The sequence below is a fragment of the Sphaerodactylus townsendi genome, linkage group LG10 (genome assembly GCF_021028975.2).
Source record: "Sphaerodactylus townsendi isolate TG3544 linkage group LG10, MPM_Stown_v2.3, whole genome shotgun sequence".
Lineage (NCBI taxonomy): Eukaryota > Metazoa > Chordata > Lepidosauria > Squamata > Sphaerodactylidae > Sphaerodactylus > Sphaerodactylus townsendi.
In genome coordinates this window covers 33,823,237-33,895,325 of record NC_059434.1, presented here as the reverse complement: position 1 = coordinate 33,895,325, position 72,089 = coordinate 33,823,237, and positions in this window count along the sequence as shown.

The following is a 72,089-nucleotide window of genomic DNA, read 5'->3' as shown; positions in this document are numbered from 1 at the left end:
GCTAGCCTCTGCAATTGATTTGCTGCTACTCTTCCTTTCCCATTTCACCACAATAAGCCACAGCAACGCGTGGCAGGACCCCACTAGTCTTACCTAAAAGCAAAAACACAATTGTTGTTTAATTTGCTGAATTTTCAAATTTCTTTTCCTGTTTTGTTTCTTTCCCCATTTTTTATTATTTTCTTTTTTGTTTTGAGACAGGAATAGTTTTGTTACATATTTGGTTATAAATGTATAGATTTTTGTTCTCATATTAGTAACATTTATGTCATTTTTTAAAAAAATTGATGAATACTTTAAGCATAGTAAGGTGTCTTATATGATACTTTATAACTTTTCTATGTCTAGAAAACTGGGCATTGTGGATTCAACATATATTATTTTCAAGTGTTATGTTCAGTGGGATAGATATTGTTATTTCTGATCATATCATTAGTTCTTCAGTTTTCAGACAGAACTAGACAACCAGGTTTATAGCATTTTAATCTTCTCTTTTAAAAATCAAATGATGGCTGAGTTATCAGAGTATTTTAATATCAATTAAAGAACAGCTAGTATTTATGCTAGTGATTGGGATGCTTGTAAAGCTTTTATTAGAGGGCAAATTATTGCATATGATTCTCATAAGAGGAAATGTAGTGATATTAAAGAAGTAACTTTGAATGACAGGTTGAAACATCTGTTGTCAGTTTGCCATATCTCCCACACCAGACCATTACCAGGAACAGCAAAATTTAAATATGAACTTGTAGTAGTGCACTGCCGACCCAGCAGTGCCGTAGTAGAACGTTGGGACGCCAACGGACCTGCGGCCTTGCCGGTCGCATCGCACCCCCACTCCTCATCCCCCCATGAGTCACGGGTCGTGAACTGTCTGGCTCAATCACCGGGCGCAGGGACAATGGTCTTGCCCCCAGGTGAGGATTAGGGAAGCTCCAGGCAGCGTGCGGCTCTTCTCCACTGCAGTAGCCAAGATGAGATCATGCATCACGCAGTGATCTCCCGACCTCCAGCTCTCCCGGAACTCCCCCCCCAGTCCCTCCCCTCCTACACGCGCCCCGATAGAGTAACAATAAAGGTGCCAGGAACCCGGCAGACGGGAGACTTCGCTAGGAACCACGGACCTCCCGGTCTCCCGCTGCTGGCGATCTCCACCAGATGTTATCTCAGCGTCTCCGTCTGGATTTCTTAACAGCTGACCGCGTGGAGTCGAAGGCTACAAGCTGGTGCCGAAACCGGAGGGAATCCCTCGAGACCTCCACCCTGCTCACCGTGCGCCTGTACAAGGGGAAGGGACGCTGATACCCGAAGTCCGCTGGACCGGCGCATCCAGGGACCACCGTTTCGGTATCGCCCTGTCAATCTCTGGATCGAGCGCATCCAGAACACAGCGTCCCTAGGACCTCTCTGCGTCCGGCCGGAACTTACGGTGATGTATGGGAGCTTGCAAAAGCAGGGCTTATGACAAGCACGTTGACGGAACTGAAAGCGTTAGCGAGAATCGCGGCAGGAGTCCCCGTAAAGAGAAGGGAGCTCGCCAAATTGGTTGAGGAGATTGAAGAGCTCAGTGTCCATATTGGTACCCAGAGGGGGGGACATTGAATCTTAAGGACTGGGAAAACATCGGGCGCACTCTTAGCACAGAGGGCCTACGTAGCCGATAATGGCTGCTACTGGCCCCGATTAAGGGGAGACAATGAAGTAATTTTGTGTCGCCAAAATCAGCCTGCAGACCCTATGGCCCCTTGCTGTAGGCCGCCCTCCTTCGATCTTTCACCTTCGAATTTCAACCCGGAATTTTCTCCTATCCGCACTAAATTGGACGCCTGTCCTCCTTTCTGCCCCTGGCTCCCTTCACCCATTTCAAAGCTTCTCCAGCGGCTCAGCCGCCCCTACTGCTCCGCCTTCATTTTCGGCGAAGCCACTGCACCTCCGTCAGTGCGGCGTAATGGCGGGTTTCACAAAGACTCTAAGCCCAGAAGCGTATTAATAGCCACGATCTGCAGAAGAAAGAAAACCCTGGCCGGAAGGGCGATGCCCGATATTCTTGCATTGTGCCCACGTCCACTCCACAGATACCGTGGGGGAGGGATGGCATGGATTCGGCGAGGTTGTCCGAGTACCGCCCCTGAGCTATAACATCCCTTACCTGGAGCTCCATAAGCAATGCGGAACGTGAGGAGTCACCTAGCCCCTTCGTGAGAGGGCATGCTGGAAGCCATCGCCAAAGGAACCACCCTAATGGTCCCCAGATGACTGGAAGACCACCTTTCGCATGCACTCCTGAGCCCTGCACAATTTGTTGGTCTGGGAAAGTGAGTTCCGCCAGCAGTGCTTCAACAGAGCAGCCACCTCTGGCGGCGCCTACACCGCCAGCTCAACTGCACGGTTTTCGATGCTTTTTGCCCAATCCCAGCGATCCAGATTGTATCCTGCCTAGAGGGCCACCCTTACGATTAAGCCTCTGGAGTGTAAGCGCCTATAAGGCATTTATCAAGAGTCCCCAATGCCCGGCCCAGCCAACCCAGAGTTTCTCCTCCATCCGGCAAAAAACCCCAAAAGGAGCCCTATGCTGAATTTGTGAACGGGAGGCTCCAGGAAGCGCTCAGAGGCGGGTAGATGGCGGGGAGGCCCAAAGCGAGCTCCTCATGCGCCTCGCATAAAGGAGAAGCAGCTTCCATGGAGTGCCGCTTGGGGAACTTGGAAATCACGGGACCCCCTAGAGCAAAAAAATCCTGAACTGGCCGACATGCTTAAGGCTTGCCAGGGACATTGGATCCTCTCCGCCCACCAAGCTAGCCTCCTGGCGCGCCAGCACTCTCTCCACCCGGCGGGGAGACAGTCTCCAGGATGGCACTGCTTTAACTGCACAAGGCAGACCAGGACACTTCCCGAGAGGGAGTGCAGGCAGCCAGGTGGGGGGGCCTACAACCCGATGGAGGAGGGTCCTCCCAGGAGGAGAAGGCCACCCTAAAACCCGGTGCCACGTTGCCAGAAGGGCTTCCCATTGGAGAAAGCTTGACTGCCCGTCGGGAAACTCCCGCCAGGCCAGTCTCCCAGCCCAGGACCAGGAGGGAGAGGTACTAGAGCAGACCCAAAGCGCCAAGGCCCTGCCAAAACCACCCCCCTCTCGTGGCATCTACGCTCGCATGCACCCAGCCCATCTCCTTTAAGTTCCCCCACGAGGTTCTTGTCGCCCCAACCCAGTATGGCGAGCCCATCCCTACGGGACAATTGGGCTAGTGCTGCCAAAGAGCCTCTGCAGCTGAACAGGGACTGTTCATGCCGTCCCGAGTGATCGACTCCGCGCGCAAGGACCCATCCACCTCCAGGTCTGGACAAACATCCCACAGGAGCTGCCCGCCGGAGCCAGCTGCGCTCAGCTGATTCTCTTGCCCCATGCGCTGCCGCTGCCGACCCAATAAAGGCTCTGAGCCCCAGCAGCCAACATGGCGCAGCCTACACCACCGTCATGGCGGTGGAGACGCCTATCGGGAGCTCCCGTCCATATCTGGGCTTCGCCATAGAAGGATGTAAGTTCAAGAGGCCTGGTGGACACGGCGCTGATTTTACCATCATCAGAGCAGCGAGTGGCCCGACCAGTAGCCAACCGAGGCTTGCCCGCACATCTGGGGTGGGGGGGAGACAACCCGCGAGACGGAGCATCCGCCCGCTCACGGTCAACAGCCCAGGACTCGGCGGCAGCTCACAGTCCGCCCCATCGTTTTAGACATCCATGTCAATCTCTGGGGAAGAGACCTCATGAGTCAGGTTAAAAGCGACTCTGGTCTGGGATGGGTAAAGCCGTCCGCGGATCATTGATTCCAATCGTGCCTTCCGAAGTTGCCTCCTAATTTCCACAGGAAATCTGTTTCCCTCTCCTCCCCTTTTCCTTCTGTTTTCGACCAGTAAAAGGCGGGAGGGCCAATTAATGACTGGCCCTCCCTGGATTAAAATCTGGGCCCGTCCTGATACCGCCCAGCACTGTCAGGACAGGCCCCAGTTTAAAAGGGGCTGCAGCCATTATGCAGCTAATACCCAAACCCGTTTGGGTTAGGGCTGCCCAGCGCCCTGGCAACTTTATCAGTACCATTAAAGGCCAGGCGCTCAGCCGAAACCGCCCATATAAGGAAGCGGTCTCGTGACGGCAATTCCCCAAGATAATTCGATCACAAAATTTAGCACCATCAGCTTCCTGCATTAGACACCAAGGTCACGGTAAGTGCAACTCCCTTGCAAAGAAACCCCCCTTCCTTTCTCCTTTGTGTGTGCGAGGAATTTGCCTCTAATTGCCTGATTGCTTCATTCCCCGGATGCACCCATCCCCCCAAAAGGTGCTTCCCAAGCCCCCTTTGTGTTGCTGATTAAGCATTCATACCCACAATCCCCAGGACTCGCCTGTTCCCTCCCCCCTCGAGGCTCGGACCCTGCGCCTTGGCACCCTGATGGCGGCTCTGAAGCCAATTCCCACCAGGGTCCGCCTACATCCTGCCCTCCCTGTCAAACAACTAAAGAAAGAGGAGTGTAGGCGGCCCCCAGGAGGGTTGCATTAAAAGCAACCTTCACAGGCTGCAAAACAAGCCTTCTTCCTTCCCATATTAAATCTAAACACTAACTTTCGATCCCAATCTCCCGCCATCCGCTCTAGAACTGAGCCTGGCGGGACCCGGTAACCTGGGAAAGGGGTGTGTGCTTCAGTCCCTCTTCCTACAGGTTCCCGTGGACTCCGATTCGCCATGACAGGCCAACCCATGGAATGGCGCCAGGAGAAAACCAACCCCATCCCGGAGATGGAGCAGCATCTCTCTAGAGGATCCCGCCCAGCTGATCCCAGCAGGAACGCCGTCGCCCAGCGCCCAAAGACCCGAATGACCTGGGGAGGCGTCAAGGCGACCACCAGCCAGGCCCTAAGCTGCTGCGCCAGCAAGACCACCCGAGACACCCGAGAACCTCTGTGCCGCTCTCTTTGCGATCATCACCACCAACTCAGCGACCACCATCCTTTGCCTGCTCTGCTGCCTCCTGCCGCTGGCGATCGGCCACCCCCTGGCGAGCTTTCACCAGACCAACATCTGGGAGCAGTTTGCTGCCGCTGCCAACGTCTCATCTTTCTGCCTGGGCCAGTACCTAGGAGTCGGGAGCCTGCTAAGCTCCTGCCTGCTCCCGACTGCAAAGCACCCGGAGACTTCCTAGCGGAGTCTGGGCTGAGCCCCTTCATGAATGCCTCATCCATCAGATATTCTATGAGCGCCGACTGGGGACCCGTCGTCCAAACCCTCCCGGCTGGCGCTTTCCCTTGTCCACCAAGGCGGTCGCTAACCCACGGAGTCCAACACCTGCGCCCGCATCACCGGCGCAGCAGAACGAGGAACCGACCCGGGCCCGATGCGTCGGCTCGGCCAGTTGGAACTGCACACACATGGAGGACATTCCCCGTGTTGGAAACATCCTGCTCCCCAGGGGCTGGTTCTGGACCTCGCGGGGAGAGGGCGTTTAACTACATCCCGCCCGACTCCCTGCCGGAACTCTTTGCTGCCTCAATTAAGCCTCACCATTTGTCCTACCCCAGGCTCCACCCGGGGAGCCGGACGCCTTGCCGCCGCCGCTCAGCCCTGCCTTTCGACCCCTCCTGTCCGGGCGGCCAGCGGTCGCCCTCTCGAAGCGGAGTTAGGTCTCCCTCGCCCAACTTCCCTGAGTGGGAGTCCCGGACTCGCTTCCTACAATGCTAAGACTATTGGCGGCTGGCCTGTGCCCATGCGAAGTCCATCAACTCTACCTCCACCGCTCTGGATGCCCTGGCCTCCGAGCAGCAGGAACTTCGTCAAGCGACCCTGAACTGTCGATGCAGCTATTGATTATTTGTTGTTGTTACATCACCAAGGTTGTGAGAATGTACATAATATGTGTTGTTTTTAATCTTTCTGATAATTCCCAGTTGATCCACATGAAAGTAGTGAGCTGCAAGAAGTTGTATCTAATCTGAAGTATGATGTTCTGCCCCATTGGTGGTCAGCCCTCTGGAGCTGGCTGACGGGAGGATGGTTGAGTGCTATTGTACAGCTCTGCATTGGTTTAATTGTGTGCCTTGTTATCGGATCTTGTTTACGTTCAATGCGTGTCTAATATTGCCTGTAGCGTGTGTAAGAAACCCCTCGCATTTCCCTTACCCCGCAACCAAGTTCTAATGTTGCACAAGCAGCTTGGCCAACTTGACCAAATGGCGGAGGAGACTAGCGTCCCTTTAAATGCCCCTTAAGCGTTTGACCCCGTTTTCTAAAATGTAAAAAAGGAGGAGATGTAGTAGTGCACTGCCGACCCAGCAGTGCGTAGTAGAACGTTAGGGGCCAGCGGACCTGCTTGACCTTGCGGTGCATCGCACCCCCTCCTCATCCCCATGAGTCACGGGTCGTGAACTGTCTGGCTCAATCACGGGGCGCAGGGACAAGGGGCTTGCGCCGAGGTGGGGGTTGGGCTCAGACGCGTACGCTCTGCTCCGCACGTAGCCGGATGAGATCAGGCATCACCTGGTGAGCTCCCGACCTCCCGCTCTCGGAACTCCCCAGTCCTCCCTCCCTGCGCCCCGATAGAGTAACAATAAAAGGTGCCAGGAACCGGCAGACGGGAGACTCGCTAGGAACACGGACCTCCGGTCTCCCGCTGCTGGCGATCTCCACCAGATGTTATCTCCGCGTCTCGTCTCGTTCTTACGCTGACCGCGTGGGTCGACTACAGAACTAGATAACATACTGGCAGAGAAAGCAGAACATGCTTTAACTTACCTGTGTCATGTTGGGAAAGTGTTCATATTGGAAATGTGGTGAGAGACTAGATAAAAATTTAGCCTATCGTTTAAGACAGCAAAAGAATAAGAACTATATTTCATTGATCAAAGATGTGAATGTAACAGTACATACTGTTCCCACTGAAATAAATTCACAAAGAGCAATCCTAAACAGGTTTACTCAGAATTCTAGTCAAGTGTATTCAGTGAAGCTTACTGGCAAGAAAAAGTTCACAGAATTGTTCTTAGAAGAAGTTCTTAGAATTGCACTGACAGTTTTTAAAAAAGTTTTATTCTGAATTGAACAGTAAAAGCAAATAACTTGCAAGAAAAAAATGGAAACATTTTTCTCTTTATAATCTTTTATGTTTAGATATTATTCAGCAACAGATTCTTGCAACACTTCCTTGTACATGGACAAAGTAAAGGTGGTGATAATAAATATGAATAATGGCAAATCTCCAGGACCAGATAGGTTACCTATTGATATAAAACCTTTTCAGATTTTCTAGAACGTTACCAGTTGCATAAACAAGATTTTTACAGCTCAGTCCAGATTTTTTTGGGGGGGGGGTGGGCTATGGGAGTGGTGTTGGACTGTGCCAGTGCATTTGCCCCCTCTGCTGGTGTAATGGACACCCCCACCAGTGGAGAGGGCAAAGTTGCTGGCTTTTGTGCACTCCACAGCTCCTCAGAGGAGAAACCCCAAAGCGGGAGCTGTCACAGAGTAACATTGGTGTCTGAATGAATGCTTGCCGGGGGGAGGGGGTTATTTCCAGGAGTGGAGCTGACTCTAGTCAGCTTCTACTGAGGCTTTTGAGCTGGAAACTTCACTGCCAGGGTTTTGGACTTATGCCAGCCTTTCAGACCTATGTCATCACTTCATTCAATCCTATGGAGGGTTTTCCAAGAAGGCCTGTTTTTCCCCTGCTTGCTGCCTCCCTGCATCATCTGGGAACCCTCTGGAGGTAGTGTGGTGATGTGGCAGTGGATTGGGCTGTTAATCTAGTTCACTGTCTTTGTCATATCCCAGAACCTTTCAAACATTTGGCCTATTTCCTTGATTAATGTAGATGATAAGCGATTAATTGTCATTCTCGCTGAGAGACTTTAAAAAGTCAGTACAACTTTGATACACATAGACCAGGTATGATTTATATGAGCTAAGCAAGGCTATGATAACCTTAAGCTGGTCACTGATTTCATTGCTTTAAATAGTTGGAGATCTGATCAAGTTGCAGTTCTTTCATTGGATGCTGAAAAAAATCTTTTGACAAAATATACTGGAAGTATATCTTCGTTACATTGACTAAATTTAGTTTTCCTCATGAATTTTTGAAGTGGACTAGAATTCTTTATTCATCTTCCTGATCCAGGGTGCTGACTAAAGACATATTTATTTCTCATTCTTGAGAGGGGTTTCATTTATTTCTCATTCTTGCACACTTTCTCCTCTTATTTTTGATCTATGTCTAGTACCTCTAACTTGTGTTATTAGACAAAACAATAATATTCATGGCTTTATACTCCTTGGAATTTAAGATTATTCTTTATGCAGATTTTTTTTATTTTATAACCTCAGTCCATTCCTGAATGAATGAATATGATTCATACCTTTGGACACTTGTCTGTATATTCAATTAAGTGAGAAAAATCTGAGTTGATGCCATTGGAAGACAATATATCTTGCAGTGCATGTGCCTATTGACATTTTTGTTATATCCAGATATCATTACTTACCTAATAATTCCTAGAGATATTACACATAAGATTATGCTAGACTTCAACATGCTAATATCTTTGGATTTGGACAGATCAGCAATTTAAACCTTTGTCTTCAGGGGGCAAATACATTCATAATGAATATTATATATATATATGATTTTTTATATTTTACATGCCATTCCTTTCTATATGACTTGCAAATATATTCATGAAAGTAATACTTTGTTTTGTAAGGGTATGTGAGATTCCTTATGGCCTTGGATTTCTTTAACAGGGATGTAACTTCCATTCAATGAATGAGGATTTGGTATTCCTGATCTTTGTTTATATCATCAGGCATACTTATTGCCCCTTGCTGTTGGATTGATGCTCTTGGGCTCCTTTGGAGGCTTCTTGTATGGTGCCCCTCTCTAAGTAAGAATGCATTGGGGCTCCACATTTTTCTCCGTGGCTCCAAATTGTGAATGTGTCATCCACAAAACAGAATCATATAGTGGGCTTTTTTGGTGCTGTTTCCAGGGCTTGTTTTTCAAAGAGTTCCATACAAATATTTGCTAATTTTAATCCATGGAGAAGAAGAACTTTAAAAGTTTCTGGACCATATTAACAATATCCACCCTAACATCCAATTTACTATGGAAAAAGAAAACAAGGGAAAACTACCATTTCTAGATGTCTTAGTCATCCGCAAACAGAACCAACAATTGGGCCACAGAAAATACAGAAAATCTATGCATACTGATAAGATAGCTACAGAAAAACTCCAAAATTATCTGTATGCCCAAATAACATATTTGGATACATCTGAAAAATTGGGTATTCGAGTCCATTTGATTTTTTTGTATTTTGGGGTGTTTTTTTACGTTTTGGCCTGCAGGGGGGAAACATTTTAAAGCTAGTGGCACCAAAATTTCAAGGTATCATTCGGAGACTGTCCTGATGACACCACCCAGGTTTGGTGAAGCTTGGTTTGGGGGAGGCAAAATTATGGATCCCCAAAGGGGGTGCCCCCATGCCCCATTGTTTCCAATGGGAGCTAACAGGAGATGGGGCTACCCCTTTGAGGGTCCCTAACTTTGCCACCATGACTCAAACTTCACCAAACTTGGGGGTATCATTAGAAAAGTCTCTGGGTGACACCCTGAAATTTTGGTGTCACTAGCTTTAAAAATGCGCCCCTGACAGGCACCCCAAGAAATTTGCCAATGGGGAATTTCTGAGTGTGTAAGTAGGCTGCACATTTTTGAAGATAGAGGCACCAGACTTTCAAGGTGGCTCCAAAAGACCCCCATGGTAATATCATCCAGGCTTGGTCAACTTTGCTTCTGGGGGTTCAATTTTATGGGCCCCCAAAAGGCTTATTTTATTTCCCTGCTCCTGCACGTGAAGCCTGCTGGCTGAGTTCTCTGAGAACTCTCTCAACTCATTCCACCCAACCAACCCCAGAAGCAAAGCTCACCAAGCTTGGATGCTATTACCAGGAGGCCTTTTGGAGCCATTTTGAAAGTCTGGCACCTCTATCTCCAAAAATGTGTAGTCAGTGCTTATACACTCAGAAATACCCCAGAATCTGCCAGACTCTTCAGCAAGTTCTATGGTAGGAAAAATTACTTTTCCCATCATAGACTTCAATGGGGCTTTCTGTTATGCCCAGCTGACTCTGTGATAGAGGTTTCAACATAAGGCACTTTGGTAGGGGTCTTTCTCTGGGTGAGGGCATTTCCTGCAGGGCTTCTGGTGTGAGTCTCCTGAAAGGAACCAGCCAAATTTGCTAAAGTTTGTGTGGGAGAGGAAAATGCTGTGGGCACCCAATTGAAAGTGAATCTGATACCCACAGCATTTGCCCCTCCCAAGCAATGGAGCCAACGAACTGCAGAACAAAGAATCTTAGGATACCACCCAAGTTTGGTGAAGTTAGGTTCGGGGGGGGGCAAAGTTATGGACCCTCAAGTGCATAGCCCCCATCTACTGTTAGCTCCCATTGGAAACAAAGGGGAATGTGGGCAAACTTCACCAAACTTGGGTGATATTATCAGGACAGTCTCCGGGTGATACCCTGAATTTTTTTTTGGTGCCGCTAGCTTTAAAAATGCACCCCCTGCAGACTGAAATGCAAAAAAATAGGTGGCCCAGCACCTTTTGTATGGAATCCCCATCTGGATCCAAGCATGGCACCAGAAATTGGAACACATCCAATCCAATTTCCTATATAAAATCTTTGGGACCCCGCATTGTGTCCCCTATGGTGTTCTTTGTTTGGAATCAGGGCAACATTTATTAGAAACAAGGGCATGGGTTGTAACTTTTAAGTTTTGGCTACGTCTTTGTTTCTGCACTGACCCTAACAGTTTGTCCCAGTTAGAAATGAGAGAGCTTCAGCTTTCAAAATGGTGGCTACATATTGAAAAAAAGATCTTTTCCTTGGGCTTCTCTTGGAAGGCCCTACAAATGCTCACCGCTCCGGAGATTTACCATCGCTTAAAGACTAGATTATTTGATCAAGAGTACCAATTTCTCCTGAGCAAAGCACAAAGCTCTTGCTCTCCAATATTCTTTGGGATTATCCCTCAGAAATCTAGCCCTGCTACAACTTATTAATTACAATTGCAGATGGGTCATGACTAGAGCAAGGTGTAACTCTTTTCCGTCAGTACATCTTCAAGGTCGCTTCTCTGGTATTCCACAAAATGAGCGTTGCTGTCGATTTTGTCCTGATACAACTGATACACTTTCTCATATTCTGCTTCATTGTTCAAAATACAACAACATCAGAACCGATTTGAGAACTGTGTTACCAACAGGATTTATGCTCCTTTCTGATAAAATAAAAATGGCTAAGCTTCTAAATAATACTAATGTTGAAATCTCAGAAGTTGTTGCTAGATTTTTACTCTGTGTACTGCAAGTTGAGCAATAATGATCTTTTTATTGTATTTGAAATTCTTGGCACTGGTTTTATGCCTAATAAAGGTTTTGGATTTGAATTTGAAATGCAAAAAATACCAAAAACAAAAACAAAAAAACCTTGCATTTGGATTTGTTCATATTTGGGCAGGACATATTCAGACAATTTTTATCCGAATATGCCCAAATTCACCCTGATTCGAGCCGAATCTTGAATTTGTTTCATTTGAAACTCCAACCCTACAATCTACAGACCCACTAAGAAAATTCAACAAATGCTATGTTCAGCAAAGGATAAGAGGGATCCTCTAACCTCTGCAGGAGTCTACCGTGTACCATGTAGCTGTGGACAAGTCTACAAGACTAATTCAGCCAACCAAATCAGCAGTAGCTGGACACAAAATGTTATTTGAAAACACAGAAATTCTGGACCACTTTGACAACCACTGCACTCTACACAGAGAAGCCATTGAAATCCACAAGCACATGGACAATTTCAACAGAAAAGAAGAAATCATGAAAATGAATAAAATTTGGCTACTACTACTTAAAAACACTAAAATCAAGACATTGGTTAGTGAACACCACCCAGATACAGGATGTCTCCACTCAGGCAGGAAGCAGTCAAATGGATTAAAATGCCAGGCACCTACTATGCAGATGCCCTCACTAATTGATTATTTTATTTTTTAATTTATTATTAGATTTGTATACCGCCCTCCCCCACAGGGCTCGGGGCAGTGAACAACAGCTGTAAATAATACAACCAATAATCATCACATTAGCAACAGCCATCAAAGAACATAATATCAATAAACATGAAATAATAAACATAGTATTAGAACAAAACATTTTAAATTACAATTACATTACAAACAATTTAAATTAAATTACAAATATAACAGTCTAAACATAGGATAATAATAACAGAAGCATCAACATTTCGACATAATATCACAAAACAGAGGCATCAATAATCCTAACAACATCATAGAAAACAACAACATCAACATTTCAACATTTCAGCATCATAACATCACATAATAAAGGCATTGATAATCATAACATAACAAAATAGGTTATATAAACAATAATGGTCATGGCAATAAACAACACTAACAGCATAAAAAGAACATAATAAATAAATAGATGGTGACATATCCCAGGACTAATTTTAACAATAACAATAACCTTAGTACTAAACAACAAAAATACACAATAACTTCGATCTAAAAGCTAAGCCTAACCTCAACTAATCTAAGCAAGTAATACTAACTTCTTAAATACCTAACTACTCACAAAGTCCCACAGCAATCAGAAGAAATAACTAATCACAACTACATCTAATTGCTACACGTCCCTAATCTCTCTAAACCTATAAGAGAAAATTAACTACATTTTTGCTAGGAGCAAAGAAGAGTCAGTTGTAATGGTGTGGGGAACATCAGGGTCCCAGATAGCCTCAGTCCACACAGCAGGTTCCGCCCTGTGATTCTATCTTCTACTGCCAGCCCCCTGGAGCTCACACTGCCTGATGACTGCAGCCGCTGTTGCTGCTGCTACTGATCTTGTGTGGCACACTCAGTTGTGGTTGGAATCTCCCAGAAATGGGCACTAATCAAGTGATGTACAAGAGCCGCTGCCACCAGCTCCTGCCACCCCCTATGGTCACAATACATAGTGCATGCTGTTCCCGCACCCAGCGTCGCTGGTTCCTGGAGGCCTGTGCTCGCTTTGGTGCACAAACAGGGAGGTGGTCTTCAGGAGTCACTGCCACCAGCTCCCCCTGCTGGGCCACTATCACCAGACTTGGGCCTCGCCACCTCTCATGTTCCCATCTATTCCAACCAGCATCCCCAGCCCCAGCCCTCTCACCACCAACAGGCTGGCTCCAGTTCTCACTTCAGCTGCGGTGCCGGCTTCCACTCTGACTCTGGAACTGAAATGCTGATGGTCCTCTATGGACCGGTCCTTCCTGCCCCCTCAAAAGCTCAGGTTGATATCCTTGGCCATAGCAGCCAGGACTTGGCCAGGTCCTCATTTCCTCATTTCCTTCAATATAGTTGAAATTATTTATTTATTTATTTATTTATTTATTTATTTATTTATTTATTTAGATTTTAGATTTCTAGGCCACCTCTTCCCCGGAGGGCTCGAGGCGGCTCACAACATGGCTGTTGTCAACAGCAACTCAAACAACATAGCTTAAACATTAAAACTCCAGCAGCAGTTACATACAATTTAAACAATTCAGACAATTCAAATAGTTTAAAACAGTTCAAACAGGCGCCCGTTCCTAAGGCTAAAAAGCAAGGAAAAAGGTAAAAAGAAGAAAGGGAGGGAACAGGCGGGCCCAGATGGAATCACAGCAGGCCCAACCAAGATGACAGAGGATGGAAATTGGCAGAATTTCAGTGGGGGGCAGTAGAGCCGCGGCCAGCCTCTCCAAAGGCCCGGTGGAATAATTCTGTCTTACAGGCCCTGCGGAACTCGCCAAGATCCCGCAGGGCCCGGACTGATGGAGGTAGAGCATTCCACCAGGCAGGGGCCAGAGCCGTAAAGGCCCTGGCCCGGTTCGAGGCCAGCCGCATCATCATGGGGCTAGGGGTCACCAGTAATTCTGCCACCGCCGAGCGTAGTGGCCTATGTGGGACATGAGGGGTGATGCAGTCCCATAGGTATGAATTATACAACTTCATTGTTACTTACACATGCTAAAATGGGTGGATTCCCCTCAACACATGCAAATCGCACCTGCTAATTGTACCCTTTGTTAACCAATGCAAATGGTTCTTTCTCCCACCCTGGACATTCCACAGGTATACATACTCCTGCCATCAGATCCTCTGAAGATGCCAGTCACAGATGCAGGCAAAATGTCAGCAGAAAATGCTACTGGACATGGTCATACAGCCCGAAAACTGTACAACATCCCAGTGATTCCAGACGTGAAAGCCTTCTACAATACATCAATCTGATCCATTTTCACTTGCTAAATTAATATTATGGGCCAATCTACACCTAGAAATTTGGAAAAAAATCTTTTTTTATGTAAGTCTTGGACCAATAGGGATATTTTTACATTGGACCAATTCACAGACTCTAATAATAAGTTTTTTGTCATTTTCTCAGCTGAGGTCTACATATGACTTATCAACGTCTATCAAATGGAAATATTTATAATGCAACACGTCTCCCATTCACATATTCACATAGCTTTGTGAACAGAAATTCCACCCAATTCCTGGCCAAAGTACAACAATCCATTTCTTTACCTCTTTTAAGGAATCTGGAGTCAGTTTCTAATCAATTCCACTTGGATCACAGAGAAATTCAAAGAGAGGAATGGCTGGAATGAAGGTTCTGCCAAATTTTATTCTGTAGATGCCCAGAGGCAGGGGTTGTCTTCCTAAACCTCCCTGTCCTTCCTGCTAAAACACCCCCCATGTGGGTTGTAATGTACATAATGGCAAGGACTGAAGTTATAAAGGACAGAATTTCTCTCCAAAGAGAAATGAAAGAGAAATACATCTTTCAAAAAGATTAAAAAACAGAATAAGAAGAATTAAAGGCTATTTCTAAAAAAGGTAATTTCAGAAAAAGACATTTCTTTCCCTATAACAATACTATTGCAACCCAATGCTGAACTGCAGCTTGTGCTACCAGATCATTATCAAGGAATGGGCTTCTAATACTCTTCAGAAGTGATCATCTGTACACTGCCAGAAAATAACCTCCCATGTCTGGTCTGTCCTCTTTGTGGCTACAGAGGTCTGAGTTCTGCTTTTTAAGTTTTTTTCAAGCTCAAAAAATGGTTTGGGTGCACACACACACACATTTTTGAACCTGTTGTCCACTGATAGTTTGAATAAATAAGTCAGTCTCTGAGAAGAAATAGAGGATTAGCTCCTTCACGCCAATCTCTTTAAATCAGCTTTCATATAAATCGAATTACAATTTACAGAACTGAAAGTTAATATCCTCATTTCAAGTCAATGTGGATTACATGCATAAATGTGAAACTTTCTGGCCCATTTGTGATAAACATTGATGCAAGTTTCAAGCAATGCCCTAAAAGCGAATATTCTTTTTCTTACATGTCAAACTCTGAAGATCTAAAGCAAGCACATAAAAATCAAATAGGCACTTTTCTCTGTAAGGATAAATAAAATGGCACACATGGAAAGGCTTCACATTAGCATGGATATGGCCACCTCAAATAGTCATATTACTTTACCTCTGAAAATGAATTCTTCATATTTGTTGTATCATCAAGGTACTCTGATAACCTGCTTCAGAGATTACTGTCATAATTCCAGAAGAACAAAGTAGCATGTGTAAAAGCTCACAGACAAACAACTAGACTAAAAGCCAAAAAACAAATCAAAATGGCTAAAACTTTGAAGTTCTATATTCAAAGTACATAGGCCATAAAAATGAAGACATTTGAAATTAAAGATGTATATTAAATCAGAAAAGTTGCACTGGTTAGGAAACTACAGATTTCTCAAACGCCAGACATTTCCAATTTTGCTATGTATGTTTTTTGTTTTTATTGAGACATTGCCAGGATTTTAACTGTTGCTTGTTGACAGAGAAGAAGATATAAAACTGGTTTTTAGCCCGTCATATGTCAAGAAATTGCTTTGGCTTTCTAAATAGTGTTAGCAGTGTTTGTTTTGTCCACATTTCTATACCCTTTTCCACTTAAAAATTAAAGTGTGTGCAGTCGTGCTGCAGTGGAAGAGGAAATAGTATGATCCAGCTGCTGAAAAATAGTTCTGAATGAATATAAGAATTAAGATTACCGGTAATTGCCGCCTTTGCCAAAACCATTATCCTGTGCATTATCGAACATACTACTTTGATACAAGCATTTATACTGCATTAAACTACTTTCAGCAGCCATCCCACATCCAGGCCAAGGGTTGTCCTTCCTCCCAGGACTTGAAAGAAAATCCAGGATGTGGCCCCAAAGGGCAAGGGTGGGACAGTCATGTCCCTCTCGTCTGCCTTCCTTCCTTCTGGATTGGCATTGATGAAAACTCACATACTCCTCCTGTTGGGCACCAAGTGCCCTGGCAGCAATAGGAGGTTCCCACAGAATGCTGCCATCTGGAGCACTGAGTCCTGTGAGCCAGGCAGCCTGCTGGCCACTCTAGCCAGACATATTGCCCTAGCTGCCACCATCTTCTGGCCTGACTTCTTCCTCAGTCATCGTTAGCTCCCAGCTGTGGCACACCAACTTCCCCAGGGACTGCCCTCTCCTGGGCTCACATTTGGCACTCTCCAGAGTCTGCAGCATGGCTCAGGCTCCCCCTCAGCATGGTGTGGTCAGTGCCCCTCTGTGCCAAAGTGCCCAGTGGGGTGGTGAGAGTTCAGGCACATCCAAGGGTAAGCCAACAGTTTCAGGCAGCTGAGAGAATGGGGCCACAGGAGTAGGATGAAAGTGATAGAGCATTAAGGTGCCTCAGGCCAAAGTTCAAACTTTGCACTGGTGTGTCAGGTTGGTGGCTCAGCCAACCTGCTTGTCAGGGAGCATGAGGATGTCAAGGCCAGTGCCCCTACAGAACACCATTTGGGGGGAATTGTCCCCTTTCAGCCAATCATTTCATGGCAATCTGTCACAACCTTTACCTGCTTATGAGTAGGTTCTGTATGTTTGTGAGATGGGGGAATCTGACTCTGTCCCCACCCCCCCACCGCCTACCTGGGAGACTAGGCTTGCTACCTGGCCACGACCCAAAAAGGTATGCAGAGAGTATCTTTTTAAAGGAAAATTGGATTGTATACACAAGGAGAGAACAACAAAATCTCATCGCATGGGCAAGGTAAGTTTTTCTCTCAGAATCAACACGCTTGCCAAGGTTTTTTAATAGGCAGATACAAACAACTCTAATTAGGCAGAATTAAGAAAAATTATTGCTCACACTTAACAAAGGTTCACTTCCTCAGTTTTTAGTAAAGAGTCCTTATCAGCACAAAATAAAAGGGTTAGTTTGAATCTTTTCTCATGTACCTGTCATGATTTCAGGTTGTCTTGTCCTGATTCAAAAAATAACTTGGATAAGGAACTACAGATAGCTGAGATAAGCACAATTTATAGACATCTCCATAAGCACAAGTTATTCTTAGATATTTTTTACTGTCTAAGTTTTACTTGATATGCTAGCTTCAGTTAAACTTAAAAAGCACTATAAGGTAATAGTGATATATAATGATTAATTTTGGTTCTCTGATGCCTGAGGCCTAAAATTTCAAGCGGTCCCCTTCATGTGCACCATTTTTGTGCTAAGTGGCATACTTTCAAAATGGTTTTTTTTAGTTGTTTTGAGTTGGGGGTGGCACTGACACAAATTGGGATTGAGTAACACATATTATTGTCAAAGAAGGGCAATGCTGTACTTCTACCATGCATCATGACCTAGGTGTATGGGCAGAAAAAGAAAATTAGGCACAATTGCACATTACAATGCACAGTTTTGCCCACTTTGTTACAAACTATACAAGCAAGCAAAAAATCAACAGGTCAGTTGTGCTGTTCTTCAGTATGTTATATGTTGCTGCCATTGCCACTTATGTTCTGTGGAAAAAGACCCATCCTGATGGGAAGAATTCAGGTTAGGATAGGTATGTATTTCTTGCAAATCTAAAGAAAAAGCTGGTAAATGGAAGAAATGTGCCCAGGATCTACCAGAGCATCAAATCTCTGTCTTGAATACACTGTTTTGAATACACTGTATACACTTGAATACATAACTATGTCTTGAATACACTGTTCCTCATGTACCTGGAAAAACTTCTACATCAACATGTGAAACATCAATACATAGATGCTATTTTGCTTGTCCTAGAACAGCATATTTTTAAAGCAGCTGGACAGGTGCCAACTGTAGAAGATTTGCTTCAAGAATCACAGTAGCAATGAAATGAACTGTCAGAATTGCCAGTTGCACAACCAACAAGTTTGCATTTCTGTCACCACAGAAAAATTTGCTATTAGGATAGAAGAAAGGGTAAAACACACATATGCAAACAGGATTTACTAACATTAACTTTTTTGTTGATAACATAGCAATTTCTGTTAGTTTTCTAATTTCTTTGTTTCAAAACATTTTTGTTTGTTCAAACTGAAAATGAAAAATACAGTTTTATAACTGAGCAAAACTAGCATGAGTTATTGAATATACAAAATAGGAGAGGTGTATATGCTCAAAGGAAAAATTCTGCCTTGTATGGAAATTTTCAAGCTCTATATGTTTTGATATTATCAGACTCAGTGACTTCTACCCCACAAACATTACTGGTTTTGTGAGTCATTTTCTACCCCCAAGATACTTTGGAATTTGGCTTGGGGCAGAAATTATACTTGAAATGTAATATGGATAAGGTTTTTTAAATAAAACTGAGGATTTAAAAATAACTTTTTGAGAAGATTTATCTTCCTGATATCCTGGTTTTCTATATGTAAGTATTTTTAATATGCAAGAAAACTCACTATGCAGTCAAAAAGGCAGGATGACACCACACTGGAAGCAACAGAAGGATTGCACCTGCATCCATGCCACCAGTGCTGGGCAAAGTGGCACAGATGCCAGAACAGAGAGATTTACCTTGGTGGCCATCCACTGTGGCACCCAAACCTGCAACAATGGGCCTCTGCAACAACCTCCATTGGCATGGAGGAGGTGTTGCCAGAAGGGAAGCTGACATTAGGGGCTCCCAAATGATTTTTGGCTTGGGAATGCTGAAAAAAAGGTGTGGTGTATGTCGGTGTTCACAATAGGATTATTCAGGTGGCCAGTTTTATTTTAAAAATTCCCCCTTTCCATGCTTCTTGAATGTTTGCATAATTTTTAAAGTTCCATTGTTTCCCTGGAACAGCCTCCCAAGGAGTGGACAGAATTGTTCAGGTACTCTGCAACACTTCCCTTGCACAGGCAGAGAGAAAATCACACTTTCCTTGCTTTTGGAAACCACCGGGATTATCAGATCTGTTGTACATTGAGTTCTGAAGAGGGAAAACCTTTGTGCAAACTTTGTGAAAACTGTTCTGTTCATTCATAATTTGTCATCTGAAATACTATAACTTTACAAACAAAAATTGTGTATTATCTGTAAAAAGATTTAAATATCCTTCCTGTGCTTCCTTATTTCTCCTATCCCTGTTGTGAATAAAAATTGGGCTTTTTTATTCTGTTTCTCTGATAGCTTAAATATAATAAATGCTTTTAGAAGGCCATTTGGTTTCAGTCCACCAGGAAAAGATTGAAGTATGCAACCTCTTCCTAAATAGCAACTTATCACCTATCTTATTGGTTTCTCTGGCCTAACCATATGAGAGGAACATAATTTAAAAAGTAATTGGTCATTTAAAGTAATACAACTGAACACTAGGATTGTGCAAAATCAATAGTTCTTATTGTATTGACACACATTCATTGCTACAGTATTGTTGACACTGAGTTGTTCAATCTTGCTATCTCATGCTATTGTCTTGCTTTTTCTCTTTCTATTTGTTACCTTGGTTAGGGTAATAAAAGTATTTTTTGGTTAAATATCAACCTCCCTTCCATCCTTCTCTGTGAAAAATCAACCATGCCAGTCTGGGCCCCATGTATACAACAGACTAGAATTGACTTTTTTGCCCAAATAAGTTTACTCTAGTTCTTTAGATATAAGAGACCCTCAATATTAGTTGAACAAAAAGTGTCCTTAAACAAATAAAAATGTATTTTTCCAATTGATGTTCAGTTTATGATAATGAAGCAGATTTCAATGAAATCTTAAGTAGTTGCTTGCAGTATAATCTGAGTATAATTTATTGTTAATTGAATAATTTGTCAGCACAGAAGAAGCCAGTACTAGTACTTAGCTCATAACATGGCTTAGTGCTTCAGAACAAAATCATTGTAAAACATTTTTTTTGTATTTAATCACTGAAAATTTATAAATGAGATTAGTTAGGCTACACAGCATTTAAGAGTACTCTGAACAAACCAACTGACATCTTGGCATTGTTATATTATCTGTTTAATTAGGGATGCTGTGATGATCCAATGTTACAGAGAGTTCTAGGGCACAGTCTGAGAATGGGGTATGGACATTTTTAGGTTTGGGGAACAATTTATGACCAAATTAATTAAATAAAAATAATAAGCTGGGTTAGGGTTAAGACAAGGGCAGCGGTTCAGGATTGCCTTAGTGTTACAATGAGTTCTAAGGCACAGTCCGAGAATAGGGCTATGGTCAGTTTTATATTTCAGGTTTTTGTAACACTGATGTAACGCCGTTGTAATGCCATTGTAATTATTATTATTATTATTATTATTATTATTATTATTATTATTATTATTATTATATTTATATAACCGCCCTCCCCCGGAGGGCTCAGGGCGGTGAACAAAACATGGATAGAGCACAATAAAATCAGAGACTAAAATCAGTTAAATATTAGTTAATTTGGCTCTATATAAATAAATCCCACCCCATTAAAATGCAGCATACTAATCAGCATAACAGATGGCACCAACTATCAGATCCCCTAAAAGAAAAAAGGGAGGAAGGACGGCAGGATCCACTGATGTTAAGAAAGGGGGGGCATCAGCAGCTAGCCTCCCCAAAGACCCAGCGGAAAAGCTCGGTCTTACAGGCCCTGCGGAACTCATTAAGATCCCATAGGGCCCTGACCGCTGGGGGGAGAGCATTCCACCAGGCCGGGGCCAGGGCAGTAAAATCATTGAAGGGCCAGGGATCACCAGTAAATTGGCCTCTGCTGAATGCAGAGACTGATTCGGGACATGTGGGATAAGACGGTCCCACAGGTATGGAGGTCCCAGGCCGCGCAAGGCCTTAAAGGTAAACCCCAGCACCTTGAAAATGATTCGGAATTCGATCGGTAACCAGTGCAGATGGCGTAGCACAGGTGTGATGTGATCCCTGGTGGCACCCCCTGTGAGCACACGAGCCGCTGCATTCTGGACCAATTTCAGTCTCCGAATCAGACGCAAGGGAAGGCCCGCGTAGAGCGAGTTGCAATAGTCTAACCTGGAGGTGACCGTTGCATGGATCACAGTGGCTAGGTCGCTTTGGGAGAGGAAGGGGGCCAGCCGCCGTGCTTGGTGAAGGTGGAAAAACGCGACCCGGGTTACTTGGGCCACCTGGGTCTCCATTGAAAGAGACGAATCCAGGTGGACCCCCAGGTCACGACTGGAGGAGGCCGGTGCCAATATAGCCCCCTCCCACACTGGTGGCTGAAAATCCCTGACCCCCCCCCCTCACAGCTCAGCCAGAGGATCTCCGTCTTCGATGGATTCAGTTTCAGCCTGCTCTGTTGCAACCAACCAGCTACCGCCTCCAAACAGTGCTGGAGAGCTGCTGGGGCGGAGACCGCCCCCTCTCCTTCCACAGAATGAGCTGAGTGTCATCGGCATATTGATGGCACGTCAGCCCAAAGCTCCGCACCAACTGAGCAAGGGGTCACATATAGATGTTAAATAATAGCAGGGACAACAGCGCTCCCTGGGGCACATCACAATGAAGTGAGCACCTTCGGGAGGCTCGGTCCCCACACCACACTTGCTGGGTCCGGTCCTGGAGGAACGAGGCAATCCATTCAAGGACAGTGCCCCGCACCCCGGAAGTGGCCAGGCGGTGGGCCAAAAGATCGTGGTCGACCACATCAAACGTTGCGGTAAGATCTAACAATACCAGCAGCGCCGATCCGCCTTGGTCTAGTTGCATAATGAGCATATCTGTGACTGTGAGAACAGTCTCCATCCCATGCCCAGCATGGAAGTTGGACTGGAAGGGATCAAAAGCTGATGTGTCCTCCAGGAAGCCCTGTAGCTGCTCCAACACCACTCTCTCAATTACCTTCCCCAGAAACGAAAGATTCAAAACGGTGCGGTAATTGGCCAGATCTCCAGGATCTAATGATTTATTTTATTTATTTATTTATTTATTTTCAGACTTCTAGACCACCCCATCCCCTAGGGGCTCTGGGCGGTGCACAACATAATGACCATCAGGTACAGTTAAAAACAACTAAAACTTTAAAAAGCAGCGGTAAAATAGAAACTGACTATAATAGATAAATTAATGTATAAGATGGCATCCGCATATACAATGCGGTCTTTTCAATGGCATATACAATGATGGTCTTTTCAAGAGTGGGCGGACCACTGCCTCCTTCAACCCACTTTGGAAAACTCCTTGCTCAAGGGAGTTATTGATGATACTCAACAGGTGGGGTAGTAGCTCCGCCCGGCACGCTTTAATAAGCCAGGAGGGGCACGGATCCAGAGGACAGGTAGAAGGTCTAACAGCAGCTAGGGCCCTGTCAACAGCGGCTTCAGAGAGCAGGGAGAACTGGGCCAAACATGGGCCAGAAGACAGCAAGGGAGCCTCCAGTTCACTTATTGTTGCTAAAGTGGCAGGAAAGTCTTGGCGGAGCGACATGATTTTATCTGCAAAGAAGCTCATAAATGCCTCACAGCTAATAGCCAATTGACAATTTGTAGAGGCCTCGGATAATGAGGTCAGTGACTGAATGATACGAAATAATTGTGCCGGGTGGGAGTTGGCAGATGCGAGAGAAGAAGAGAAGAAAGTCCTCTTCGCTTCCTTCGTCGCCATCTCATAGGCCTTCATAAATGTCCTATAAGATGTTCGTGCAGCCTCGTCATGAGCTTTCCTCCACACTCGCTCTAGCCGTCTAAGTTCCCGTTTCATACGGCATAGCTCCTCAGTATACCAAGGGGCCAGCCGTGACTGGGAGCGCAGAGGGCGCCGGGGGACAACTACCTCGATGGCATCGGAAAGGCGGGAGTTCCAGTCTTCCACTTGCTCATCGAGGGTGCTGGTGGGTTCAGGTCCCGCAGAGCATTCAGGAATCCAATAGGATCCATTAGTCTCCGGGGGCAGGAATAAATTCGCTCGTCGCCTAGACAGGGGCGTTGTGGCACGTCCATCCGAACCTTCAGGGCATAATGGTCAGACCATGGCACTCTATCGCTAGAGGATGTGACCATATCAACTCCTGCCCCAAAGACCAAGTCCAGTGTGTGCCCGGCCTCATGGGTGGGGCCAGAATTTACCAAGGAGAGGCCCAGTGCTGCCATGGATGACACCAGGTCCACGGCCGCTGTGCATGAGGCGGTGTCGACATGGAGATTGAAGTCCCCCAATAAGCCTGGGGAACCGCAACGCCCAGTCCACCACCACCTCCAGCAGCCGCGGCAGGCTGTCCCCCGGTGCACTAGGTGACCAGTACACCAGGAGGACAGCCAACCTCTCCTGGGCCAACCACTCCAGGCCGACACACTCTAAACCATTGATCTCCAGGACAGAGGCAGCCCTAAAGGGGATGGTGTCATGGATGAACATAGCCACGCCACCCCTGGCCCCGTGTTCGTGATCGGTGTAAACACGCGAAACCCGGAGGAGAGACCTCGCACCCAGGTTTCGGTGATACAAGCCAGGTCCATCTGCAGCTCCCCGAGAAAATCCCGGAGGACTGCGGTCTTATTATTTATGGACCTGGCATTGATCAACACCAATGACGAAGCGGAGTCGCCCTGAACCCTACCACCTACGTTCCTCGGGATAGGTCGGAGGTCAGAAGGTGAGCAAGCACATTCATTTCTTGCCCACCTTCTCTCATATGGCCACTGCCTACGATCATACTTACCCCGTCCCATTAACACTGGGATTCCTAGGCCCATGAATGGGGCCCCCATTATTCCTACCGTTCCTTCCCTATCTGTTACCCCAGCGAAGGCTCTCCACTATAGTGGACACAGGCTGGCCACTGAGTAAGCAGTAGCAATTTATAACCTAACAAACTACTTATCTTAAAACTGGTTAATACAAGCCAGACTAAACCTTAACAATAATACAAATAATACCCACTAATTGCTAACTAATTGTGTGACTGTGGAAATAACTACATTTCCACAATCCTACAAGCTATATGCACGGCCAAAATGAAAAACGTTGGCAGAAGTCAGCGGAGAGTAGTGGAATCAGGATCCAGGCTCCTAGATGTACTAAAGGAGACCAAGTGTTTTCAGGCAAGCATAGTGAGTGGTTTGATGTAAAGTCATTCCGGAATCCTTGCACCCTCTGGTGGTCACTGATGGTCATAGGAGTATAGGTGACACAGAAGAGTCCAAGCCTAGGGCTCACACCACCTAGGCGAGGCCACTCCTGCATTGATCTCAGAAGGCTGGGTACAACCAATGGGATCAAGGAAAGGGGAAGGGAAGCAATAGCAGGCAGATAATGTTGGGATTGAGGGGCCACTGCCACTGGCCTCTCCCCTCAAAGCAGAAAGGTGTTGTACCCTGCCAAAAGCTTGCTATCCACCACCAACCGATCCCCACGAGGGTAATAATGCTGCTGGTGCTGCTGGATTTCTTTGAGACTGACTGTCTCCTTTAAAGCCGGCTGTAGATGTTTAGGAGACCGAGTAACCATCTCCCGATATTCCTCTGCCGTCTGCATCACCGGAGCCGTCAGGGCTATCCCATCCAGCGGGGCTGGAGCGCCCTGCGAGGCCCCGCCCCCACAATCGGGCCTAGTCAGTTCAGCCATCGCTTCTGCAGCAGCGGGATCAATTACTGTAGTACCCATCGCAACACTGTCTATTGCCAGCTCTGTCAGCTCTCCCAGCCCTTGCCGATCCAATCGCACCCGGCGGGTGAAACAGAGGCTGGGGGGCTTCTGCCACTGACACCTCCACCACAACCGCAATCCCTTGGTCTCCCGTAGCAGAGTTTCAACAGCGGGTGACCAATCGCCACAAACGAGAAGTGCAGGAGGGAGAAGGCAAAAAGCAGGAGGCACGGCATGACATTGTAATGCCGTTGTAGCATAGTTATAAGGGTTAGGGTTAAGGCAAGGGCAGCGGGTCAGTTTTTTCTTAGTGTTACGAATAGTTTTAAGGCACAGTCCGAGAATTGGGCTATGGGAAGTTTTAGGTTTCGGGTTTTTGTTACAATTTTGGGAACAATTTATGACTGAATTAATTAAATAAAAACAATAAGTTAGGGTTAGGGTTAAGGCAAGGGCAGCAGTTCATGATTGCCTTAGTGTTAGGTTGAGCTCTAGGGCACATTCCAAGAACACGGCTATGGTCAGTTTTATATTTCACACTTTTGTAACACCGTTATAACGCCGTTATATCTTCGTTATAATGCTGTTGTAACGCTGTTGTAACGCTGTTGTAACGCTGTTATGAGGGTTAGAGTTAAGGCAAGGGGAGTGGCTCAGCCTTGCCTCAGAGTTACGTTGAGTTCTACGGCAGAGTCCAAAATTAGCGTGATGGTTTGTTTTAGGTTTCGGGTTCTTTCCTTTTTTGGGAACAATTTTTGTCTGAATAAATTAAATAAAAATAATGAATTAGGATTAGGATTAAGGGAAAGGTTTGCCTTAATGTTCCGTTGAGTTCAAAGGTGCAGTCCGAGAATAGTGCTATGGTCAGTTTTATGTTTTGGGTTTTTGTTACAATTTTGGGAACAATTTTTGACTGAATAAATTAAATAAAAATAATAAGTTAGGGTTGGGCTTCAAGCAAGGGCAAGGGTTACGACAAAACCCTGAAACCTGAAACTGACTGTAACCCTATTCTCAGACTGCGATCTAGAACTCAATATAACACTAAAGCAATCCAGAGCCCCTGCCCTTGTCTTAAACCTAACCTGAACTTATTATTTTTATTTAATTTATTCAGTCATAAATAGATCCCAAAATTGTAACAAAAATAAATTAAATTAAAAATTGGTTAGGGTTAGGGTTAAGGCAAGGGCAGCGGGTCAGTATTGCCTTAGTGTTACGTGGAATTCTAGGGCACAGTCCGAGAATTGGGCTATGGTCAGTTTCAGGTTTCGGGTTTTTTGTTACAATTTTGGGAACAATTTAAGACTGAATACATTAAATAAAAATAAGAAGTTAGGGTTAAGGCAAGGGTAGTGGTTCATGGTTGCCTTACTGTTAGGTTGAGCACTAGGGCTATGGTCATTTTTATATTTCAGGTTTTTGTAATGCTGTTATAATGCCATTGTAACACTGTAGCAACGCTGTTATAACGCTGCTATATCGCTGTTACAATGCCGTTACAACGCCATTATAACGCAGTTGTAACACCATTATGAGTGTTAGGGTTAAGGCAAGGGCAGGGGATCAGGCTAGCTTTAGGGTTACGTGGAGTTCTAGGGCGCAGTCCGAGAATAGGGCTATGGTCAGTTTCTGGTTTTGGGGTTTTGTTACAATTTTGGGAACAATTTTTGACTGAATAAATTAAATAAAGATAATAAGTTAGGGTTAGGGTTAAGGCAAGGGCAGGGGCTCAGGCTTGTCTTAGTGTTAGGTTGAGTTCAAGGATGCAATCCGATAATAGGGCTATGGTCACTTTTAGCTTTTGGGGTTTTGTTACAATTTTGGGAACAATTTATGACTGAATAAATAAATAAAAATAATAAGATAGGGTTAGGGTTAAGGCAAGGGCAGCAGTTCATGATTGCCTTAGTGTTAGATTGAGCTCTAGGCCACAGTCCGAGAACAAGGCAATGGTCAGTTTTAGGTTTCGGGTTTTTGTTACAATTTGGGAACAATTTATGACTGAATAAATTCAATAAAAATAATAAGTTAGGGTTAGGGTTAAGGCAAGGGCAAGAGTTACAGCAAAACCCTGAAACGTAAAACTGAATATAACCCTATTCTCGGACTGCGCCCTAGAACTCAATATAACACTAAAGCAAGCTGGAGCCCCTGCCCTTGTCTTAAACCTAACCTGAACTTATTATTTTTATTTAATTTATTCAGTGATAAATAGATCCCAAAATTGTAACAAAAATAAATTAAATTTTAAAAAATTGTATAACATTAGGGTTAAGGCAAGGGCAGGGGCTCAGGCTGGCCTTAATGTTATGTGGAGTTCTACACAGCAGTCCGAGAATAGGACTATGGTCAGTTTCAGGTTTTGGGGTTTTGTTACCATTTTGGGAACAATTTATGACTGAATAATTTAAATAAAAATAATAAGATAGGGTTAGGGTTAAGGCAAGGGAAGCAGTTCATGATTGCCTTAGTGTTAGGTTGAGCTTTAGGGTACAGTCCGAGATTAGAGCTATGGTCAATTTTATCTTTCAGGTTTTGGTAACGCCGTGGTAACGCCACTGTAACGCCGTTATAACGCAGTTGTAACACTGCTATAAGGCTGCTATAACGCCGCTATAACACCGTTACAACGCTGCTATAATGCTGCTATATTGCCATTATGACGTCGCTATAACGCTGCTATAACGCCATTATGAATCCGCTATAACGCCATTATGAAGCCGCTATAATGGTGCTATAACACCGCTATAATGCCGCTATCATGCCGTTATAAAGCCACTATAACGCCTCTATAACGCCGCTATAATGCCGCTATAACACCGCTAGAACGTCGTTATAACGCCACTATAACGCTGCTATATTGCCGTTATGATGTTGCTATAACACCGCTGTAACGCCGCTGTAACACTGCTGTAATGCCACTATAACGCCGTTATGACGTCGCTATGACGCTGCTATAACGCTGCTGGGACGCCGTTGTAATGCCGCTATAATGACGTTATAACGCTGTTATAATGCCGATGTAATGCCGCTATAACACCGTTATAATGCTGCTATAATGCTGGGGTAACGCCACTATATTGTCGTTATAACACCGCTATAACGCCGCTATAACGCAGGTATAACGCAGGTATAATGCCGCTATAATGCCAATATAACGCCACTATAATGCCTCTATAACGCCGCTATAATGCCGCTATAACGCCGTTATAACGCCGTTATAACGCCGCTATAACGCTGCTATAATGCCGCTATAACGCCAATATAACGCCAATATAACGCCGCTGTAACATTGCTGTAATGCCACTATAATGACTTTATAACGCCATTATAACGCTGCTGTAATGCCACTATAACGCCGTTATAACACTTTAACGCCGCTATAACGCTGCTGTAATGCTGCTATAATGCCGGGGTAACGCCACTATAACGCCATTATAACACCGCTATAATGCTGCTATATTGCCGTTATGATGCCACTATAACGCCGCTATAACGCCATTATAACAGCGTTATAACGCCGCTATAACGCCACTTTAACACCGCTATAACGATAATATAACGCCGCTATAACACCGCTATAATGTCACTATAATGCTGCTATAATGCCGCTATGTCACTATAACGCCGCTATAATGTCGCTATAGCGCCGTTATAATGCCGCTGTAACGCCGCTATATTGCCATTCTAACGTCGCTATAACGCTGCTATAATGCCACTGTAACACCGTTATAACGCTGTTATAACGCTGCTGTAATGCTGTTATCACGCCGTTATCACGCCGCTATAACGCCGCTGTAACGCCGCTGTAACGCCACTGTAATGCCGCTGTAATGCCGCTATAACGCCGTTATACTGCTGCTATAATGCTGGGGTAACGCCACTATATTGTCGTTATAACACCGCTATAACGCCGCTATAACACCGCTATAACGCAGGTATAACGCCGCTATAACACCGCTATAATGCCGCTATAACGCCGCTATAATGCGGCTATAACGCTGCTATAACGCCGTTATAACGCCGCTATAACGCCGTTATAAGCGCTTTCGCTATATTATACCACTTTCGCGACGCGCCGCTATAACGCTGCTATAACGCTGCTGTAACGCCGCTGTAATTCCGCTATAATGACGTTATAATGCTGTTATAATGCCGATGTAATGCCGCTATAACGCCATTATAATACTGCTATAATGCTGGGGTAACGCCACTATATTGTTGTTATAACACCGCTATAACGCCGCTATAACGCAGGTATAATGCCGCTATAACGCCGCTATAACGCCACTATAACACCGCTATAATGCCGCTATAACGCCATTATAATGCCGTTATAACGCCGCTATAACGCTGCTATAATGCCGCTAAAACGCCAATATAACGCCGCTAAAACGCCGCTATAACGCCGCTATAATGTCGCTATAACACCGCTAAAACGCCACTATAACGCCGTTATAACGCCACTATAACGCTGCTATAACGCCGTTATGACGTCGCTATAACGCCGCTATAACGCCGCTATAATGCTGTTATAAAGCTGCTATAACGCCGTTATGACGTCGCTATAACGCCGCTATAATGCTGTTATAAAGCTGCTATAACGCCGTTATAACGCCAGGCTTCGTAAATGCCGCTACATTTAAGCCACTGTAACGCATACACTATAACATGCTCGCCATGACACGCTGCTATATTAGCCATTATAACTTCGGGCTTATAATGTATGTTTCAAAACCACCACTATAACTGCCGTTTATAACACTGGCGCTATAACAGCCGTTATAATCGCTACTTATAATGCTGCTATATTGCCGTTATGACGTCTCTATAACGCCGTTATAACTCCGCTATATTGCTGCTATATTGCCGCTATAACACCGCTATAACGCTGCTATATTGCCATTATGACGTCGCTATAACGCCGCTATAATGCCGCTGTAATGCTGCTATAACGCTGCTATAACGCCGTTATAACGCTGCTGTAATGCCGCTATAACGCCGTTATAATGCTGCTATATTGCTGTTTTAAAGCTGTTATAATGCCATTACAACACCGTTATAACACCGCTATAACGCTGTTGTAACACTGTTGTAACACCATTGTAATGCCATTATGAGGGTTAGGGTTAAGGCAAGAGTAGTGGCTGGCGGTTTTACTATCACTTGCATGGACTGGAGGGGAATTCAGAAGGTCCTCCTCCCAGCCAGCAGCCAGCAAGGTTCCCCCCTCCAAACTCTCCCTAGTGCAAGCAGGTGATAGTAAAAAAAAGCAGGGGGGATGCGAGATGAGCCGTGCAATCCTTCCCAGGTGCTGGAAGGAGGTTTTTTCCCTCCCAGCAGCCGAGAAGGATCATGCAGCTCAGCTCACATCCCCCCGCTTTTTTTACTTTTAGCTGCTTGGACTGGTGAGGGTTTGGAGGGGGGAACCTTGCCGGCTGCTGGCTGGGAGGAGGACCTTCTGAATTCCCCTCCAGTCCAAGCAGGTGATAGTTTAAAAAGCGAGGGGGGGAACATGAGTCAAGCCGCGCGATCCTTCCCAGGTGCTGGAAGGAGATTTTTTTTCCCCTCCCAGCAGTCGAGAAGGATCTCGCAGCATGGCTCACGTTCCCCCCCCCCCCCCCCGTTTTTTTACAGGCGCGGAGCAGCGGCTCAGAAGCTCGAAGCAAGTCAGTTTTTACAGGCTCAAAGCGCACAAGTTTCGGGCAGCTTGGGGTTGGGCAAGCATGCCCAAAACTTGCCTGAAACTCGCGCAGCTCGGCTAGAACGCGGTTTGAAGCGCTCCGAATCGCCATCTCTAGATGGAACCCAGGAATTCCAATAGACTTGCATGGGCTTCATTGAAGACATTACAGCACACAAAAGAAAATGCAGAACAAATTTGGAGACGCCTGTTTTTTGCCTGGCATGACAGCCCCCAGTGTGGAATGGTGGCCTCTGGGACCAGTCAGCTCAACTGCTGGGGGTCTGCAATGCCAGCCCCCAAAGGGAAACAAGAGACTGTGGTGTTAGTATCAGTGTTCTGGGACTGGAATGGCTTGTGCTTTCAAAGTAAGACCCTGCAAATCAGAAGGGCTTTGCCTAAGGCAGGGGGTTTCCACAGATACCATAATACTCATGATAAATTTTCTGGGACCCGCAAATGTATTTAGAGAGTAAGCAGAACTGGGAGGTGGGGTTGTCCTTGTATACTATTATATGTATTTTTGCTGAGAATTCATAAAATTCATTTTTAAATAAATAATCTTATTCACAGGAAAGGTTGTAATGTTTGTTGATGTAAAGTTGTTTGGCAGGGATCCCTTACCTGAGGCAGCTCAAGGATCTTGCCACTGTCATGTGATCTTATGCATGATCACTTAGAAAAGAATACAGCCTGATCCTATGCAAAAACATGCATCAAAACATGCATAGAAACATTTTACTTGTTCTTTATTTTAAATATTGTATTTGGTCCTTTTTTTTTTTACTTCAAAATAAGATATGTGCAGTGTGCATAGGAATTTGTTCATAGTTTTTTAAAAAACTATAGTCCGGCCTCCAACGGTCTGAGGGACAGTGAACTGACCCCGTGTTTAAAAAGTTTGAGGACTCCTGATCCAAGAGGTTCAGTTTCAGATACAGAAAATGCAGATAAGTATTATCTATTTTGGATTCCATTTTGGGGAAAGCAACTACCAGGGGCTAAATAAGCACATTAAGAACATGATTTGTAGTAGTAATATCTGCCCAAATTTTGGAGATTTTGGAACCAACTGTGCAAAAAAGCTATGGTAAAACTTGATCTCTGAAGCAAATCTGGGTAAGTCCTTTCAATACATAAATTCAACAGACAAGGGGTCTGAAATTCCTTGTCAATTTCACCCTATGGTAAATGACTTTTCCTGAACTCAAGCATGTCAATTTCATTACTGCAAGAAGTTGTTATCAGGACACAACTGTGAAGGCTGTTAAAATCAGCCTTGGAAGTTACAAATTTAAAATTGCAGCACTTTACTATAGAAATTGAACTACAGACAAATTAGTCCTTCAAAGTCAGTTGCATGTAGTCTACCCTGATGGTGTTTGTGTGTGTGTTTTCAGTGACAACTGCAGAGATTACAACTAGAACAGAAAATCAGCACAGGGATAGGAATGAAGTTTCTGATGCATCCCCCTTGTGCTATTATCTATTTGGTATCCATCTTCCCTGCTTTTTGTTTCACATGTAGGGGTGAAAACAGACATATCTTGTCAATTTCACATATGCTAGTTGCATTAAATGGTCCTGACTTAGGGAGAATCTACTGCTAATTTTCAGATAAGAATGGTTTAGTTGGAGCTCGACTAGAAAACTCCTTTCTCTGATTGACCACAGGCTATATTCAAGATCATATCTACAGGGCTCATACAATCTAAGGGTCTGTAAACTAGTTTGAGAAAAGAAAGAGCATTGAAAGGACCAAAATTCCTTCGTCTGGGTAATATTGGTCTGGACCAATTTTTTTTAGATTGAAATGTTGGGAGAAAATGAAATATCTGACATAACTTATTTTCCTAGTAACCCTAGACCTGTATTGTTGATGTAACAACATAGAATGTATCTTTTGTGAGACAGCATTTGAAAATAAGTAAATAGATTTCACAGGGTTTTGTAGAGCTCCCCCAAATGTTCCAATTTTTTTCATCCTGAGTCTTGTCCATGCCGCTAATTTGTAGCAAATAAAACCTTGGGATAAAAAGTATTTTGCTTATTTAAAAGAAAAATGTTTCTCTGGAGCCCCCCCCCCCCCACTGCACACACACACACAGTGGTACTCACAGTTTTTATACTGGAAGCATTTTAAAAAAGATCCTAGGAATAAAAATCCAGATCATTACACCATCTTGTAGAGCCACCCAAGAGCTGCTTAAATCATATTTATCACTGTATTACATTTTCATGTGTTAGAATACTACTAGGAGTGGCAGAGTGGTAAGCCTGGCAATAATTCCCAATTTAACAGCCTTTGCACAGGCCTGCCACACCCCTTTATCTCTTAGTGTGTCCCCTGGATTCCCCTGCTTTCCGAGCCCCTGTGGGTACAATGGTGCCCCGCTCAGAGTTTTACTGCTATCTCTCTGGTAAGATGTCCCTTCTCCAGGCAGCTTCTATGACACTTTTCAGGGTACTTCCTTCAAGATTAAAAATTCTATCCAGAAGGGCGGAAACATGCTTCCTGTGGGTAAGAGAGTCAAGGAATTCTGGGTACATATGAGTACTGGTATTGAATACTGTGAGGTTGACTTGGTAATGTAAAATATTTGAAAGGAAATAAAAGCCTTTCAAGAGAATGAAAGGTAGATTGATTCCTCAATCTCAGCCATGGTCCTTTCACTCATGTATATGAATGTTTTATTATGCAGTTATTTTGTCTGTATTATATGTTGTATGCAGGAAACCCCAGGTTATAGGCTTAGCAAGATTGGCCACTTCTAATCCCACTAGAAAATGCATAATTATCCCACTAGCTGAATAATATTGGCTTCTGGGACATAATGATTCCATTTCCTGATGGGAAGGCTGCTCAAGAACATGGCTTTCTACCCCAAACTGCCACAATCAGTCCAGATTGTCCAGACGCCTCTGCTATGGAAACTTTGTGCTCCTTTTAGCTGCTTTTTGTGCTCCTTTTAGCTGCACTTATGCCAGCAGATCTGCCACTAAAAATGGCAGGATAATATCATTTAGTCAAGTAATGGAAATTTGTTCCACAAGCCCCAGAGGCGTATCGGGGAGAAATGGCGCCTGGAGACAAATTGTCTCCGCCCCCCGCCTGCATGGGGTTTATTAGTGGTCTATGACTGTAAATTAATCAATCAAAGCACAGTCTGTGGCTACACATGCTGAGTTATATGGGAAACAGGATTCTCAAAGTGCAAGGCTTCCAAGAGAGATCAGGGCCCTGCGGGACCTGCAGAGTTTCCACAGGGCCTGTAAGACGGACCTGTTCTGCCAGGCATTTGGCCAGCCTGGTTAAATACATCGCTGCCATTTCATCTGGCCTCCTGTGGGCATAATGGTAGGGAGGGGGAGAAGGGTGGAATGCCATCTGACGTTGTACGGTTCCGGGTTTTATTGCTGTTAATCAATTTTATGTTATGTTTTAAGCTGTTTTTATCATTGTTGTTCACCGCCCTGAGCTCCTAGGGGGAGGGCAGTTTAGAAATCAATCAATCAAACAAATAAATAAATAAATAAATAAATAGTCTGGTTTCTACGCGGGGTCCTTTTTGGGGTAGAAGTCTTATGACAATTGCAAAATCGTATGACCTGAGTGTGAATGCTTTACTGTAGGACAATTCATGCTTAGTTTTTAAAACAATTCAGGTTTGGGAATATACATACACATAAGAACCAGAGAAAACATTACCAAACATCAACCTTTTGATCCATACGTCTGGCACAGAAAAAACAGTTAAGAAAAGCAACAATGACAATGAAAAATGGCATTTGGGATGTCCCAGTCCCATTATTTCAACCAATATATTCATTTTTAGGCTGTAGTACACTCAGCTAGGGATCTGCAGGCGGGGCAGGGATCTGCCTCCCCGCTGCCATCCCCCCCTTTGCTCCTGATTTGGCACCCCCACACTTGACTAAATAATTTGCATCCTATAACATGGGTCACCCCATGTCGCCATTACCGGTACGCCTCTGATAAGCCCCATGATACCATAGGGCAGTGGTGGTGAACCTATGGCACTCCAGATGTTCATGGACTACAATTCCCATCAGCCCCTGCCAGCATGGCCAATTGGCTATGCTGGCAGGGGCTGATGGGAATTGTAGTCCATAGGGAGTGAAGCACAACTCTGTCATATTCCTTTTAGTTTCCTGACTTTGACCATTAAGATATATATGGGACTGGTTGGATAACAAAAGGGAGGCAGGCAGGTGTGCCTTTGTACAGGGACTTTAAAAATGTAGAGCCAGTCTTGAATTGTGTCTGTATTAAACCATCCTGAAAGCTTAGATAGTCCACTTGCATCACCTCAACTTAGGACAGCTTTTAAAAAAACTACCTGACACAGGTATAACAAGAGATCATCTACCTTTGAAAATGGAGTTAAAAGACAAAGCACAGGAAAGACAGACTTGATCAAACAACCTAACAGAGATTTACCTGAAAAATTTATAGCTTATTAAATATTGAACAGTGATTTGAAAATGAATTGGAAGCAACTCAAGGAGCTGCCACCTTTATACCAGTTCTGTACACCTGACAACTTCCTCATCAATGAAAATTATGTACAGCAAACTGAAGTTTCCCGGTGAACAACTTACCATGATCACCTTTGCAACACATCTAGACATTCTTTTCTTGGATGTTAAATTTTTTGGAACAACATCAATACAAATTTCCAGCACTTGATATGAAAATGACATTGCTTTAGACACTTAAGGGATTTTTTTTCCAGTTCAGCGCTCCAGGATTAACTGCTTGACTTTCATTACTCCTAATCGGGTTTGCATAGCCATACCCCAAAGGAACTGTGCTAATATGTTGCTCTTTACTTTGCATTTCTGCATACAATATGCCTTTTTAGCAGAATTCAGCTACTAATCTAATTGCTGTGAAATATTTGTGTGTGTTTGTGTTTGGGTGCATGGATTCTACAGACATGTCCAACTAGGCTCCTGTTTAATGAAAAGAATGAAAAGTTGCTTATTCTCCTGTTGACATGATGTTGTACCGACAAGTGCCTTGACTTGGGTGGCCCAAACTAGACAGAACTCATCAGATCTCAGAAGCTAAGCAGAGTCAGCTTACCTTGGATGAAAGACCATCAAGGAATACCAGGGTCATTATGCATAAGAAAGCAACAGCAAACCATCTCTGTTAGTTTCTTTCTTTGAAAACCCTACTGGATTGCTGTAAGATAGCTGTTACACACACATACCAACAAGTAGTTTTATTCTCATCTAGCTATGAAGGCTTCAATTGTATGTAACAAGTAGATTTATTACTGAGCAAACATAGGCAGAATTAGCATGCAAAACTTTGGACAACTATTTGGAGAGTGAAGACTAACCTGCAAAGTATAGGACAGAAGGACTTTGACTTGTTCTATACATTTTTGCTAGACACTTCATCAACTTTGCTGCTTTCAGTCCCTGTAACTATAAGTTAAAGCAGAATTTCTACACACAGATATATTCCTGATGTTCCACTCTTCCCTCCCCATAAAAAACTGCAACATATCCCTAAATGTTTAGAATTAAACTGGAGGGATCCTAGAGCAGATGTCATATTCACCTGTATGGGGGGATGGGGAATGGAAATAACTAACTGAATTCAAGAATCATCTACAAATGACTAGGAACTCACACTGAAGTCTCCAAGAATGGGATTACTCAGCTAGCAAATAGAAGAAGCTTCATATCAATTACAACATGCCTTCCCTTTCTTCTAAAACTTAACCACACCCCACAATCTGACACCCTCCATGGCTCATCATTTCAAACCCAGGAGAACCTTCCTCCACTCTGCCTAGATGTTTGTCATTGGCTTTCACTAACTACAGTTCATCCACCCCTTTCTTATGCATTAGACATGTACATAATATCATGCATGATGAAAATGTGCACTTATAGGTTACTGTTCTGATAATATTCATTAGCCAGCTTTCCTGATCACAGAACTTCAATGTACACAGTTTGCACAGGCATAGGTATGGTCAGGCAAACAGACCTAAGCAGATGAATCTGCCTTATCTATATATATAAAAAGCTAACAGTGACTTTTTTAGTCACTCCCTAACGCCAAAACGGCTGGACGGATCGCCCCCAAATTTTAACATGACGTTCCTCCCTGTTGCGGGCAGGTAATTGGACCTTCAAGTCACTGAAAGTCCATACCTGAGCCAGGTAAAATGTCTTTTTCCTGGCGCACCAGGCCATGAAGCTGTTTGTGTTTAACTGTCACCCTTAGAACGTTCGTGCAGCCTGTCTGTCTGTGGCCTGAGGGATTGGTATGAGGGCTTAGAATGTTCGTGCAGATGGCCAGAGATGAGCAGTGAAAACAGTAAATAGGCAATACTGTTAGGTAATACGAGTGGAAGTGAAACACATACACACTTTGCCGTGTGAGACGTCAGGTGGTGTTCCCCCCCCCACACACACACAGGTAACTTTCACTCTCTGTGCCTCTCCCACTGCTACCACACAATACACATCCAGCTCATCCTCACACACCTCACTCTGCCATCCCTCACATCCAACCACCACTTACCCACTTCCTCACCCATATTCGCCATAGCTCTCTTTTACTAAAAGCGAGCTGGAGTTTGCCTTTTTCTTCGAAGAAAATCCGCGGGGTGGGGGCAAACCAACACTACCGGCTCCGCTTCTTTTGCACTTGGCCCTTTAAGAACCCAGGGAGCTGGCCTCGATCTGAGTGCCTCACCACCCTGCCTCTGCTGCCTGACTGGGATAGCCTGCTTGCCCGAGTTCTGCCTTACCCAAGCCAGGACTGTGCGTGTCAACCAGCCTCATGGACAGCGGGATTCGCACTCTGGACAGTTCCGTTGTGAATTGAAAAGGGAAAGAGGGATTCCATTTGACCACCTCAAAAGGCTATGCTGCGGATCATTGGACCTGCATGGGCATCTGTGTGAGTTGCAGACTGTGATGAGAAGGACAATTGCCACAGCAACGCGTGGCCGGGCCCCGCTTGTATTGAATAAAACAATTGATCCAAAGCTCTGACTCAAGCTGGCAGCATCTCTCCAAGGTCTAAGGTAAAGATATTTCACATCACCTACAACTTGATCCTTTTGACCTGACGTGCTGGAGGGTGAACTTGCATTCCAAACGGATGTTCTATCACTGAGCTAGGCACCTTCCTCAAATGGTGACAAGCACAGCATGAGGTTCATACATTATCTTGTTCATGTATACATTGTGTGCATAGGACAATCACTCCTGTTTTCAGTTAAACGTTAAACCTCATTTTCATGAAAACTATAACAGCTGCAGCAATTATTCTTGTACCTGTAGCAGGTGACTCAAGAGATAACACCTCCAGAATCAACTGGGCCATAATTGCAACAAGGGGCAGGGCACATGGTGAGCTCCAGAGCAGTGAGCATGCGTGCTCTGGGCCGGCCAGCCGGCTGAGCCACACCCAGCCCGATTTTGTTGAGTGTTAGGGGTGGAGCACGCTTCGTATATATTAGGCAGCACGTGGTTGTTCCGACCTTCTTCGATGCCTTGAGCAAACTGACCCTCCCTCCCTATTTGGGCAGGGTTTTGGTGCTGCTCATTTGTCGCAGCCTTGACGGTTTGGGCAGAGGAGTGCATCTTTAGGGGGAGGCCGAGCTTGTGCGCCAATCCTCCCTGTGGTTGGGGGCCTCCATAAGAGGCTTGGGGTGGGCTCTGCAATTTGAGCCTGACACCCCAGCAGAAAGGGGGCCACAGCGGGTGAGCACCCAGGTGACCCAGTACCTCCTGTCCTCCCCAATATGGATTGGGGTGTGGTGCTGGAGTCAGTCAGGGGTGCTGACTGGCCACAATACGGATTCACTCCTCTTGCTTGCCCAGCTTCTGGCTCATTCCGCACATGCAGAATAATGCACTTTCAAACTGCTTTCAGTGCTCTTTGAAGCTGTGCGGAATGGCAAAATCCACTTGCAAAAAGTTGTGAAAGTGGTTTGAAAATGCATTATTTTGCGTGTGCGGGAGGGGACTCTGCCTCAATAAAGAGCTGCGGCCCAATTAATTCCAAGACGCATCCTGTGGTTATTTCACCAGAAGGAACATGTACACATCTGGGCGCAATTGATGTAATTATCAAACTGACACAGAGGTTTTGACCATTTATGCACTTGTGGTCTCCTTAGCATTGACCATACATTACCTTCTGATTGGGTTCTTAATTACACAAGCCTTCTTCTTCTCATTAAAATGAACTGTATTCTCATTTTAAAGAATCTCCATGGTTTCCAAAACCAGATAAAGTACAACTCCCCTCCCCACCCAACTCACAGGGAAAGCAAAACGGATCAGCTTTTTCTTTGGCTTTTCTCACTCTTTTCCCTTTTCCCCACCCATCCAATAACAGTTCCTCCCACTCTCCACGCCCGACTTAAAGAGCAATCTGAAGGGCTTTTTTTTTATTATTTAAATACTTTGGGTCTATCAGTTGAGCAACAGACCCTTGAAACTGACATGAGATTTATAGTCTAGCAAAGTAACTCTAGACCACAGATTCCCCGCCCCCCCCCCCCATACACACACACAAAAGGCCATAGGAAATTTCCCAAGAGGGAGGTTGTACAGAAAGACCAAAAAAGCAGCAGGCAGACAAAATGGTGGTTTAGCTGGTGATACTTTGCAGCAGGAGGACCCCTGTAAAAAAAATGGAAAAACCCCACAGCGAAGCAAACAGATGCACAGGAAGCGATAAGTGCACAAAAATTCTATATTTCACAGTATTCTGAACCAACTGTGAGCAAGTTCTAGGGCATAAAGGACACCCTATTGTGGTACTCATTGTATGGTGAAGGATTGAAGGTGAAGAAAATGCTAGATACCATTGTGCTTCATATATTATCATTGGCTGTAGAGTTAAAAGAGGTTTTTGAATACTTTAATAATTGTTTTTAACACTTTAAAATATTCTGAATTGGATTGGAACACAGAGATTCTACCCCTGGCCTAGGGAGGAAACTTTTTCCATGCAAAGGAACTGCATTCAGTGTACACCAGATATGAGTCCTGTTACTGAATGTCCTAGTAGGAAGGAATTCTTCACATGATAAGAAGGTGTCAGCCCTATGTTACAGATCTTTCTTTTTTTCTTTTTGGTAAACAAAATTGGCAGCTTAACCTTTGGTGAAGAATTGCCCTCCAATTACATTATTTAAGCTTACATTCTTGTCTGGACTCTTACAGTGCAAACCTCCATCTAAACCCATTCAGTTATTCAGAAGGGTGTAACTCCACAAGGATTGCAGTGACAGGGTCCCCTCTTCTTTCCCCCTGTTGAATGCCTTCTCATGCTGTTCCTCTTCGACAAGCCCCTTTAATGTCCCCTGTTTTCAGACTGGACAGTCTTTTACTGAAAACTCATTTTCTTAGTAAAACTTAGAACCAAGCCAGAGAAATGTATTGTGACACTGAGGAAATGAAACACCCCATCACAGACACATTGAAGCCTATGCATTATTAATTTTGTTGTTTTCTAGTGTATTAAATCATGTTTCACCTGCAACAAATAGCTGAGTTCTAATAACAATTGGATAAAGCAAGGAAGAGGGCTAGGGCATGCTTCCGATTAATGATGAGAAGAGCATGATGTCTCTTGAGCTTTGATGCAGTGCTATAAATCTGCTTGGAAAAATGCATCATTCACTAAAAGGGCTGTGACCTCTTTACATTTTATTATTCTTTCCCAATTAAGCTGTTTCAGCTTCCAACAATTTGCATCAGTTGAGAACAACTTTTCATTTGGTGCTAATGGTCAGAGGTGCTAAGCTAAATGTCAGAGGAAACTGTTTGCATTCACCAAAGCAAAGCGACTTATTCCCAACAAATAATTTATCAGCCAAATGTCTTGCTTTTATTTATTGCAAGGAAAGTTCCAGGACCATTGAGGCCAGGCCTTGCCATTAAGTGTTCCTTGATAGGGAAGGCTTTGCAGGAAGTTGACTATCTTTAGCAAATGGACAATACTCTGGGTTCTGTACTATTTGATGAGGTGGTGAAAATCATTTCATTTAGAAGGAAGTTCCATGGATTTCAGTGGTTGTCAGGTCTCCCAGCCACTAATGGGGAATGAGGGAGTAGTGTTGTCAGATTCAGGTTGAGAAACTCCTAGAGATTTGTGGAAGGAGCCTAGGGAGGACAGTGACCTCAGCGGGGTAAATGCCATAAAGTCCACCCTCTAAAGACTCCATTTTCTCCAGGGGAATTAATCTCTGCAGTCTGGAGATTTGTAATTTCAGGAGATCTCCAGGTCCCACATGGAGGCTGGCAACCCTAAGAATATCACAGAATGAACAATCAAGGCATTTGATTATGTAAAAAGGCAAGAATGGATCCAACAAAGCTGGAATGAACTAGTACAGGACTTGAAAAACAAAGTAAACAAATACAGTTTAAGGCATGGCATACCATAATGCAGAAAGTGGGTTACAAAGGTATGCATTTATTTTGATATTAATCAGTGTCAGGTATAGAGATTATATCCAATGCTACTATGTAAATACAAAAAACATTCATTTGATGCTATGATCCAGTTCAGTAAGTAACAATACAGTGGGGAGCACAGATATACCTTTCAAAGACAGTTGATTTTCATGGATTTAGAAGAAGGTAACTCTGCATAAAGCTGCATTGAAAATATGTAACTAGGCAAAGTTTCAGTGTGGAATGACAAGATCTGCATTTCAGGGTCCAAATATGCGGTTGCCTGTCTTAATTTAAAGTCAAGAAATTCTTGACTGTGTTAAATTGAAGGGATAAACCCTTGTCATATCTCTGACATTTAAGAGAAACTCTTCATGCAAATTCAGGATGTGACTGAATTGTTGTAAAAGAATATCAAATACCAAGCACAGAAGTACAACGAAGTACATGCTATTGATGGAAATCCTTCATGTGCCTCATCTCAAGAGCAAATTAAATTTGAACTTGCCTGCTTTGAAGTTTAGGAATGCTTGCATCGTGCATACTGATGCACATACTAAATCAAATCAAAATTAAACATATCACATTAAAATACATTTTTACTGTTGTGTTTCCTGTCCTCAACACTGAAATGTTAATGTGAAAGAAATCTAATACCTTCAAGTGCCTTTTTGAATGAGAAACATCATTTTGGTATCAAACAATTATGATTTGCTTTTGATAGTCAACGTACTTTCCTTTGGTTTACTTCCTTCTTAATATATAAAATATAATGGCCATTTAAAAAAAAAACACTAATTCAGGCCATACTACCAGCTTCGGTGATTATTTAGATAACTGGAAATTATGTCTCATATGCGACATTTAGGCCTGTTACACACGGGCCGGTAAAAATGCTGTTGTGGGGGACAAGATCGCACAGCTGCCACTGCTGCAGTGCAGCAGCAGTGTTTCCCCCCCCCCCACAACAGTGTTTTCTCAACTCACTCACTGAGTGAGTCTTTTTGAAAATGTCGGCTTCCATCCAGTGCTGAGTGAACAGCATCGTGTGGAAGCTAGCGTTTTCCCTGAGCCATTCCAGGTCCCCTTTTACCTCCTGCTGGCTCCAGTTGCTCTGTGGAGGCCAGTTGCTCTGTGGAGGCATCTCCTGGCCTTCGATCCTGGAGGCATTGCTATGGCCTTGAGGGCATGTCCCTTGGCGTCTGCAGAGTGACCAGAGCCAGCAGGAAGTAAAAGGCACCAGGAGCGGCACAGCTGGTGCAAAGGGGGCACCACAGACTGCTGGGCCAGTGGAACCATTCCTACGAATGACCCCAGGTGGTGCACCAGCATAGTCTATGTCGGTGCATTCCTACTCATGTGGCCCATGCAGAAAGGTCCAATGCAAAGAGCTTGCAAAAATCCTTATTTTTAAAAAAAAAATATTTAAAGGCTATTCTTCATCCAAATGTTACTCCAGCCCACTGTAGCACTCTTGCCATTTACACAAGTGTAAGAGAAAGGAAAATGCTTATAAAGTCTATTTGCAAATTAATTATGGATCAACCATTCCATTATTTATTACTTTCTTAACAAAATAGGTATCACAAACATACATTATACAAGATCTTTAAGCTGCACCTTCTGAATCATTGCTAAAACATACTGCTTTCAGCACAAATCTTTACACTTCGTTTGTTCATGGATTCATGCATATTTGATGTGGTTTGAGGCTCTCTTTTGGACACCTTTGATATCCATGCTGACATGTTTTCTACTTCAACAGAAGAATGGTTCCTTGTAGAATGTAGAATTTACCATTGCCAGGTTTGAATTTCAGCTCTTCTGTATCTGGGTATGGCCAGCTGGTGAATCTGGGTAAACTGTGGGTTAATGTCAATCTCCACAGCTTCCAGATCACCCTGCTACTCATCTATTCCTTCTTTACGGACGTTGAAGGGAAGCTATGGAGAAACCACAGTCTCACAGGTAGTACTGATGCCCAGGGTTGATACTATTTTGGTTGATTACTAAGCAGAAGTTACACTAAAACCTTTTACTCAAAATATTTCAGGTTAACATCAAAACATACACATCTAGCGACCAGAAAAGTTTTGGCATTCCCATATAAAAACAATCTTGCAAAAGGTTCTTTCTTATTTTCCTGGTTCCTAGTGAAAGTATCAGCTAAGTAGCAAAGAAACATGAGTTTTTCATGACCAGCTGCTTCCTTAAAGGTCACAGATGGCCTGTCAAGCTACACATCCATGTCTATGTTCCATCCAGCAGAAACACAGAATTTGAACAGAGGGACATTTCAGGGCTCATTTTCACACTGCAAAGTTTTCATCTTTGTTGGAGAATAGTAAAGGACTCTGATACAACGGTGTGTTGGGAGTTTTGTGCTTCCCAGATGTATGCCAGTGTTTTCCTGCTTGAGGCACAGGAAGCAGCAGCTTTAGCCTTCCCTCCACATCATGTCATTTTCACACCCTGCAGCTGATCCACTGTACAAATAACATTACTTATGTGGCTACAAATAATATTTGCATGAGGGATTTATAACATGAAGATTGGCCCTCAGGTTCATGGAGGAGGAGCAACCAGCAGCCTAGTTGCTTTCCTTCAGTGGACAAGTAGATAACAATGATTTATTGCATGGCTGGCAGACATAATACAAACATTAAAATAAAATATAGCAATTATTACAATTTTGAGTAACAGTGTTATTTTGCCATCTGGAACTGTCTTCATGGCTACATTGAAAACTATTGTCATTTCTTCTGTGGAAAAAAAAAACATCCCCCACAATAGGAAGAATGATATACACCTGTTGTGATGAACAGCCTGTACTATAAACAGGAGTCATTACCTCATCCCTAACTTGCTTATAATAATTAAAAGCCAGACAGAGTTTTGTGATGCTTTGGAAGTCTTCATGAGGTTCTGGAAACTCACAAAGGTTTATGAAGCCTTGTGAAGTCTCCCCAAGCCCTAGCCAGCAAGGATTTGCAGCTAAAAGTGTGCACCCTTTTTCAGTATTTTCAAATTTGGGTTTAATGGACCTGAACATTTTCAAAAAATATAAAGCCAAAAAAGCACAGTTTTTTGTATATCTGAAAAAAATTGGGTTGGTTATATCCTATAGGGCAGTGGTTCTCAACCTTCCTAATGCTGCGACCCTTTAATACAGTTCCCCCAACCCTAACATTTATCCATTTTACAGATGGAGAACACTGATGCATAGAGTCTTAGGTGACCCCTGTGAAAGGGTCTTTCCACCCCCAAAGGGGTCGCGACCCACAGGTTGAGAACCACTGCTTTAGGGAATCTTTCTTCAGGTCAGGGGAAGGGCTATTTTTCAAGGGAGAGGCACCAAGTCTGCAATTTGGGTCAATGGTCCATTTTTATTAGCAGCTAGTTCTCCTCCATTGGGGACCTGTAAAATTGGACTTCCTGTCCCAAACTTCACCAAATCTGAAGGTTCTTGTACAGAGAGGCACTAGTACCTATGCTGCAATTTTGGGGCTTCTTTCTTTTTTTAAAAAAGCCCCCACCCTGAGCCCCACGAAAATTTCCCATTGACTAACATGGAGTCATTCCCTTTTAAATTTAAAGGAAATGGTACTGTGAGGCACTGTGAGGTACTGTGAAGCTAAGATGAATATCAGGTTTGTTTAAATGCCACCTTTTTCAGTTTGGCATATCGGCATGCATATCCCTATTTACAGGGGTAGAGCGCGAGGGAACTGCGCCTGGGGAATGCATGCACTCTGCGCCCCTGCCACCTTCCCCGTCCACCCCCACCCCTGAATGCCCCCACAACACCCTTGCCACACTCCCACAGGGATATGCACCAGGTGCATCGCGCATCCCCCGCCCTCTTGGCCCCACGCTACTGCCTATTTGCAGCCAGGTGCTTGCAGAGGGTTGCCTGGCTTTCTCTAGACACCGTGCGGGGATGAGGGGTATAGTTGTCAGATTCAGGTTGGGAAAGGCAGAAGATTTGGGGATGGTGTCTAGGGAGGACTGGGACTAGTCAGTGGGGAAAACACCATAAAGTGCACTTTCCAAAGCAACCATTATCTTCAGAGAAACTGATCTCTGTAGTTTGGAGATTAACTGTAATTGTAGAGTTCCCCAGGTTCCACCTGGCACCCCTAGCCTGCACACTAGCCTGGAGACCTGACAGCCATTCTCTAACTGTTAGGGTCTGAGTGGGCTCCACTGACTGCCTCAGGCAGAAGGAAGACCCAACGGGTATATTTTAGTCTTATAAATCCAGATTAACATCCCTAATTTGGATTGCATCTATTGAGCCAAATAGGTACTTTATAAGGTAGCTGAGGCACCACTTTGTTACTTCATGTATGTACCACTGCTGGAACAAAATGGGCCACTCCCCACTCACCATAAGCCGCGGGGTCACCTCTTTAAAAGACACGAGGAGGATAGACGTTCCCCACGTCACCAGCGCCCACTGCACAGCTGCCCTTAATTTGCCGCTCTCCCACCTCCTTGTCGCACGGCAAATTAGGTCCTCTGAAAAGAGCAACATTTTCAAAAACCCCGCAGGTGCCGCAGGGGGGTGGGGAACCTCGGCTGTTTACATGTGGCTGATTCGCTCTGACGCACAGCTTCTGGCCAATCAGGAAACAGGAACCGCCATGTTGTTTAGGGAGGGTATCCCTGTCAGAAAGTGTTCGGAAATTGAGACGTGTGCACAACAAGACGTGCCAACATTGCTCTTTTTTGCTCTTTTTTGCTCGAGCTCCACTGTTTTGCAGCTTGGCAAAGTGCCGTTGAGCACAGGGTTGTCGGCGGTGTAAACCGAAACCGATATTTACTTTCATTTTTCTGCCCAAGCAATTTGCAACAGGTAGTGACGTCAGCATGTGCAGACGTCTTAAAACAATGCGTTCAGCTTATCCAAACGAACTTTTCGGGTCAGCCAATCAAAATGGAGCCCCGCCTTCGGCTGGCTGCAACTCCCACGTGTAAATGATGCACACGCGTGCCAGCCAATCAGAACGCTCAATTGCCTCTTTGACTCTTGATGTGGAACCCCGCGCTATTTCCTGAATGGAAAATTAGTGGGGAACAAATGTCTCCGTTGTCAAAAGCCACGGAGGCTTTTCTACGAGGGGTCGCTGCGGGGTTGCACTCAGACGAGGTAAGTGGGGAGTGGCCCTATGACCACCTTTAACTTAATAAAGTTGAGTAAGTAGTTCTTTCTTCATAGCAAAATTGGATGTCCAGGGGACATCTTAAACAAAAGCTGCCTCCTCATTTTTTGTCCAGATAGCATAGACAAAAAAGCTGTCAGAGGCTGGTATTTCATGGTCAAAATGCCCTCTGGTAGATCTTACCTGCTGCAGCACTTTTTGTCCTGCTTCTAATAGGCAACAGAGAGCTTTCGGGGAATAATCCCAAAGTACAAGGGTGAACAGGAACTCTGCGCCTTGCTCAAAAGGTATTGATATTCCTGCTCAAATAATTTGTTTTTAGTTGAAGATGAATCTCGTTGGCAGTGAGCATCAGCAAGGAGTTCAAGGAAAAGCTCAAGGAGGATATCTTAGCCTTGAGTCAGTGTGAGTCAGAATGGAAACAGAGGTGCACCCAAAAATTGAAAGTGGTGGTCCACGCCCTGGCTTCCAAAGGTGTTGTCCTGCCTCAAGGCAGAAAACAGCATAGAGGACACAGTGTGGAACTCCAGGACTGCAACTGTTCTCTGTGCCTGCAGCCATTTGCTGAAGGTTTCCTTGGGACATTTGCTGTGCTAGCTCACTGCTGGGAGTTTTTTCAGCCCAAAAGATACATGGTTGTACTCAGTTCCTCCTGCCAATTCCACTAATATATAATTTTTCCTTTGTTTATTTTCAATTAGCTGTCCTCAAAGAAACACAGACATGATTTCAGAATCCATACTGATTTTCATATTGTGTCTGTGTTTCTTCAGACAGCTGGAGATCCTGGAGATCTTGCATCAAAGTATTCAGTGTGGTCAACTCTGTTTAGTTTTTAATCTCTGACAAAATTGTGCTAGTTTGAGCTATTAGGACTGCTATAGGCCATATGTGTAGATGACTAATAAAGGTTTTAAAAGGTGTGTTGCACAGATTGATAGAGAAGTCCACCAACTACTAGCCATGGTGAGTTAAGGGAACCTCCATATACAGAGGAATCAAACCTCTGAATAACAATGCTAGGAGGCAGCATCAAGGGAAGGCCTTGGTCTTGATGCCTTCTTTGCTAGCCCTCCAGGGGAACTGGTTGGCCATGGAATTCTGGACTAGATGATCTGATCCTGCAGCAAGGATGTAGGTAAGGGGGGGGGGTTCTCGGGTTCAACCCCCCCATTCATGTCCGAAGCTCCTCCCCTCCGTTTGTGGGTTTTAAAAACATTTTTAGTGTTTTTCGGTTTTTGGCCTGCAGGGGGTGCATTCTTTGGGCTAGCAGCACAAAACTTTCCGGGATTGTTTGGGGGACTCTCCTGATTATACTGTCTGGGTTTGGTGAGGTTTGGTTCAGGGGGTCCAAAGTTATGGACTCCCAAAAGGGGTGCCCCATCCTCGATTGTTTCCAATGGGAGCTAATAGAAGATGGAGGCTACATCTTTGAGGGTCCATAATTTTGGACACCCTGAACCAAACTTCACCCCAAACCTGGGAGGTATCATCAGGAGAGTCTCTTATTGATACCACCCAGGTTTTGTGAAGTTTGGTCCAGGGGGTTCAAAGCTATGGACTCCCAAAGGGGGTGCCCCATCCCACATTGTTTCCAATGGGAGCTAATAGGAGATGGGGGCTATACTTTTGAGGGTCCATAACTTTGGACCCCCTGAACCAAACTTCACCAAACCTGGGTAGTATCATTAGAAGAGTTTCCTAAAGATACCCTGAAAGTTTGGTGCTACTAGCTTAACAATTGCACCCCTGACAGCAGGCACCCCCCAAATTTCCCCAGATCCTCCTTTTAAATCCACCCCCTTCAGCAGGGATTTAAAGAGAGAATCTGAGGTCCTCAGTTTAGAAGAAGAAGAAGAGTTTGGATTTATATCCCTCTTTCTCTCCTGTAGGAGACTCAAAGGAGCTTACAATCTCCTTGCCCTTCCTCCCTTACAGCTGGTATGTGTGGGAGTGCACAGGCTAATCTGAATTCCCCAGATAAGCCTCAACAGCTCAAGTGGCAGAGCGGGGAATCAAACCCGGTTCCTCCAGATTAGAATGCACCTGCTCTTAACCACTACGCCACATTGAAAGTGATGCTGTTTCAGGGTGGGGGATAATCCACCCCAAAACAGCATCACTTTCAATGTTGTTTAACTAGGGACCCCAGATTCTCCCTTTAAGGTGGATTTAAAAGGAGAATTTGGCCTCTCTAGTTTAAACACCATTGAAAGTGATGCTGTTTGGGGGTGGATTCCAGCATCACAGTGGCTGCCTGGGGGGGGGGGGCGCAAAACTCAGATTTTGCACAGAGCTCCATTTTCCCTCTATGCCTCTGCCCAGAGGGGAGGGCAGAAGGAACTGCCAGCTGCTGGCTGGGAGCCCAGCTGGTGGGGGGCAAAGGAAGGCAGGGCAGGGGGGTCTCCTGTCCCCGGCCTCAGAGAGCTGCTTTTATAAGCGCTAGGCCAGGGGCCGGGCTTGGGAAGATGTGGCCATTCCCTAGGGGCGGGTGGGGGTGTGGTCCCACCTCTGAACCCCCCCCCCCATAAAAAATCTATACCCACGTCCCTGTCCTGCAGGCATCTTCTTATGTTTTTATATGAGGTTCTCCTGGTCTTCCTGTTTTCCTAGGGGATAGGTACACATTCATGCTAATGTAAAGGATTATATTTTAAAGTATTTTTACACTCTCATAAATATTTTCAATGACCTATTTTCAAATATGTTCATTGCCTATGCCACCAGTACCATGATTGCAGCCTAATCTTATGTTTGCGGATAGATGTGTGGCCCTTCCCGCTCGGTTATACCTTCCCCAATAAAACTCCAAACACGTTTTTTAAGTGGATAAGTAAACAGGCCATAGCCAAAGAACTTTATTAACAGAAAGCATAGGAAACAAATGGCGCAGCGGGGGGGGGGGTGATCCAAACCTCTGAGCAGCACCAGCGGATCATCCCCCATGCACAACCCGCCAATGGCTATGACAATAACAACGCTATAATCTTCACAACATAACAGGGCTGGGTGGGCGGGAAAAGCCTCCATGTCCCAGCTCCGAATGGGGCCTGGCTACAAGGCAGGGCCTTTTATAGGTCCTTGGCCCAGCCCCCATTCAATTGACAAGCTCTCACGCTATGCGAGAGCCCGTCCGAGGCTTCGACGGGCTGCCCTGCCCTTCCCAGGGCAAGCCAGCCTCATCGAATCCTCTGCGCATGCGCCCGAACCGGCGCGCATGCGCAGAGCAGCGCCTGCAGCCAGCCACCTACCCGGCCCGGCAAACGGCCCCGCTGCCAGGCCCCTTCTCCCGCAATGGCGGCCGCAGTAAGGCGCAGCCGCGCTTTCATGATATAGCATACTCACATAAGCCTGACAATTAGCCTGAGCTATCCTCACTCATCCACATATCTGCCAGACAAATTACTATAATTGTTATTTGCATTGCTTAATCGTTATTGTTTTCTTTCTTCAGAATAAAAACTCACACACATACACGTGTGTGTGTGTGTGCGTGTGTGTTTTGCCTTGACAACCCCATGAGATGAAATGTCATGGCGTTACCATCAATTGATTAACAGCACTTTTTGTCCTACACTAATGGCCATAACTATATGTATACTGTACACACTCCCCTCTTTCTCCAAGGCACTCAGGATATTTCTATGTGGTATCTCTCCACTTTACATGCAGAACAATCTTGTCCCGTCGGCTACAGTGCAATCCTAAACTGAGTTTACACCCTTCTATTCCCTTTGATTCCAAGAATATTGGAAGGGTGTAAACTCTGCTGAAGAGTGCACAGGGAGATGAAATTAATCAAATTCTCGTTGAACAAAATCTAGAACTACCCTCCCTGCACCTCCCGTCTTCAGGTGCACAAATATCAATACCATCTTTGTACAGCTTAGCTTCCTTGGTGTATGAAATCCAAATAGTCTGAGTAATTATTTGAATTAATAAAATTAAATTCTAGTCAATCTGAAGCTTCTCTTAGGCATACTGCATTAAACTGCTTGTTCCCAATAGTTAACCTTATGCAGAAATAGTCTTGCATGCTAATTGCTGTTTTTCTAGTTAATTTTGTCAACCTAAAATTAATTGAAAGATGGGGCTGCTTATCATTTAGCTTTATTTACACACCAAATAATGTGCAATAAAATTAATGTCTTCTGTTCCCCAGTCCTTGCTGGAAAGTATTTTCATTTCCCATGCCCCTGATTGATTTGCAGCTGTTATATATAGGCTTTTTACTACTTTCCTAAATCTGCATCACAAAAAGGCACAGCAGCTAAAGTCAGTCAAACTCATAAGAATTTAAGAAGAGCCATGAAAGATCAATCCAAAGGCCCATCAGGTGTAATATTTTGTTCATACAGTGGACATTTCTGCACTTTAAAACACTTTGAGGCAGGAAATAAAAACATTTTCTCCATGGAGTTCCACAATGTTTTTAAGTCAAAACATTTTATTTCCAGCCTGAAGCATTTTAAACATTTTGGCAATTAAAAAAAATTTCCCATGCCTCGCTACAGTCCCCTTGGTGCCACCTTTTGAGCTCGCCCCATCATCTTGCTTGTTTATATTCATCAGGATTTTTTATTATTAATTGGGGGGGGGGGGTATCTTCGAAGCTTCAGGTGCATGACCTATGCAGAATTGGAGCACAAAGCTTTGAAACATTGAAGCATCGGATTCAAGGAAAAGTTTAAAAAATGGAACAAGCACAAAATATTGTCCAGGAATAGGTTTGAGGAGTGAATGCAAACAAACAGGAGGGATGGGGATTGAAAACATTTTGCAAATGTTTTCATTTACTTGTGCAGAAACGGCTACTACTAGCCACCTCTAGGAAGCTCACAAGCAGGATGACTGCAACAGCATGCTCCAACCCTTGCTCCTCAGAAACTGATATACAGATTATTCCCTTCTCAGTCCTGCATTCAGATTTGTCAAAAACTGTTATACCACCATAACACACGGAGAAATCATGAATGAACCTAAGACAGTATAAACAACAACATTCTTCCCCCAACTGGACTGGACTGGTCTTTTGCTCTCAAATGGGCTGCTACTACTCATGCACCTGCCTGCCAGATGAGGTTCCTATGGTGCATGTACCAGTATTAATACTAGACTTAACATCTGAATATGAAATGTGTCATGCTGTCAACTTTTTTTCATTTTTTGCTTTCTGGAATAAGTGAGACATTGCAGGTGGTTGGCCAACAACCACTTTAGAAAAACAAAGCAACAATGGCTGGATAGGCAGCAAAAAAAGAAAAGAAATCTGAGGAAGAAGATTAGATGTAGTATTTGCAGCAAAGCTGTCCACTATTTAGTCTAGAACTGATATAATTCAATCAGTCATTTGTATGTGTGTATGTGTGTATATTGGTCCAGATGACATTGTGACTAACCTGTTGCATTTCGGGGGGGGGGGGGGGGGTACCTGAGTTTTTTAAGACCTGATTTGAGGTGATTTTGTTGACTTAAAATGCAACTGCACAGCCAAGCTGCCATCTGGAGACAGTTACAAGTGCTACTGAAGCATCCCAGGGTTACTTCCTCTTTAAAATCTTTGTTTTCCCAATCTAATTAGTTACTTCCTGTTGTCTGGCAGCTGGCCATTTCTCTGATTATATTCATGAATGTGGTTAATTATTGGAAGAAAGAGATTTTTTAAAACTTTGAAGCAAGCCAAAACACTGATCTGTTTTTTTAATATATGATCCTCATTTTGTAATTGCATTATTACAATAATAAATAACAACATTAAAATCTATGCATACTGATTGGGTTGCTACAAAGTAAAACAAAAGTCTTTAAGCCCTTCCTCAACCACAGTTGATAATTAAACATGTATTCATGAGTGCCACCTGAGACATAGCAAGCCAGGAGACAACAGGAAGCCATTAGTTTAGTCACTGCTTAGATGAAAAACACAGGAACCTAAAGAAAAAAAATGAAAGACCTTTGCCAAAGAACATTTACTTTCAAGCAGAAAAATCATAAGCTCTTTTCTTTGGGACCAGGGGAATATTGCACAATAACAGGTGCTGTGTTGACCCCTTTGTTCAAACCCCCCTGCACCTTAAAGTGGAAGAAGGATCTGTCGGCAGTGCAAAAAGACTGTCGAATCAAATGGCTCATTCTAAGAAGGACTGAAACCCAAATAAGAAGAACAGTTATTATTACCAACCTTGTGAGATAGCCTTTGTGGTTGTTAGTCCAACAACTTAATTACTCATTTGCCATAATGCCACTGCATTAAACCCAGATGCAACTTTTGATGCACTGATTTATATTCCAGCAACATGTTGTCCATAAACTTGAAGATAGATAGTTGGTAATTGCTCAGTGAGATTATTTCAGTAAGACTGAACATAAGACAATTGAGGGCACAGAGTCTTAGACACACACATACACACACCCCTTTAGTTTTAAACTTTTATCTGGTGGTTTACAATGCAGTCCTAAACAGAGTGACGCCCTCCAAAGCTTATTGACTTTAATAGATTTATAAGGATGTAACTCTTCTTAGGATTACAATATTATTAGTGCTGCAACATATTACATCCAGTTATTGAGCCTCATTTCATATGCTTTCTAAATGAGGACAACTTGTATTGGTATTTTCCCTGATGTGTCTTCTAAGAAAGGAAATTGACATAATAATATCAAATACACTGGATCCTTTACAGCTTCTGTGTAATTGTTCAGTGGCATAACTGATCCAGGAGAATCGTCTCCTCTTCCATTACACAAATGTCCTGACTACCTGCATTTACTTTCCATCCATCATGCAGAACTGTGGCCACATTAATCTGTCCCCTGTGCCAGCAACTTTTTAATGGTTGCTATTTGTTTTTAATGGTTATGTATGGATTTTAAACCTGGAAGACACCATGTGTGTTTATATTTAAATAATATAAACATTCTAATAAATAAATAACTTTAAATCCCCATTTAAATTAATCAGATCTTTTAAAAAAAACATTACCGCCTCGGTCTGCTCGCCAAGGTATTGAAATCCGTTATGTTGCTCTGTGTTTCAGAGAATATCCATGTATTGTTTTTAACAGGCCAACCAATTCTTTTTGTTTCTTATTTCTTGTTTCACAGCTTATTGGCAGAATCTAAATCTTGCAGAGAAGCCTTCCTTTGTACTCCTGTCCCATTTTCCCACCACCAGAAATATTTTTTTTTAGTTTAAAAGGGGAGGGGAAAAAAGAGTCAATGCATAATTATCCAGTAGTGGGTTGTTTTTTATTCTTTTCTGTACCTCCTGCAATCTGGTGATTATGTGGCTGTTACATTTAGTTTTGTCGGTGTATTCTACACGGACAAGGACAGAAAGCTAAAGAAAAGGAAAACAGAAAGAGAACAGAGGGAATTCAATAGGGAATGAACTGGTAATTACTTGTTCATAGAAAAGAACTTGAAATTTATCTGTCTCGTTTATTGTGATGGAGCTGCTGTTCGAAAGGATTAGGATGCCATTAAGAGACCAAACATCAAGACAGTTTTGTGAACCATCACTGAGCTGAAGGAGGAGGGAGCTCTACAGAGGCAGTCAAGTTTGCAACAAAATGTGCAAACTGACTTTGAACCATGCATTAAGTAAACTACCCAGGGTATTTTCACAGGACTGTGGGTTAAAAAAAAATACTTAATATGTCAGTAACTGTTCCAGAGTCAATTCTGGTTATTCACTTGGCTTAATTTAATTGCCTACTTCCAGATATTGGGGTAGATCTTGGTTCAATTTTCCACTAATGAAAGTTAATTCTGTCAGAAGAATGCAACTTTGCTGTTCCCCCCACCCCTTCACTCTGCTACAGCAGATTATGTTTCCCTTGGAGGAAAGAGGACCATGGGGAATGGTAAGAAGAGGAAAAATAGAAGTCTGTAGCAGAAAGTAGAGTTTAGTGCAAGGTTACAAGCTCTGGGCAGGGAAATACCTGGAAATTTCGGCCGTAGTTGGAAAGATCTAAAGCAGGGGTCTGCAACCTGCAGCTCTCCAGATGTTCATGGACTACAAATCCCATCAGCCCCTGCCAGCATGGGTCACATCATCCACCTCCTTCAGCCTCCCTGGGGAAAGTTCTTTGCTGGAGGGAGAAATTGATTATTTCCAACAAGGGGCCTCATATCACATTACCACCAGTCTTCACAAGCCATGATGGACACAGATCAAAGGGGCAGATGATGGGCTTCACAGCCATCAGTGTCTTGTCAACATTAGAAAGCAGGCTGAAGTGGTCGAAAAATGGATTTGAAGACTGCCAAGGAGTCTCCAGTTCATTCACTGTATCAATAGTTGGAAAGAGGTCACAGTGGAGCATCAAGATGTAACAGCAGATTATAAACACAAAACTTTATAAAAGGAGATTATAAAGTTACAATAGTAGATAAATGCTAGAGTCATAATACACATTGAAATCTACCATCTGGATCCTCTGCATTGCATGGAGAGTCTCTCTGCCAAATCTGTGGCTACTAGGAATCATAACACTTAATATGGATGTTGAAATTCTAATGAGGGACAGAGAAAAAGCAGAACTACTCAACACCTTTTTTCCCAAAAGAAAAACAGTGCACAACTGGGGGGAAATGGATCAGAAGATATTTTAGGGGAAATTCAGTACAGAATAAATAAAGAGCTAATACAGGAATATTAATTAATTTATTTATGTATTACATTTCTAAACCGCTCACCCCCAGAGGCTCAGGAAGGTGTACAGCATTTTCATATCAAATAATACAATAAAACCAAAACAGTAGATTAAAATTCCCAGGACAACAATTTTATACAAGTATGGTGACTTCATTCTCCCAACCCCAACCTCGCCCATAGGAGGCCTAGATGATATGGGGTCTGATGGTTATCCTGGCTGGTCAAAAACCTGGCAGAACAGGTCCGTGTTACAGGCTCTGCGGAAACTCTGTAAATTCCGCAGGGCCCTGGTCTCCTTAGGGAACCTGTTCCACCAGGTAGGGGCCAGGGCTGTAAAGGCCCTGGCCTTTGTGGAGGCCAGCCAGATCTTTTTTGGGCCAGGGATTTCCAGCAGGCGCTCCTCCGAAGAGTGGAGGGCCCTAGCAGGACAATACGGGGAGATGCGGTCCTTCAGATATGTAGGCCCAATGTTGCTAATGGCCTTAAAGTTCAAAACCAGCACTTTGAAGATGGCCTGGAACTCAATAGGCAGCCAGTGTAGGTGATAAAGGACTGGAGTAATCCGGTCCCAACTGGATGTTCCTGTAAGTAATTTCCAGATCACAGTCAAAGGCAGGCCAAGATACAGCACATTACAATAATCCAGCCTAGAGGTGACACATGAATACTTTAAATGAATTCAAATCTCCAGGGCCTGATGAACTATATCTCAGGTTATTAAAAGAACTGGCAGAAGTAATCTCAGAACCGCTTGCTCTAATCTTTGAGAACTCCTGGAGAACAGGAGAAGTCCCAGCAGACTGGAGGACAGTTATTATTTTATTTACAAAACTGGACATAATATTTTATTTGAGAACACTGAAATTCTGGACTGTTCAGAAGCTTACTATGTCAGACTGCACAGGGAGGCCATTGAAATTCACAAACACCAGGACAACTTCAATAAGAAAGAAGAGACGTTAAAAATTAGCAAAGGCTGGCTCCCAGTACTTAAAAAATGGACTGATAACCCCACCCACAATACAATGCATTAACCACACCTTTGCATAGCAAGTTCCACCCAAACACTTAATGATTGGTTCCCCACCCTGGGACATGGACAATATACCACACTAAACTTTCCCTTCTCACTTAGACATAGTGTGAAACAGACTTTTCTCTGTGATACACCTCTGAAGATGCCAGCCACAGATGCAGGCGAAACGTTAGGAACAAAATCCACCAGACCACGGCCACACAGCCCGGAAAACCCACCAGAACCAGTTGGTAGATGAAGTTTCCTTCTTTGTGGACATAGCATATCTTGATTTTAGTAAGGCCTTTGACAAGGTGCCCTATGATATTCCTGCAAGTAAGCTGGAAAGATGGGGACTAGACAACACAACTATTAGATGGACTTGTAATTGGTTAACTGGCTGAACACAAAGAGTGCTCATCAATGGCTCAATTACACCCTGGAGAGAAGTGAGTAGTGGAGTGCCACAGGGTTCTGTCCTGGACTCAGTGCTATTCAATGTTTTTTATAAATGACTTGGATAATGAAATATAGGGCATGTTGATCAAATTTGCAGATGCTACCAAATTAGGAGGAGTAGCTAATACCCTGGAGGACAGGGGCAGGATTCAAAATGATCTGGACAGATTAGAGAGCTAGGCCAAAACTAACAAAGGGCCTTTCCCCACTTACCTTAAGCCCTGTGCAAGTAGCACGGGGTCCCCTGGCACTCCCCACAAGAGGGGCTGCTTTGCACAAGCGCCAGCCGCTCTGGATCAGCTTAATCGCTGTTGCGCCCCCTCAGCGCGCGGCATTCCTGGGGCTCTTGCAAAGGGCGCCTTTTGATGACCCCGCGCAGAGTGCGAGGTCATGGGGATGCCCGGGCGTGCACCAGGGATGCCGCATGCTGAGAGCAGCGCGTGGCATAGGGGGGATCATGCTGAGTGGGGAAATGCCCAAAATGAATTTCAACAGAGATAAATGTAAGATTCTACACTTAGGCAGAAAAAATGAAATGCACACATATAGGATGGGTTACACCTGGCTTGAGAACAGTACATGTGAAGGGGGAGTCTTAGTACTCCAGAAACTGAACATGAGTCAGCAGTGTGACATGGCAGCCAAAAAACCCAATGCAATTCTGGGATGCATCAATAAGAGTATAGTGTCTAGATCAAGGGAAGTAATTGTACCACGCTACTCTGCATTGGTTAGACCTCACTTCAAGTACTGTGCTCAGTTTTGAGCACCGCAATGCCAAAAGGATATTGATAAGCTCCAGAACAGGGCAACCAAAATGGTCAAAGGTCTGAAATCCATGCCCTATGAAGAGAGACTTAGGGAGTTGGGGATGTTTAGTCTGGAGAAGTGAAGGTTAAGGGGGGACATGATAGCTATGTTTAAATATTTGAAGGGATGTCATATCGAAGAGGGAGCAAGCTTGTTTTCTCCTGCCTCAGAGATTAATACACAGAATAATGGATTCAAGGTGCATGGGGAAAATCCACCTAAATATTAGAAATCACTTTCTGACTGTCAGGGCTATTCAACAGTGGAATCCATTGCCTTGGAGAGTGGTGGGATTTCCTTTTTTGGAGATTTTTAAACAGAGGCTGGATGATCATATTTCAGGAGTGTTTTGATTGTGTGTTCCTGCATGGCAGGGAGTTGGACTTGATGGCCATTGCGGTCTCTTCCAATTCTATGATTCCATGATTCTACTCCAGATTAGCTGCCATCTTCAGCATCTATTTGCATTTGAACTATCTTACCTAGCTAGGGATCAAGATGCAGAAATGTGCTTCCACAGATGTATGCTTCAACTTGGCTGGCATGTATGCACTCTACATGGATGTGAGGAGGCTGAATGTTACAACTGAGTGAAAATCTCAATATTTAAAACAGGTTAAGCTTTCTAAATCCAAAAGGCTGCCTTTTCCATAACCATCTGCCTAATTTAGGGGTAGAAAGTTTATAAAGGGACTGTTGATGCAAATCTCAGCAAACGAGATTTGAAAGCAGACAGTTTTTAATGTTCCCTGGTCACAATACATTTAATCTACCCCTAAATTAAGACAAGGCAATACCTTGTCTAGAAATATCGGCAATCAGTGCAAACCTTCCAAGACTGGCAAAATGTGATCAAGTCACCCTGCGAGTTATCCAGCTACTAAATTGCAGTCATCTAGGCTGGATTTTAGAATGTGAATAACTGTTGCAAGTATTTGTTTTCACACCCTCAAAGAAGATATGAGAGACTGAAGTGTGAACATCTGCATCATAAATAAAATATCTCCCTAGATTGAGTGTTAGTTACAACCAATAGGCAACTTGAGCTGGCTACCAGACATTTGGGCAACACTACCTAGTTCCAAACTCATGCAGTGCTGGTGCCAACTTGGTATTTCCTAGCCTGCAGAAAAGAATGTACTTAGAGGAATGAAGTCTCTTAACTTCACTCATGTGCAACTAAGCAGCAAAGGGTTGGATGTTGATGCTCAGCATCAAGGGAGACCTTTTACAAGCATTAACTACAGCAGTGTAACCCAATAAAGAGAAATATAGCTTACTTTTATGTGCTTCAGAATGGTTGCCTTTTAAACATACCTATCCCTGTCTTCCTTAGTTAAATCCTAACCAGTCCTATACCAGGCCTAATAATTGATTTAAATAGTGTGGAGCAGAGCCCAAACATAGGTGGTGAATAACAAGGGCCAGATGTAATGCACTCCCCACCGCTTTGTTCCATGGCCCATTACATAATATTCCAGCTCATGACAGAGTCTGTCCCTACTGTCCACAAATGCCTGAAACTTTTGTATATATTCTTTTTCTCTGCCCCCAATACTCAACATTAAGATGCACCATTTCCACCTTTGAGTCTGACTCTAAGACAAAGAACCTTTATAATTTAAAGATGACACAACTGCTAGACTGTGGCCATCACGAGGACAGCGAAAGCATTGCAACCTTTTTATTGCATGTGCTTAAGATTTGTGACTCGTCACCTTAGTGACACCAATTTTTACTTTTTACTTGTGCACCGGACCTCCCCATGGTTGGGGGCCTCCATAAGAGGTTTGGGGTGGGCTCATGACGCATGCTGTGGAGGCCTCTGCAATCGAACCTGACACCTCAGCAGGAAGGGGGCCACAACGGGTGGGTGCCCCGGTGGCGCAGTACCTCTCTGTCCCCCCCCCAATATGGATTGGGGCTGGTGCCGGGGTCAGACATGGGGTGCTGACTGGCTGCCCGGATGTGCTCCTCTTGCTTGCCCAGCTTCTGTCTCAATAGAAAGGCCTGTGGCCCATTTTAATTCCAAGACGTGTCTTGTGGTTGTTCACCAGATGGAACCTCTGCACATCTGGGTGCAAATCCAGTTCACCAGATAAAAGTCCACTGCTCATGTGGAAGAGTGGTAAATCAAACCTGGTTCTCCAGAGTAGTGTTCACTGCTCTTAATCACTATACTATGCTGGAGTTTACTTATTCTTTTTCAATACATAATTGCAATTAATTACATAATATCTCACCATCAGTCTCAAGGGGAACAGTTCCGGAACTGTACACCAGTGTACCCCTCATCTTATTTTTGTAAACTAGACCAACACCCATCCTTGAGAAATTTAAAGTGAAATTGAAGCCATGGAAGTCCCACCTGCTTCCGAATAGTAAGAAATCACAGGATTTCTGTGATTAGTAACCACACTTCTGTGCATTTTATCATCTACATTTCCTCAAATGCTTCCCAAGTATGATAGGCATCTTATTACATACTTAAAATTGTCATTCACTTATACCTACCATATGCCAAATGCTATTGAAGAACTTCAGCCTATGTTACAAAGCATACAATAGGCTATTAAAATCAAGGCATTATTATTTTTAAAATAGGATTACCTGTCAGTTGTGCACATAATAATTTTATCTTGATTACGCTAGAGCATATAAACACAGACTTCCCCCTGGGAAGTACAAGTATTCATAATCAGGTGTGTTATTAGATAGACTTACATTGACAACTTTACAGTTAGCTGTCTGTCGGTGTCTTTCATCTTAAAACACCAGTTCTCAAGAAGTAATTATAATTCTCACTGAGCTAAAACATGACATTTCCTTCTCAACAGAATAGGGGGTGTGGTGGAGAAATTATTAAGAATAATGTAACTCATTTTCATATGCATGTAAAAAAAGGATTCAATTTTTAGAATAACTTTAAGGATTCTATTTTTTAAAAGAATTCAAGATGCAAATAAAGTTGCTGTGTTCATAGGGTAATAACTCATCAGTGATTTTTAGAAAGTGACTGCATGGAGTGGAAGCAAAGGCTAGATGGGCATATGAGCAGAACTTCAGTTGGTCCTAACAGCAGTACACACAGCCCAGATAAATGTGGAAGATGGAGTGGTGCATAATTAATATCTACTACTCTCCAGGAATTTGGCACGTGGAGTGCTTGCATCTTCAACAGTCTGAACAATGACCTGAGTGTGTTGGGTAATATAGGGGAGAAATCCTGCCACTGTATAAGGGTTTCTTTTGTTGTTTGTATGTTATTTGGTTTGACAAAAAATGCATTTTAAAATAATACAAATTTCTGTCAGCCTTTGCCTGGTTCTTATTAATCAATCTTTTAAAAAGATTGGTTGATCATCCTTTAAAAATACACCCCACTTTGCTCAATATTTGGAACACAGAGGGGCTTACAAAATTCTCCCCTTCTCCATTTTATCATCACAACAACTGTTTGATGCTGGTTAGGCTGTCAATTTGAGGCCCTTTCCACACAGCAAATATAAAGTGGGCTGCAGGCAGAATAAATGAACCCATCATAGCCCTGGGCAATTCACATGGCTGGGCGTCCCGTGGTCAGTGACTGCATTGGCCAGGGTCTGTGTCTTCATGCAGAGGCTCTTTTTCTTTTCACTCACCTCCCTCCTCTACATAGCTATGAAGCCTGGCAGGCATGGACCTCCACAGCCATGCTGCTGTCCCTGTGCTTTTCCATAGCTACGCAGCAGAGAGGTGGGGACTGAAAAAGCAAGGGAATTATGCTTCCCAGATCAGCCATTCGTTTAGCCGCGGCTGCAATCCATGTTTAAAAAAAAGAATTGCAGAAAGTGTAGTTTTTGAAAAACCTGGGTTTGGGGGGGAAATGCGGAGTGGACTCACATTAGGAGCAGAATCCATGAGAAGTCCCCCCCCCCCAACATGGGTTTTATACTGTGGTTAGCCTGCATTTATTGGCCCATGCAGAAGGGGCCTGAGGTTGACTCAAAGTCAACAATACAGAATGAGCCAAAGACAGTATCTATCTCACAAAAAGGAAAAAAAATATGTCTGGCTCTAGTGCAAAGTTAAAAACTCTATTTTTAATGAAAATAATTAAAACATTCATATAACAAACCCACAACTACAAAGTATACTTATGGATAACACCACAAAAACAATGAACAATAAAAAATACACACACAGGGTTTCCGAACGACAATACTAGGATACCAAATCTCTGTAATCAAGGTATCACTTTCAAAGAGATCCACTAATGGTATACATGTGAAGGACACCAAGTATATGATGCCAGTAAGTACTCAACTTCAGTGGATGAACTTCATGTACTCATATGGGGAAGCACAAAACATCGGAATGACGATGAAGAAATTCTTGGCTGGTGGTTAATAGAAGGTAGGAGTATTGACACAGGGTAAACCAATACTTTCGACTGTTATGTCTTCCTCAGCCACTTTAGTCACAATCATTAAATATAAAGAACCAAAGGAATCTCGCTCACAAAAAAAGGCATCTTGCTCAAAGTCAAGACATCACCCACGTGCATATGCCCTGTGTGTGTATTGTTTATTGTCCATTGTTTTTGTGGTGTTATCCATAATATGTATACTTTGTAGTTGATTAAGAGTTGTGGGTTTGTTATATGAATGTGTTAATTATTTTCATTAAAAATAGAGTTTTTAACTTTGCACTAGAGCCAGACAGATTTTTTTTCCTTTTTGTGAGTTGACCTAAAGTCAGCCAGAAAGCTTTCACAATGAGGTAAGGATTCAAACCTGAGTCTCCCAGATTCTAGTCTAACATTCTATCCATTACACCAAACAGGCTAATTAAAGCCAGGGTCATCAAAAAGGGGAATGACAACGTCTAGTGACTCTCATCGGACTTTACATTATTGCAGGGAGTTCCTAGGGGTTCATGTTTTTGTTTTGTTTTTTTTAATTCATTTTTATTTTATTATTTGGAATACATACATACAAATTAACAGTCATTCTGACTTAGAATGATTCTAGAATCATTCTATTAAGAACTATGTAGTTTACATATGTAAGTAATAGTTACACAAGGAACAGAATTTTAAGTTTTTGGTACACAAATACATTATGAAAATACAGATATAAATGTGTGATAATAATTATAAATAAATATATAGGTAAATGATAATAAATAAATAACAAATTAATTATTTAATAGATTAATAATAATCATATGTTTTGCAGATAGCACTCCAGCACTTTTGCAGAAGCACTGCTAGCCGGTCCAATCAGATTCTCTATTTTGAGGATCAGAATTGTACAGATATTGCAGTGAAGGATCTCATACTTTATAAAAAGGGTCGAGGCATGTTTTTTGTAAATAAGAGGTTCATGTTTTAAATGAAGGGAATAATGCATTAAAAAGAGGAAAGTAAAATGTTTTTGTTTGTTTTTTTTGATCATTTGTGTTGCAGTGCCAAGAAGCTGAGGTGGACAACTTCTTCAAGTATATGAAAGTCCAATGCATGCATATTATAAAGGAAGTCCCTGGATCAAGACCAACGGTAAACATAGTCCACCTAGTAAACATTCAGGATGTGTTGTCACCCCATGCCTGCAAAGGGGACTATCTTTACCTACCTTAACAAAGAAAAATATACATAATTGTTCCTTGCAAATTTTTTGTAGTTATGTCTAGAAGTATATGCATTCAGAAAGGTTTTGATCTATAGGACCAAAATAATAATAATAATCTAGTTATGACTAGAAACATAGTTCCAAGAATGAATCAGACTTATGTATAAGTCGACCCACATATAAGTTGAGGCATCTAATTTTAACACAAAAAACTGGGAAAACGTATTCACTCGTGTATAAGACTAGGGTGGGAAATGCAGCAGCTACTGGTAAATTTCAACAATAAAAATAGATACCAATAAAAATGTTTTTAAATATTTATTTCAAAGAAAAACAGTATGGTATCAACAATAACTTTAAAAGTTCTGAAGTGGAATATATAATTCTTACAGACAGTATCTCTTCAAAATTTCATAGGGAAGATGCTCAACAAGATCCCCCTTTTAAAAAGTCCCTACAGGTTCTCCTTCAACACGGATAGCTTATCATTACACAGTGAAGATACTTGTGTGGTGATGGCAGCCGCTGTCCCAAAGCAAGTCTTTTTTGCAGGTCTGCAAGCTCAGCTGGACAGAAGTCCCACCTGCTTTCCAAAAACGCTGGGTGGGGGCCGAGAAAGGTGCTGGCAGTGGCTGCACCCCAGGGCACCCTGTGTGTGTGTGGGGGGGAATCCTGCTACCATGGGTTCCAATGGTGCGTATTTCCCAATGAGTATGGCTTCCTAGCATTCATGGACTCTTTAGTTTGGAGAGGAGATGTCTGAGGGGGGATATGATTGAAGTCTATAAAATTATGCATGGTGTAGAAAATGTTGACAGAGAGAAATTTTTCTCTCTTTCTCACAATACTAGAACCAGGGGACATACATTGAAAATGCTGGGGGGGAGAATAAGGACTGATAAAAGGAAACACTTCTTCACGCAACGCGTGATTGGTGTTTGGAATATGCTGCCACAGGAGGTGGTGGTGGCCACTAACCTGGATAGCTTTAAAAAGGGCTTGGACAGATTTATGGAGGAAAAGTCGATCTATGGCTACCAATCTTGATCCTCTTTGATCTGAGATTGCAAATGCTTTAGCAGACCAGCTGCTTGGGAGCAGCAGCAGCAGCAAGCCATTGCTGAATATTCACTGTGAATGAAGCTTCTGGCCACCTGTAGTGCAGCGAATCAACAGTCCAAGGCTTACCTGGGAGCTGCCTTTGTGTCCACATAGCAGGGAGCAGGTGCAGAAAAACACCCTCATCTCCCAGCCTTTTTTCGCTCGCCCCCCGTTTCCCCCCACCCGCTCACCACCTGTTCACTTGTGTATAAGTCGAGGGGGGCTTTTTTCAGCACAAAAATGTGCTGAAAAAGTAGACTTATACACAAGTATATAAGGTATATCAGTCTACCTGTGTCCATTTTTTAAGTATTACCCTTTGCAAATAAAATTGATGGGCAGTTCAATCCAGAGCCTATGGGGTCCTGCCACCTCCAGAGGGCTTTCCAGCAGTGTGGGGAGGCAAAAAAGCAATATTAGATGTAAACATTGACAATGCAGTAGAATGTGTGGAATCATCTCTATCTCTTTGCATTTCAGTGACTTCATAGACCAGTGCTAAAATCTTTTTTTAAATAAGACTGATGGAAATGTATTAACACAAGCCTTGGAGAAAGCCGAACAAAATTTTGGGGAAGTTGATATTCCTGGAGTAATAAAGTCTTGTGAAAGAGTTTTCTGTGATGAACTAATCATGGCTTTAATTATAGTATTAATCAAAATAGCATCAAGGGTGGTAAGGAAGCACTCTTAGCAGGTCCAATCAGAAATTGCCCATTTTATCCAATGAAGCTTAGACCCAAGAGAATGGGGTTTTTTTGCTTTTTGTTTTTGTTTTTTTTTAGTATTTTTTTAGTATTTTTTTAGTATTTTTCTGTTGTATATGGGAAGAAAATGAGATTAATCTCAAGTCTGCATAACGATCTGTGGAAGTCCCAGATCTCCAGTTACCTGAGTTTGCTGAATATTAATTCTAAATATATGTTCTGGTGATGTTTCTGATCTTCAAGAAGAAATATGTGTAACTTCTTTTCCTGTAAAAGTATTCCAAATCAGTTCTTGACCAGTGAGAACTTGTACAGGACTACTCAGTCAACCAAGAGTATCAGCCTATATTGAAATAAAAAAGGACTGTGTGGCCAATGTGACCCCATTGCCAGTGTCAATTCCTGTCCACATGATGTAAGTGGCACTTACACCAGTGAGAGGGGCTCCAATGCTGGCATCACAACCTCATACAATTCCACAGTACCCAGGGACTTTGCCACTGTGTTGATGCTCCTCTACCAAACAAGGCCATGCTAGTGCCAATAAGGGCTTTCCAGGGTGTGCAGTTGACTTTACTCAGCTTTCTGGAAGCCCAGGAACACCATTTTTTGCTGCTGGTGACTTACACCAGCAAAGATGCATATGTAGCCTATTGAAATAGAACAGTGAGTTTCTGATCTTTGCTGAAGTTTTTAGGTTGTTTTCTTTCTTTGCCGCACCTCCCATTCTTCTTTGGAGGTGGCATGACTACATTGCCCCAGTCACTGCACAACTACTTCCCCCATGGATTGGGCCATTAAGAGTGATTGTGTCAACTAATCAACCATCCAAAGATTTCAAAGACTATCAAATGCATCAACAGGACTAACAGGCATGCTAACAGGCAACACCACAAGGGAGGTCAAGAAAGAATCCAGTTCTGTCAGCCTATAGTTGGTCTGTTCTAGTGGGTTCCAAACTGATGCAAGAAGTCTGAGAATATTTAGCCATATCCACGCCTCATTGTCAAGAAAAGGGACAGCTTGGCTTTTCTAGTGTGCAACTATAGTTCTATAGTAAATAAGACAAGGATCTCCATTTGTATGACTTCACTGGTATAAACTGGCAAAGGATTTAGTAGCTGTCAACAGACATGCAAGCTGCTGCTTTCTCTATGTCTTTTCTTTCTTTTAAATGTTGGAGTTCATGGCTTTGGTAATTTCCTTTCCATGGGTCACTGTCTCAAAGAATTACACTCTTACCCTTCCCTATGGTTGGTTTTTACTAGATATAGAAGTGTGCAATAAGCACACCATGGCTGCGGCTCTTAACTTAATTGGCCGTCGTTCAAGTGCAATTAGATCTAAAAGGAGGCCTTTCATCTTGCTACACCGTTACTTGCAAAAGTATGATTTTTTTTAATGTTTTCCAGACAATGACTGTACTCATCCACTTTAAATAGCACTATTTCTACCCCTCTAGCCATAAAAGGAAGAATCCTTGCTGGTGGGAGATTATACTCTGTAGATTTATGTTTAATTAGCAGGCAATATGAATTTGAGGATATCCTCCATAGAAGCAGCTCTCTTTGATCTTCAGAGAAAAACTAACATTCCACTCTTCCATAAGTCACAAGAAATAAAGCAGCATGGAATCATGGATTAAGTTTGTGCTTATTCCAGTCTATTATTCCAACAGAAATATTGCAAATTTACATTGGTTACTGCATATAAGAGTATTTCAGAAGAAAATCAGTTTGTGTTTCATAAAGCAAAGCTTTTGACTGTGTGGATGATGAAAAGTTATGGTTGGTTGTAAAAGTCACTGATGTGCTACAACATCTGATTGTTCGGATGTACAAACTGTACTCCGGACAAAAGGCTACTGTTAAGACCGAATAAGGAAACAGAATGGTTTCCAATTAGCAAAGGTTTCAGACAAATTCTATCTTCCTATCTCTTCAATCCATATGCAGAATATGTCAAAAGGAAACTGGATTAGATTTAGATGAAGGTGGAATGAAAATGGATGGAAAGAACATTAACAATTTGAGATATGATCCCACATTGCTGGCAGAAAATAGCAGACTTGAAATTACTAATGATGAAAGTTAAAGCAGAAAGTGTCACAGCCAGATTACAGATGAATATGAAGAAGGCAAAAGGAATGATTATTGGGGAATTACACAATTTTAAGGTTTATGAAGAAGAGATTAAAATTGTTTAAAATTTTCTATTCTTTGGCTCAATCATCAACCAAAATGGAGATTGCAACCAAGAAATCAGAAGGAGATTGAGACTGTGAAGGGCAGTCATAAAGCACCTAGAAAAGATTCTTAAATGTAAGTATGTGTCACTGGCAACCAAGATCAGGATAATTCATACCATAGTATTTCCTGTTACTATGTATAGGTGTGAAAGTCGGACAGTGAAGAAAGCTCGCAGGAGAAAATTGATTCAGCAAATTGGCCTCTGCTGAACGCAGTAGGGACATATGGGGTAATGCAGTCCCAAAGGTACGAGGGTCCCAGGCCACGTAAGGCCTTAATGGTCAGCACCCATACCTTGAAGATGATCCAGAACTCAGCTGGGAGCCAATGCAGGCGATGCAACACAGGTTGAATATGATCATGAAAGGCGCCCCCCCCATGAGCATCCCTTCTGGTCCCTTATTGGACCACTTTGATCTGCTCTCGCCATCTGATGTTGATGGAGTGCTTGCAGCCTTGAGATCTACCACAAGGCCAGCTGTGAGGTGGTACAGGACTCCCTGATGGAAATAATCAACTGCTCCTATCACAGGGAGTTTGTGATAAAAGAGGCAGTGGTACACCCTGTCTTGAAGAAGCCATCATCAGACCCTTTGGATCTGACCAACAACCACCCGGTCTCAAATTTATTGTTTTGGGGTAAGGTAGCTGAGAGGGTAGTTGCAGAACAGCTGCAAGTATTTCTGTAGGACACATCAGTTTTTGATCTCTTCCTGTCTGACTTCTGGCCTGGCCATGGGATGGAGACCAACCTGTTCACCAACACAGATGAACTCTGGATGCAGCTTGACTGAGGCAGGACAGCACTGCTGGTGTTATTACATCTCACCACAGCATTTGACATGGTTGATTATGATCTTTTGGCCCACCACCTCACCGATGCTGGGATACAAGGTATAGCCTTAACGTAGTTGACCTCATTCTCCAAGATAGAGGACAGCAGGTAAAACATTGGGAAGATCTCCCAGAGGCATCTACTAGTTTGTGGCTTGCCACAATGGGCTATCCTCTTCCCAATTTTGTTTAACATCTACTTGTGGTCCTTGGCACAGCTTGTTCAGAGCTTTGGGCTGAGCTGTTGTCAATATGCCAATGCACTCAGCTTGATCTGATGATGGATGTCCAGCCAGCCACTGCCCCAGATGTTTTGGCACAATGTCTGGAGGCTGAAGCTGGTTGTTTGGAAAACAGTAGATTGACAAACCTCAAAGATGGAGATCCTGCGGCTGGATTGGGGTGGTCAGGTGGGGGGGGGGGAGTTCCAGTTGCCAGGATTTGGTGATGTGAAATTACATCCCACTGCATGTGTTAAAAACCTAGGAGTGACTTCGGAGTTCTCCCTTTCCATGTCACCAATACAGCAAGGATTGCCTTTTGCCATCTTCAACCGGAGAGGCAGTTGGCCACCTACTTATCCTGCCCTGACTTAGCCACAGTGATCCATGTAACATTTACCTTCAGGCACAATTACTGCAAGTCTCTCTACATGAGCCTGCCCTTGAGACTGACTAGGAAACTAACACTGGTCCAGAATGCAGCAGCTAGACTCCTCACAGGTACATCTGTGTGAGAGCATATAACACCTGCGCTTTGGCAACTGCATTAGTTGCCAGTGGAATTCTGAATCAGGTTCAAAGTTTTGGCTATAACCTTCCAGGCCCTGAGCAGTCTGGGACCATAGTATCAGCAGAACCACATTACCCCATATTGCCCATATCCTCCACATGTCAACAAAAATCTGGTGGTTCCTGGCCCCAGGGATATCCATTTGACCTCGACCAGTGCCAGGGGTTTTGGTTTTTTGCTCTGTTTCCAACCTGGTCAAACTTTCTGTCAGCTGACACCAAGGCCCTGTGGGACTTTAAATAGTTCTGCAGGGTCTGTAAGATGGAAATGTTCCACCAGGCTGTTGGCTAAGCCCACTTGTGCATCCTGATGTCATTGGCTGGCTCCCTTTGGCAGCAACAACTATAGCAACCAAAGTGTTGTTATTCAGCGTTGTCCCCTTCTGATTGCATTTATGCTCACACAGTTTTAATGAATGTTCTAGCTGAGGTGGGGCATGTAGTTTTAATAGGTCTAATTTGCTCGCCATCTCATGTCTTTTATTATAGTTGTTTCATTTGTGTTAGTAATGTTTGTATTAGTAATGTTTATGTTAAAAAGTGGGGGGAAACCCTTGACTATGGAGAACTAGGTTAGCAGAATAAGACATTTTTATTCTATTTGTTATAAATTGCCTCAGTTTTGAAGTTAATAAATTGAATGCGCACACACAGAGACACACACACACAAAGAGGAATCCAAGTTGGGTTTAAAAGTAAACAAACGAAGAAATGTGATGAACATTCAACAGCAGAGGGTGGCTGGGAAGTCATTTAGTATATATAATCTTTGTCGTTTATGTAGTATTAACCTTTGTTTTGTAAGAAGTTTATGGTGATTAGATCACCCGTGTCTTTTCCCTCCTATGTTGTAGTTTTGTTGCAACTGTCCTAAAATTAATAAAAATGATTTTAAAAAATGTTTGCACATTGCCGTGAGCCTGACTTTGATCAGGGAGGGCAGGATATAAAATTTAACTAATAAATAAATAATTCACCTGATCACATCTCACTTTTTATTCTCATAGAATCATAGGAGGGAGCATACAGGCCATCTAGTCCAACCCCCTGCAGGATCAGCCTGGAGAATCCTAGAAAATGTTTGTCCAGTCTCTTTCTCTCTCTTTCTGTGTTTCTCCCTGTTTCTCACATGCACGCTACATTATACCATATTGTATAAGTATATAATTTTGTATTTGCAACCATTTCTTTATTTGGCAGAGATACTATTATGGCGTGCCAGAAAATAAGCAAAATGAAATACCCAGGGATTTTTTTTAAAGCAGCCAGTGAAGATGTAAGATGGAAACCTACTGGCCAGCATCCAAAAGACTATGCTCTAAGAAACTGCAAGAGTAAGTCATTGTATGGCTAACAATGAAAAAGCAGCAAAATCACTGGATTGCAGTAAAAATCTCTTCCCCCTCCCTCATGCCCACCTTCCAAAAATTAATGCACATTTCCTAAGACTAAGACAGATTTTTCCTTTTATAATGAGCACATATAAAATGATATTTAAATATTGATTCCAAAAAAAATGGCTGTAATCCAGAAAGTGTTTTTTTAAAAGAAAGCTCATGCACACTTCAGTTTAGAACCTCCTCAAGTTCAAAATATAGCTTGTAACGTTAATGACTGGGGAACAAATGATAAAAGCATTACATGACACTCATTGGGTCTTTGCATGATTGCATATCTAGTTTCAGTATGAAATTACACAGAATGGGATGCTTTTCTCATTTAACTGGGATGAGTTAAAAGACTAGCATGGAATTTAAAATATGCCTTTGGACTGAGCTTTTTTTTTAAAAAAAAGACTATTTACCAAAGACTAGTCAGACCCCTTTATTTTACTTAGCTTCTTTTTAATTGACTTTAGTTATCCATTCATGTCAACAAGGACAAACAGACCTTGCATTTCCAATGAAACTTCTGCAAGTAATATGAAATGCTAGTATGAAGGCTTCAAATGCTTTTCATACAGTGTGAATACAGAAACAATAGCTGAAAGTTGTTAGTGTTGAATGCCTTCAGTGAAAGCAAGAAGAAGCATGCTTTATCTAATGCAAGAAACAATGGGATGTAAAGTGTCTTTCAAACATATCAGAGGAAACAGAAATCCTGGAACTATGCAGTTATCTCACCATAGGGAAAAGTATTGCACAAGACTCTAAGACATGTTACTACCAACAAATCTGTTAGCTTGTTTCTAAGAAGTTCTTGCAAAGAGATGCAAAAAACCTAGGAAAAACTTTCATGCAGCCATAAAAAATTATATGGACAATCTCACTTAACATTTGTCAAGATCCTGATCACTCAGGAACATTTATTTTAAAAAGGTGATCTGTTATTATTATTATTTTATTATTTTATTAGACTTAATAAACCGCCCAACCCCCGAAGGGCTCTAGAATTCACATTTGGAGAAAGTGTGACATTCACTAGTTTCATATTTAAGAAAGTCAAATAACAGAATCTTGAGGACTGGTTTTATGCATATGGCTTGTAGTAGATATAGTTAGAGTCAGTGAATTATCATAGTAATTCCCAGCAATGAAAAATTCTTTCATTCATAATAGAACTGGGAGTGATATATTTCCAGTAAGATTTTCAAATAATGGAGACACACAGTCTTCCCATGGCATGTCATGTGCCATAACTGCAAGGGAGATCAACATGTAAAAGGATGTACTTTTCCTTTCTGGGTTAAAAGGCAACACCTGGGGTGCTAATCAAGTTTCAATGTGATCCTACTCAACACTAAGTAGCCAGAGCTTCTTATCTCCACTGTGCAATATGTTTGGGACACATAGTATTTTCATTGAAAATCATTCATGAGAGTGCCAGCATGGTGAAGTGATTATGAGCAGCGGACTCTAATCTGGTGATCTGTGTTTGACTCCCCAATCCTCCACATCAGCCTGCTGGGTTACCTCTTATCTGGTAAACTGGATTTGTTTCCCAGTTCCTCCACATGAAGCCTGCTGGGTTATCTTGAGCAGGTCACAGTTCTCTCAGAACTCTCTCAGTCCAGCCTACCTCACAAAGTATCTGTTCTGGGAAGAGGAAGGGAAGGAGTTTGCAAGTCACTTTGAGACTCCTCACAGGAAAGAAAAGTGAGGTATAAATCCAAGCTCTTCTTCAGACAAAATGTGGAGGATTTTTTTTTAATTCAGTCCTCAGCATTGCCTTGATCCTAGCGATTTGGTTCATCTTTGTCAGGGTCATAGATCTTGTTGCACTTGATGGAAAAGTGTAAATTCTAGATATATCCCAGCTATTGAACAGAAACCACTAAAGAAAACTAGGACTATCATTTTATGGGGATATTAAAATCAACAGGCAGTAAGGGAAATCTTATGAGAGAGACTGACCACCTAATACAGGAGCAGACACCTTCACTCAAAAAGGCTCCTGGGGGAATCAACAAATTCTAGGGAGAAAGAGTGGATGTATAAAGGTGTATGTCTAAAAACTGGTGGTATTGTACTCATAACTCAAATTTCATGTATTGAAGTACAAAAG